The sequence below is a fragment of the Rhinatrema bivittatum genome, chromosome 1, assembly GCF_901001135.1.
Source record: "Rhinatrema bivittatum chromosome 1, aRhiBiv1.1, whole genome shotgun sequence".
NCBI lineage: Eukaryota > Metazoa > Chordata > Amphibia > Gymnophiona > Rhinatrematidae > Rhinatrema > Rhinatrema bivittatum.
This window is the reverse complement of record NC_042615.1, coordinates 825,270,851-825,342,939: the sequence shown is the minus strand read 5'-3', so window position 1 is coordinate 825,342,939 and position 72,089 is coordinate 825,270,851. Positions and strand designations below refer to the sequence as shown.

The window sequence follows — 72,089 nt, the reverse complement described above, 5'->3', positions numbered from 1 at the left end:
CCGGCGCCATTTTCCGTACGGAAAATGGCGCCGGCAGGAGATCGACTGCAGGAGGTCGTTCAGCGAGGGTTCCGGCGCCTCGCTGAACGACCTCCTGCAGTCGATCTCCTGCCGGCGCCATTTTCCGTACGGAAAACGATTCGCGGCGGGAAATCGCTCCCTGACCCCCGCTGGACCTCCAGGAACTTTTGGCCAGCTTGGGGGGGGCCTCCTGACCCCCACAAGACTTGCCAAAAGTCCAGCGGGGGTCCGGAAGGACCTCCTGCCGTCGAATCGTGTTGGTCTATGGCCGCCGCCATTTTTCGGCGCCATTTTGGAAAATGGCGCCGGCTGAAGACAACAAGATTCAATAGCAGGAGCCCGTTCCGGACCGCTGCCGTTCCGGACCGCCGCTGGACCCCAGGTTATTTAAGTCATTTGGGAGGGGTTCGGGAGGGTGGGGGATTTAATTTAAAGGGTCGGGGGTGGGTTTTAGGGGGTTTTAGTGTGCCGGCTCACGATTCTAACGATTTATAACGATAAATCGTTAGAATCTCTATTGTATTGTGTTCTATAACGGTTTAAGACGATATTAAAATTATCGGACGATAATTTTAATCGTCCTAAAACGATTCACATCCCTACTAAATAGATTTACCAGAAGAAGAGTCAATACGGTGGAATATGATATAGACTTTTAAATAATAAAACGGTGTTAGTAATGTACGGAAATCAAAACTTTCCTGTTGCAAATGAAGCTGTAGAACATGGGGTTATGATTGATGCTACAAGTGGGCACTCGGAAGCAATGTCATGACGGAAGGATGCGTTTTTGTTAAACTCCTCTCAGAAGACCCCCAGGCTTTATTATACTAGATTTTGGCAGGAGACCTGGTAGTAAGACTTTTCAGGACTGTATGTTTATAACATAAATCATCTTTAAATATGTGTACAGTTCTAAGAACGATGATCCTTCTCTGTAAGTACAGGAGCTGCTCACAGTTTCATTATTTACAAGGAAGGATATTTTGTACTGTTCTATGGAGCCGTCCAGTCTAAATGCTCTGAGCGTGCTGCTTCTGGTTAGAGATGTCCTGCACGTCAAGCTTTCACTCACATCATGGTTTGTTCCAGCTTTGCTTTCATATTTTTTCTTTAGAAATAAAAAAAAATACAGTACAAGTCAACTTCACTTCCACAGGACATCAACAGAGCTGTGCGGCTGTGGTAATGTCCTGGCCTAGACTCACCAGTGCCATTTTCTAAGATGGTGCTGGCCGTCCATTGCTCCTACCATGTGACAGGGGCCAACCACATGGTAAAGGAAAGGGCCACAATGCCATTTTGTTTACTGACAGCCGACGGCCCGAGAGCAGGAGATCGCTCCCGGGACCCCCGCTGGACCACCAGGGACTTTAGGCAAGTTTTGAGGGGGGTGTAAGTAACTAAATTTTAAAGGTTGGGATGGGTTTTTTTTTTTTTTTAAATAAATGTGCTCCTCCCCCCGCGCTAACCTGAACAACAAATTTTCCCCGAAGTTCGGGGAAAATCCATCTTGGGATTCGGGTCCTCCGACCCATACCGAATTGGACTATTTCTTTGAAATTTTCCAATTCGGAAAAACGATTGCACATCCCTAGTTTGTTCCAGCTTTGCTTTCATATTTTTTCTTTAGAAATAACAAAAATTAGAGTACAAGTCAACTTCATTTCCACGGGAAGTAAAGTGAGCTGTGAGGCTGTGGCAGTGTCCTGGCCTTGACTCTCACCACCATCAAATGGGAGTAGCAAAATGCAACAGATTCCCCACACAGAGAGACCTAAGGGACTCAGAGTGCAGTCACTGAAAGTTACAGGTAAAAGGAGACATTACAGTAACATTCACTTATCTCTCAGGTTCAATGAATACAGGAAGGAACCATTTGCAAGGGAAAACAGAACTCACGGACGACTGAGTGGTTCAGTACAGAAGATGTATAAATAAATTGTGCACCCTTGGTACAGATGCTAGAGTGATTAACTGAAGTAGAAACTGACTGAGTGGGAGGTGACAAAGAATAGTGGCAAATAGTGTTTTCTCTGAGGAGGGAGTAGTTACTAGTGATGTGCCTCAGGTTTCTGTCCTTGGACTGGTTCTTTTCAACATTTTTGTGAGTGACTAAAAGCAAGAGTTCTTGGGAAAGCTTTGTCTTTTTGCGGATGTTGGTCCAGAGATTGGCTACTAAAATGGTCAGTGGTCTTTTTTTTTAAGCATAAGGGTTATACTTAGAGATTTAAACCTGTGTACCCTAGAGCAGGGGTGGCCAACCTGTGGATCAGGTGCCTCATGTGGCTCTTTCATGTACAAAATGTGGCTCTTGCCTTCCTGGTCACATTGCAATTGAGCAGCACTGCAGAGGTCTGAGGGGAAGGACTGGAACAGGAAGCACTAAAATAGAACAGAGCAGAGAAGAGCCATTCTGTTCCAGTCTTATCAACCCCTCCCCACACTGATCTAACAGTTCTGGTGGATGCTACAGAGACAGAAGAGAGGGCCTGGGAAAGGGATCAGAGGGTTTCTCTATCTCTACTAATCCCTGCTCTGCTCCTCTTCCCTCTTACCCACTCCCATTTCTGTCTGCAATCAACAAAGGTGGAGGACAGGAGTGGGTGAGGTTGGAGCTCACAGGACAGCAAAGAACAGTCAGTCAGCTCCTAGTTCCAGCCCTTCCCATCCTGTCCAAACCCCCAACCCATCTGCTACCTGATGTAGAGAGCTCTTCTCTGCTCTGCTCTGCTATCTGGAAGGGAAGGACAAGAATGTACAAATCCCCAACCCAGCAGCTCAATGTGTCCACATGACTTAGGAATCAGCTGACATAACAGAGGAGGAAGGAGTCACCCAAAGCACCAATCAGGACAGAATTATTTGTGGCAAGAAAAAGGGGGTGAGAGAAGGGAGTGAATGTAGTTGATGAATACTTGGGGGAGAAGTGAATGAAATGAATGCTTGAAGGAGAAGTTGTACAAGAAGGGGTGAATGGTGCAAGATTTGGTGAGAAGAGCACAAGGAGAAGCTTATATTAGGGATGTGAATCGTTTTTTGACGATTTAAAATATCGTCCGATGTATTTTAAATCGTCAAAAATCGTTATGGCCACGATACAATACCAATTCCCCCGATTTATCGTCAAAAAATCGTAAATCGGGGGAAGAGGGAGGGCAGGAAAACCGGCACACTAAAACACCCTAAAACCCACCCCCGACCCTTTAAATTAAATCCCCCACCCTCCCGAACCCCCCCCAAATGCCTTAAATTACCTGGGGGTCCAGCGGCACACTAAAACACGGCACACTAAAACCCCCTAAAACCCACCCGACCCTTTAAATTAAATCCCCCACCCTCCCGAACCCCCCCCCCCAAATGCCTTAAATTACCTGGGGGTCCGTAGCGGCGGTCCGTAGCTTAAATTACCTCCGTAGCCTTAAATTACCTCCGTAGCGGCGGTCCGTAGCTAAATCGGGGGAAGGGGGGAGAGCAGGAAAACCGGCACACTAAATCGTGTAGTCTTCAGCCGGCGCCATTTTGCAAAATGGCCGCCGCAAAATGGCGGCGGCCATAGACCAAAACGATTCAACGCAGGAGGTCGTTCCGGACCCCCGCTGGACTTTTGGCAAGTCTTGTGGGGGTCAGGAGGCCCCCCCAAGCTGGCCAAAAGTTCCTGGGGGTCCAGCGGGGGTCAAGGAGCGATTTCCTGCCGCAAATCGTTTTCCGTACGGAAAATGGCGCCGGCAGGAGATCGACTGCAGGGGGGGGGGTTCGGGAGGGTGGGGGATTTAATTTAAAGGGTCGGGGTGGGTTTTAGGGGGTTTTAGTGTGCCGTGTTTTAGTGTGCCGCTGGACCCCCAGGTAATTTAAGGCATTTGGGGGGGGGGGTTCGGGAGGGTGGGGGATTTAATTTAAAGGGTCGGGGTGGGTTTTAGGGGGTTTTAGTGTGCCGGCTCACAATTTTAACGATTTTCACGATACTTTACACACCCAAACGGCAACAATACGATTCCCTCCCCCTCCCAGCCGAAATCGATCGTTACGACGATCGAGGACACGATTCACATCTCTAGCTTATATGGAGAAGATGAGAGGTGAATATTGTTTTCCTCCATATTTCACTAAGGTCAGCAATGAAATTGGACTGACAGACACCTTATTCCTCTCTAAGGTCCATGCTGCCACATATTCTGCAAATGTTTGAGTGGATCATAGCTTGGGTGGGAGAAAGAGAAGGAAAGAGAGGGAAAGAGAGAGAGACGGCTGGGATAGGATGTTGTATTAGAGCCATGTGGGGGGAGTGGAGGTGGTATGAGAGACCCAGGGATGGGGAAAGAAGGGGTTCAAAAGAAAGGGGAAAGGCCATGGAAGGATGTGAAAAAGCCAGGAGGAAGTTCATCCTAAACTTCGATAAGACAGAAATAATCATGCTGGATAGAAAGAACAACTCTCCTCAACTACACCACTCAACATAATGAACTAAAAAGCAGCAATCTCCCCTGTCACTCATGCCTGCAACCTAGGAGTCATAATTGACAATGAACTATCCTTCAAGAACCACATCACTACTAAAATCAAAGACGGATATCACAAACTCCTAACCCTACGTTGTCTAAAACCTTTCCTTTGGCCCAACAACTTGAGAACGTCCTTCAACTACTCATCTTTTCTAACCTGGACTACTGCAACTCCCTGCTATTCAACTTACCTCTCACCACCATCCGACCAAATCCTGCAAAATACAGCCGCCAGAATACTCACAGGAATTAAAAAACACGATCACATTACTCCAACACTTATATCACTACACTGGCTCCCTATAAAATTCAGCATAGAATACAAAATACTATTCATGCTACACAAAATAATATACGAAAAACAAACAAACTGGCTAAGTACATCCATAAAACTCCACTCTCCAAACTGAAAACTCCACTTAGCTAACAAAGGTCTAATAAAGATCCCACCTGCTCGTTCCAAACAACTTAACTCATCTCGGAAGAGAGCCATATCCCTAGGAAGTCCTGAACTCTGGAACACCCTCCCCACCGAGCTCAGAACACAGCAAAATTTAAAAACCTTCAAAAAAGAACTAAAAACGTGGATATTTATCAAAGCCTACAAAACATACAATGACTCTCAGATATTACTTTCCTCCCTACTGGCCCTGTGTAAACATGTGGAACCAATGCAACCAAGTAATAGAACCTGTATAGTTTGACATCCGAACTACATTTATAAAGCCTCCAATATATTTGTTAACAATTGCATGAATCTTTTGGACACTCTGTTAAACATTGAAACTTTGTAAACCGTTGTGATGGCGAAACCGAACAACGGTATATAAAACTCGATAAATAAATAAATAAATAAATGTGTGGAAAAGAGTCAGCGGTGTAAAATGGAGGGAGGGTGAGAAAACAGAAATAGCATGAGGGTGAGGCAGAGATGGTGATGAGGATGTGTGTGTGAGAGATCCAGAGGGGGTAAAAAGGGAAGAGAGAGTGAGAAAACAGAAATAGCATGAGGGTGAGGCAGAGATGGTGATGAGGATCTGTGTGTGAGATCCATAGGGTGTGAAAGGGAAGAGAGGGTGAGAAAACAGAAATAGCATGAGTGTGAGGCAGAGATGGTGATGAGGATGTGTGTGTGAGAGATACAGAGGGAGTGAAAGGGAAGAGAGGGAGAGAAAACAGAAATAGCATGAGGGTGAGGCAGAGATGGTGATGAGGATGTGTGTGTGAGAGATCCAGAGGGGGTGAATGGTAAGGGAGGGTGAGAAAACAGAAATAGCATGAGGGTGAGGCAGAGATGGTGATGAGGATGTGTGTGTGAGAGATCCAGAGGGAGTGAAAGGGAAGAGAGGGTGAGAAAACAGAAATAGCATGAGGGTGAGGCAGAGATGGTGATGATGATGTGTGTGTGAGAGATCCAGAGGGGGTAAATGGGAAGGGAGGGTGAGAAAACAGAAATAGCATGAGGGTGAGTCAGAGATGGTGATGAGGATGTGTGTGTGAGAGATCCAGAGGGGTGAAAGGGAAGAGAGGGTGAGAAAACAGAAATAGCCTGAGGGTGAGGCAGAGATGGTGATGAGGATGTGTGTGTGAGAGATGCAGAGGGGGTGAAAGGGAAGAGAGGGTGAGAAAACAGAAATAGCGTGAGGGTGAGGCAGAGGTGGTGATGAGGATGTGTGTGTGTGAGAGATCCAGAGGGGGTGAAAGGGAAGGGAGGGAGAGAAAACAGAAATAGCATAAGAGTGAGGCAGAGATGGTGATGAGGATGTGTGTGTGAGAGATCCAGAGGGGGTGAAAGGGAAGAGAGGGTGAGGAAACAGAAATAGCATGAGGGTGAGACAGAGATGGTGATGAGGATGTGTGTGTGAGAGATCCAGAGGGGGTGAAAGGGAAGGGAGGGTGAGAAAACAGAAATAGCATGAGGGTGAGGCAGAGATGGTGATGAGGATGTGTGTGTGAGAGATCCAGAGGGGTTGAAAGGGAAGGGAGGGTGAGAAAACAGAAATAACATGAGGGTGAGGCAGAGATGGTGATGAGGATGTGTGTGTGAGAGATCCAGAGGGGGTGAAAGGGAAGGGAGGGTGAGAAAACGGAAATAGCATGAGGGTGAGGCAGAGATGGTGATGAGGATGTGTGTGTGAGAGATCCAGAGGGGGTGAAAGGGAAGAGAGAGTGAGAAAACAGAAATAGCATGAGGGTGAGGCAGAGATGGTGATGAGGATGTGTGTGTGAGAGATCCAGAGGGGGTGAAAGGGAAGGGAGGGTGAGAAAACAGAAATAGCCTGAGGGTGAGGCAGAGATGGTGATGAGGATGTGTGTGTGAGAGATCCAGAGGGGGTGAAAGGGAAGAGACGGTGAGAAAACAGAAATAGCATGAGGGTGAGGCAGAGATGGTGATGAGGATGTGTGTGTGTGAGAGATCCAGAGGGGTGAAAGAGAAGGAAGGGTGAGAAAACAGAAATAGCATGAGGGTGAGACAGAGATAGTGATGAGGTTGTGTGTGTGAGAGAGGAAGAGAGGGTGAGGATCGGTGAGAGTCAGAGATTGTGAAGGCAGAAGGGAGATTGAGAGAAGAGGTGAGGGGGGTAACAGAGCTAGAAGGGGTGATAGGGCAAAGGGGAAAATGGAAGCTAGAGGTGCGATTGGGTGGAGGAATGAGAGAGCCATTCAAAACAGGAAAAACCTTCCTTTTAACATTTTTTTTTATTTTTATTTATTTGTATTTTTCTATACCGGCATTCACGGAGTTCGTATCATGTCGGTTTACATAAAACAGGGGGTGAGAAATACATTATAACGTATATAACTAATAACATAAGAGAATACATTAAAAAATAAAAACAAGTGCATGGAAGAAAAAGTTACAATAAAACGGGGGTCATTCTAACTGGGATTAGAGTTAGAGGAAAGATAAAAGTTTAACAAGAAGAAAAACATTGTAATGATTGGTATATAGTGACTGTTTCAGTTTTATAGGAAATGTTCAGTAATGCTGCATTTGATGGTAGTAAATCTTTAATGGTCCGGAAATGCTTTCATGAACAGCCATGTTTTCAGTTTTTTCCTGAAGGTTTTTTTCCTGAACATAGCAACATGCTATCACTGATTTATGATGCGCTATCATTGATCAGATTATTCCATCATGGAAGGATGCAATATAATGTTCCTCTTAGTCACCATGAGCAATTTTGATTCTCACTTTGTTCTTCATCGATTGGCTTAAATGAAGCGTTGGAGTGGTATTCATGCTTTAGTGAGAGAGAGGGAGATATTCCAAGGAAAATGTCTAAGTAAGTTATCGGGATAAGATGCATCTGGTGAACTTACAAGGGATATTCAGCAGCAGGTCTTTAACATACATTGGGACAGAGACATTTTAGGACTGATGATTATAACATGAATCATCATTAGATTTATTTAATTTATTTAAAGTTTCTTATATACCGAGGCACGTTTGCAAAACATCACCTCGGTTCACAATGTAACATAACTTAGCAACAAGCTTTACAATAATAATAATAATAATAACTTAGTAACAAGCTTTACAATAATAACATTAACAGGTAGGGGTTAAGAGGGCACGGGATGATAATACGAGAAATATATACAAATGTACATGTTAGTTTTAACAATAAGGTTATATTAAGAAATCAGGATAATTAGCAGGGTGAAGTAATAGATGGAAGGGGAAGACGAGGAGAAGACCTATAGAGGTTGGGAGGTGGGGAGAGAAGGTAGAAAGGGCGAGGGTCGTTGGGGTAGGGAGAGAAAAAAGAAAGGGCGAGGGTCAGGTGGGCGGTCGGTTGGGCGGTCATGTATGGTTCTATGAATGATGTTCCTTCCCTGTAAGTACAGGAGTTGCTCACTGTTTCATTATTTACAAGGAAGGATATTTTGTTCTGTTCCATGGAGCCGTCCAGTCTAAATGCTCTGAGCGTGCTGCTTCTGGTTAGAGATGTCCTGCACGTCAAGCTTTCACTCACATCATGGTTTGTTCCAGCTTTGCTTTCATATTTTGTTTTAGGAATAAATAATAATAGTTTACATGTCAACATCACTTCCACAGGGAGCCAAGAGAGATGTGCAGCTGTGGCAGTGTCCTGGCCTTGACTCACCATCGTCAAATGGGAGTAGGAAAATGCAACAGATTCCCAAACACAGAGAGGCTTAAGGGACTCAGAGTGACTCACTAAAAGTTATCAATGAATACAATTATCTGGCTATCTTTTTCAGATAACTTTAAACCTAATTAGCTATATTTGAATATATTCATTTAGATTTATAGGGTCAATATTCAAAACTGCCCAGTTAATTATCGTAACCAGTTAGAAGATATCCATCTAAGGGGGTCATTTTCATAGTGTAAACCTGGTGCTATTCACCGAGCTACTGCCGGCGATAATGTCCTGCTTTGAAGTGCTGACAAAAGTGTGAAAAATGAAATATTAAAAAAGAAAAGAAAATAGATTATTGTAATTCTTCTCCATTGTTTTACCAAAATACACACTTCATCTGCTATAGATCTTCCAAAATTCAGCCACCTGATTGTTAATCACCACATCTCTTCAAAACCATATCACCCCAGTCTTAAAACATTTACACTGGTTACCAAATTCTTTCTCTTATCAATAATCCTCAGTCTTCTTGGATAAATGCTATTATGAAAATTCCTGCCCCAGTTTTATCCCTACGCCCAGCAAATCAAAATCTCTTCAATGTCCCATCAAGATAACTCGGTTAGATGAAACCCATGGAAGAGCACTTTCCATAGCAGGCCCTCTCTTCTGGAATACTCTTCCAAAAGAATTAAGGAAGCTGAATGATCATCTGCTTTTTATTTTTTTTTGATTGGTTCCTGTGCTTGGAATTAGCGGGGGGGGGGGGGGGCAGGAGGAGGGGGGGGGGTTGTTTTCCCAGTGTTCTGCGGGGCAAGTTCACTTGCTCACGGCTGGGTTTTGGTGCTGCATCCCACCCACCTCTCCCTTTTGTTGTTGGTTGTTGTAAAGGGGGCTTTATCGCTGTCGCAGCTTCAATGGGGGAGGGGAGGCCAGTAGCCCGAGCCGGTTGGGGGTTATGCCTTGGTTGGGTGCAGGTGTTGCTGGTACGGCTCCTTGCTGGACAGTGGCGGGGGACAATCTAATGGGCTCCTTGCTTGGTGGTGGTGGGAGTCATGGGATTTGATAAATGAGGGCACTGCATACAGGCTGGGATAGCCTGGGTGTACCCGTCTTGCTTGGTGGTGGTGGGAGTCATGGGAGGTGATAAATGAGGGCACTGCATACAGGCTGGGATAGCCTGGGTGTGCCCGTCTTGCTTGGTGATGGTGGGAGTCGTGGGATTTGATAAATGAGGGCACTGCATACAGGCTGGGATAGCCTGGGTGTGCCCGTCTTTCTTGGTGATGGTGGGAGTCGTGGGATTTGATAAATGAGGGCACTGCATACAGGCTGGGATAGCCTGGGTGTGCCCGTCTTGCTTGGTGATGGTGGGAGTCGTGGGATTTGATAAATGAGGGCACTGTATACAGGCTGGGATAGCCTGGGTGTGCCCGTCTTGCTTGGTGATGGTGGGAGTCGTGGGATTTGATAAATGAGGGCACTGCATACAGGCTGGGATAGCCTGGGTGTGCCCGTCTTGCTTGGTGATGGTGGGAGTCGTGGGATTTGATAAATGAGTTCACTGTATACAGGCAGGGTTAGCCTGGGTGTGCCCGTCTTGCTTGGTGATGGTGGGAGTCGTGGGAGGTGATAAATGAGGGCACTGTGTACAGGCTGGGATAGCCTGGGTGTGCCCGTCTTGCTTGGTGGTGGTGGGTGTCGTGGGATTTGATAAATGAGGGCACTGCATACAGGCTGGGATAGCCTGGGTGTGCCCATCGTGGTTGGAGTCATGGGATTTGATAAATGAGGGCACTGCATACAGGCTGGGATAGCCTGGGTGTGCCCGTCTTGCTTGGTGGTGGTGGGAGTCATGGGATTTGATAAATGAGGGCACTGCATACAGGCTGGGATAGCCTGGGTGTGCCCGTCTTGCTTGGTGGTGGTGGGAGTCGTGGGATTTGATAAATGAGGGCACTGCATACAGGCTGGGATAGCCTGGGTGTGCCCGTCTTGCTTGGTGATGGTGGGAGTCGTGGGAGTTGATAAATGAGGGCACTGCATACAGGCTGGGATAGCCTGGGTGTGCCCGTCTTGCTTGGTGGTGGTGGGAGTCGTGGGAGTTGATAAATGAGGGCACTGCATACAGGCTGGGATAGCCTGGGTGTGCCCGTCTTGCTGGTTGGTGGCGGATGGGCAGAAATGGGGGGATTTGTTGTTACAATTGCATGGCTCGGGCTCCGGGGGTGTTTTAATAAAGCTGCGGCGTGTTTGACTCTCAAATCCGCTGTGTGTGTATTTATTCTGTTGTGAAGGGGCAGTCCTGGCTTCCCATATTATAAAGAACACAGTAACTTTGTCTAGAAATATCTAACATTGAGCCCGATACAGTAAGATGCATTAGTGCCGGGCGCACTCGCGTTTGCCGCACGCACAGTTCGGATCACATACCGCTCGATACTGTATTTAAATGGCATGCAAATGCAAGCCGCATCCAATGCACGTCCAACAGGCGTCCATGAAGCGCAATCCATTTTACCGTATAGGCTCTATACAGCGCCTATACAGTATCCTGGGTGCGCTGGTACCTGTCATTTCAAATGACAGGTACCAGGAAGTGGATCCCAACTTTAAGCAGAAGAAAACCTATAAACCTAAAATCCAACGCACCGGGAAAGCCACTCTTCAGATCGCGACTAATCCCATCCCCCAGCCCCCGCTCACCTGCCCTGGCCGCGTCCATGGGTGCCGGTCTCCGGGGCAGCCCCAGTCCTCTCTCCCCTGCCTCCAGGGGGCAGCCGGTGGCGAAAGCAGCTTCCAGCAGCCCCCGCGGCGAAGATGGATGAACGCACGCCTGTAGTGCAATTTGGGACTCAAGGCAGTGAAGGCGCATGAAGGGGCGTGCGTGACATCACGGCGTTCGTTCATACGCTTTTGCTGTCTTGAGCGCCCGTCTATTTGGGATGGGCGCTCAAGACAGCGAAAGCGTATGAACGAACGTCGTGACGTCACGCATGCCCGTTCATGCGTCTTCGCTGCCTTGAGCGCCCAAATTGACGGGCGCTCAAGGTAGCGAAAGTGTATGAACGAACGCCGTGATGTCCCAGCCTGTATGCAGTGCCCTCATTTATCAAATCCCACGACTCCCACCATCACCAAGCAAGACGGGCACACCCAGGCTAACCCTGCCTGTATACAGTGCCCTCATTTATCAACTCCCACGACTCCCACCATCACCAAGCAAGACGGGCACACCCAGGCTATCCCAGCCTGTATGCAGTGCCCTCATTTATCAAATCCCACGACTCCCACCATCACCAAGCAAGACGGGCACACCCAGGCTATCCCAGCCTGTATACAGTGCCCTCATTTATCAAATCCCACGACTCCCACCACCACCAAGCAAGACGGGCACACCCAGGCTATCCCAGCCTGTATGCAGTGCCCTCATTTATCAAATCCCATGACTCCCACCACCACCAAGCAAGGAGCCCATTAGATCGACCCCCGCCACTGTCCAGCAAGGAGCCGTACCAGCAACACCTGCACCCAACCAAGGCATAACCCCCAACCGGCTCGGGCTACTGGCCTCCCCTTCCCCATTGAAGCTGCGACAGCGATAAAGCCCCCTTTACAACAACCAACAACAAAAGGGACAGGTGGGTGGGATGCAGCACCAAAACCCAGCCGTGAGCAAGTGAACTTGCCCCGCAGAACAATTTGAGAGAGGACTGGGGCTGCCCCGGAGACCGGCACCCATGGACGCGGCCAGGGCAGGTGAGCGGGGGCTGGGGGATGGGATTAGTCGCGATCTGAAGAGTGGCTTTCCCGGTGCGTTGGATTTTAGGTTTCTAGGTTTCTTCTGCTTAAAGTTGGGATCCACTTCCTGGTACCTGTCATTTGAAATGACAGGTAACAGCGCACCCAGGATACTGTATAGGCGCTGGGAGCCAGGGCAGGTGAGCGGGGTCTGGGGGAAAGTTTGCCGCCTACCCTTACCCCTGCCTCTAACGCAGGGGTAAGGGTAGGCAGCTGCCCCCGGGAGGCAGGGGAGAGAGGACTGGGGCTGCCCTGGAGACCGGCACCCATGGACGCGGCCAGGACAGGTGAGCGGGTGCTGGGGGTAGCCAGGACTGCCCCTTCACCACAGAATACACCCACAGCGGATTTGAGAGTCAAACAGGCCGAAGCTTTATTAAAACACCCCCGGAGCCCGAGTCATGCAATTGTAACAAAAAATCCCCCCATTTCTGCCCATCCGCCACCAACCAGCAAGACGGGCACACCCAGGCTATCCCACCTGTATACAGTGCCCTCATTTATCAAATCCCACGACTCCCACCACCACCAAGCAAGACGGGCACACCCAGGCTATCCCAGCCTGTATACAGTGCCCTCATTTATCAAATCCCACGACTCCCACCATCACTAAGCAAGATGGGCACACCCAGGCTATCCCAGCCTGTATGCAGTGCCCTCATTTATCAAATCCCATGACTCCCACCATCACCAAGCAAGACGGGCACACCCAGGCTATCCCAGCCTGTATGCAGTGCCCTCATTTATCAAATCCCACGACTCCCACCATCACCAAGCAAGACGGGCACACCCAGGCTATCCCAGCCTGTATACAGTGCCCTCATTTATCAAATCCCATGACTCCCACCACCACTAAGCAAGACGGGCACACCCAGGCTATCCCAGGCTGTATGCAGTGCCCTCATTTATCAAATCCCACGACTCCCACCATCAACAAGCAAGACGGGCACACCCAGGCTATCCCAGCCTGTATGCAGTGCCCTCATTTATCAAATCCCACGACTCCCACCACCACCAAGCAAGACGGGCACACCCAGGCTATCCCAGCCTGTATACAGTGCCCTCATTTATCAAATCCCACGACTCCCACCACCACCAAGCAAGACGGGCACACCCAGGCTATCCCAGCCTGTATACAGTGCCCTCATTTATCAAATCCCACGACTCCCACCATCACCAAGCAAGACGGGCACACCCAGGCTATCCCAGACTGTATGCAGTGCCCTCATTTATCAAATCCCACGACTCCCACCACCACCAAGCAAGACGGGCACACCCAGGCTATCCCAGCCTGTACGCAGTGCCCTCATTTATCACCTCCCACGACTCCCACCATCACCAAGCAAGACGGGAACACCCAGGCTATCCCTACCTGTATGCAGTGCCCTCATTTATCAAATCCCATGACTCCCACCATCACCAAGCAAGACGGGCACACTGAGGCTATCCCAGCCTGTATGCAGTGCCCTCATTTATCAAATCCCATGACTCCCACCATCACCAAGCAAGACGGTCACACCCAGGCTATCCCAGCCTGTATACAGTGCCCTCATTTATCAAATCCCATGACTCCCACCATCACCAAGCAAGACGGGCACACCCAGGCTATCCCAGCCTGTATACAGTGCCCTCATTTATCAAATCCCATGACTCCCACCATCACCAAGCAAGACGGGCACACCCAGGCTATCCCAGCCTGTACGCAGTGCCCTCATTTATCACCTCCCACGACTCCCACCATCACCAAGCAAGACGGGCACACCCAGGCTATCCCAGCCTGTATGCAGTGCCCTCATTTATCAAATCCCATGACTCCCACCATCACCAAGCAAGACGGGCACACCCAGGCTATCCCAGCCTGTATACAGTGCCCTCATTTATCAAATCCCATGACTCCCACCATCACCAAGCAAGACGGGCACACCCAGGCTATCCCAGCCTGTACGCAGTGCCCTCATTTATCACCTCCCACGACTCCCACCATCACCAAGCAAGACGGGCACACCCAGGCTATCCCAGCCTGTATGCAGTGCCCTCATTTATCAAATCCCACGACTCCCACCATCACCAAGCAAGACGGGCACACCCAGGCTATCCCTACCTGTATGCAGTGCCCTCATTTATCAAATCCCACGACTCCCACCATCACCAAGCAAGCGGGCACACCCAGGCTATCCCAGCCTGTATGAAGTGCCCTCATTTATCAAATCCAACAACTCCCACCATCACCAAGCAAGACGGACACACCCAGGCTATCCCAGCCTGTATGCAGTGCCCTCATTTATCAAATCCCACGACTCCCACCATCACCAAGCAAGACGGGCACACCCAGGCTATCCCTACCTATATGCAGTGCCCTCATTTATCAAATCCCACGACTCCCACCATCACCAAGCAAGACGGGCACACCCAGGCTATCCCAGCCTGTATACAGTGTCCTCATTTATCAAATCCCACGACTCCCACCACTACCAAGCAAGACGGGCACACCCAGGCTATCCCAGCCTGTATACAGTGCCCTCATTTATCAAATCCCATGACTCCCACCACCACCAAGCAAGACGGAAAAACCCAGGCTATCCCTGCCTGTATGCAGTGCCCTCATCAAATCCCACGACTCCCACCATCACCAAGCAAGACGGGCACGCCCAGGCTATCACAGCCTGTATGCAGTGCCCTCATTTATCAAATCCCATGACTCCCACCGTCACCAAACAAGATGGGCACATCCAGGCTATCCCAGCCTGTATGCAGTGCCCTCATTTATCAAATCCCACGATTCCCACCATCACCAAGCAAGACGGGCACACCCAGGCTATCCCAGCCTGTAATCAGTGCCCTCATTTATCAAATCCCACGACACCCATCATCACCAAGCAAGACGGGCACACCCTGGCTATCCCAGTCTGTATGTAGTGCCCTCATTTATCAAATCCCATGACTCCCACCACCACCAAGCAAGATGGGCACACCCAGGCTATCCCAGCCTGTCTGCAGTGCCCTCATTTATCAAATCCCACGAGTCCCACCATCACCAAGCAAGACGGGCACACCCAGGCTATACTAGCCTGTGTGCAGTGCCCTCATTTATCAAATCCCATGACACCCACCATCACCAAGCAAAACGGGCACACCCAGGCTATCCCAGCCTGTATACAGTGCCCTCATTTATCAAATCCCACGAGTCCCACCATCACCAAGCAAGACGGGCACACCCATACCAGTGGTGTAGCCACGGGTGGCCCTGTGTGGGCAGGTGCCCACCCAACTTAAACCCAGGCCCACCCAACTGGCACCGGAACTGCAAGGCTGTCGCGGGATCCCAACCCCGCGACAGCGAACAAGGGAACCCACGCCTCGCGCGCCATCACGGCACACATGGGGAAGCGCTGCTGCGGCCATATGGCCAACCGGTCTTCCTGTTGGGGGGGGGGAGGGGAAGCGCCGCGCGCAGCTTCCGCTTCCTCCCCCCAATGCAGGAAGATCAGCTGGCCTCTCCTGCTGCCACCCGTTCTGCTATCTTCGGGCCAAACGGCCTGCCGAACCTCCTGTTTGGGGGTGGGGGAGCGGAAGCGCCGCGCACAGCTTCCGTTTTCTCCCCCAAAACAGGAAGATCAGCTGCCTCTCCTGCTGCCACCGGCCTCCTGCTATCTTCGGACGTCGGGCCGTATGGCCCGCCGATCTTCCTGCTTGGGGGGGGGGGGGGAGGGAGGAAGCGGACGTTGTGCGCTGCGCTTCCGCTCCCCCCCCCCCTGACAGGAAGTTCGGCGGGCCATACCGCCCGACGCCCGAAGATAGCAGGAGTCCGGTGGCAGCAGGAGAGGCAGTTGATCTTCCTGCTTTGGGGGGAGGAAGCGGAAGCTGTGCATGTGCTTGAATATGTATGTGTGGGTGAGAATGGGAGTGTGTGTGGGTGAAAACTGGAGCCTGGGTGTGTATGTGGGTGAGAATGGAAGCTTGAATATGTGGGTGAATGGGAGCTCGAATGTGTGTATGTATGGTTGAGAATGGGAGCCTGGGTTTGTGTGTGGGTGAGAATGGGAGCTTGAATGTGTGTATGTGTGGATGAGAGTGGAAGCTTGAATATGTGGGTGAATGGGAGCTTGAATGTGTGTATGTGTGGGTGAGAATGGGAGCCTGGGTTTGTGGGTGGGTAAGAATGGGAGCTTGAATGTGTGTATATATGGGTGAGAATCAGAGCCTGGGTTTGTGTGGGTGGGTGAGAATGGAAGCTTGAATATGTGGATAAGAATGGGTGCTTGAATGTGTATGTGTGGGTGAGAATAGGACCTTAAATGTGTATATGTATGGATGAGAATGGGGGCTTGAATATGTGTGGGTGAGACTAGGAGCATGGGTTTGTGGGTGAGAATGGGAGTCTGGGTTTATGTGTGTGGGTGAGAATGGGTGCCTGGATGTGCGTCTGTGTCTGCATAAGAATATAAGCCTGGGGAGGGGTGAGAAAGTGAGAACTTGTATGTGTGTCTGCAGAGAATGTGAGCTTGGGGGGGGGGAGAGCATATGAGAGTGAGAGCTTGAGTGTGTGAGAGGGAGTCTGTGAGAGAAAGCGTGTATGTGTGTGTGTGTGTGTGTGTGTGTGTGGAAGGGAAGAAGACAGTAATAGAAGAAAGACACTGAAAAGGAATTAGGAAATGAGCTATAAGGGAAAAAATGGGAAAAAGAGACCAGGACCAACTGATTAGAAAAATACAAAGATCAGACAACAAAGGTAAAAATATATATCTATATTTTGAGATGTTAGCAATTTAAATATAAGCAACACAACCGCTCTCTCAAAATTTATGGACAGGTAGGAGCCGTGTATAAAATCGTAATAATAAGAAGGCTAAAGTACCACAAATCACCGTGAATTATGTTTGTATCATTAAGTAAACCTCATACTTAGGCGTAGATGTGAATGCTATGCTGCATAATTTGGCATTATTTATCAGTAAAAAAACAACTAGTAGACCTGCATGCCTACAGCCCACCCATGTTAACCTTGTGCCCACCCAAAAAATCAATTCTGGCTACGCCATTGACCCCATACTATCCCAGCCTGTGTGCAGTGCCCTCATTTATCAAATCCCATGACACCCACCATCACCAAGCAAGACGGGCACACCCAGGCTATCCCAGCCTGTATACAGTGCCCTCATTTATCAAATCCCACGAGTCCCACCATCACCAAGCAAGACGGGCACACCCATACCAGTGGTGTAGCCACGGGTGGGCCTGTGTGGGCAGGTGCCCACCCAACAGACCCAGGCCCACCCAACTGGCACCGGAACTGCAAGGCTGTCGCGGGATCCCAACCCCGCAACAGCGAACAAGAGAACCCATGCCTCGCGCGCCATCACGGCACACATGGGGAAGCGCTGCTGCGGCCATATGGCCAACCGGTCTTCCTGTTGGGGGGGGGAGGGGAAGCGCCGCGCGCAGCTTCCGCTTCCTCCCCCCAATGCAGGAAGATCAGCTGGCCTCTCCTGCTGCCACCCGTTCTGCTATCTTCGGGCCAAACGGCCTGCCGAACTTCCTGTTTGGGGGTGGGGGAGCGGAAGCGCTGCGCACAGCTTCCACTTTCTCCCCCAAAACAGGAAGATCAGCTGCCTCTCCTGCTGCCACCGGCCTCCTGCTATCTTCGGACGTCGGGCCGTATGGCCCGCCGATCTTCCTGCTTGGGGGGGGGGAGGGAGGAAGCGGACGTTGTGTGCTGCGCTTCCGCTCCCCCCCCCCTGACAGGAAGTTCGACGGGCCATACCGCCCGACGCCCGAAGATAGCAGGAGTCCGGTGGCAGCAGGAGAGGCAGCTGATCTTCCTGCTTTGGGGGGAGGAAGCGGAAGCTGTGCACGTGCTTGAATGTGTATGTGTGGATGAGAATGGGAGTGTGTGTGGGTGAAAACTGGAGCCTGGGTGTGTATGTGGGTGAGAATGGAAGCTTGAATATGTGGGTGAATGGGAGCTCGAATGTGTGTATGTGTGGTTGAGAATGGGAGCCTGGGTTTGTGTGTGGGTGAGAATGTGAGCTTGAATGTGTGTATGTGTGGGTGAGAGTGGAAGCTTGAATATGTGGGTGAATGGGAGCTTGAATGTGTGTATGTGTGGGTGAGAATGGGAGCCTGGGTTTGTGGGTGGGTAAGAATGGGAGCTTGAATGTGTGTATATATGGGTGAGAATCAGAGCCTGGGTTTGTGTGGGTGGGTGAGAATGGAAGCTTGAATATGTGGATAAGAATGGGTGCTTGAATGTGTATGTGTGGGTGAGAATAGGACCTTAAATGTGTATATGTATGGATGAGAATGGGGGCTTGAATATGTGTGGGTGAGACTGGGAGCATGGGTTTGTGGGTGAGAATGGGAGTCTGGGTTTATGTGTGTGGGTGAGAATGGGTGCCTGGATGTGCGTCTGTGTGTGCATAAGAATATAAGCCTGGGGAGGGGTGAGAAAGTGAGAACTTGTATGTGTGTCTGCAGAGAATGTGAGCTTATGGGGGGGGGGGGGAGAGCATATGAGAGTGACAGCTTGAGTCTGTGAGAGAAAGCGTGTATGTGTGTGTGTGTGTGTGTGTGTGTGTGTGTGTGTGGAAGGGAAGAAGACAGTAATAGAAGAAAGACACTGAAAAGGAATTAGGAAATGAGCTATAAGGGAAAAAATGGGAAAAAGAGACCAGGACCAACTGATTAGAAAAATACAAAGATCAGACAACAAAGGTAAAAATATATATCTATATTTTGAGATGTTAGCAATTTAAATATAAGCAACACAACCGCTCTCTCAAAATTTATGGACAGGTAGGAGCCGTGTATAAAATCGTAATAATAAGAAGGCTAAAGTACCACAAATCACCGTGAATTATGTTTGTATCATTAAGTAAACCTCATACTTAGGCGTAGATGTGAATGCTATGCTGCACAATTTGGCATTATTTATCAGTAAAAAAACAACTAGTAGACCTGCATGCCTACAGCCCACCCATGTTAACCTTGTGCCCACCCAAAAAATCAATTCTGGCTACGCCATTGACCCATACTATCCCAGCCTGTGTGCAGTGCCCTCATTTATCAAATCCCACGACTCCCATCATCACCAAGCAAGATGGGCACACCCAGGCTATCCCAGCCTGTATGCAGTGCCCTCATTTATCAAATCCCACGACTCCCATCATCACCAAGCAAGACGGGCACACCCAGGCTATCCCAGCCTGTATGCAGTGCCCTCATTTATCAAATCCCACGACTGCCACCACCACCAAGCAAGACGGACACACCCAGGCTATCCCAGCCTGTACGCAGTGCCCTCATTTATCAAATCCCACGACTCCCACCATCACCAAGCAAGATGGGCACACCCAGGCTATCCCAGCATGTATGCAGTCCCTCATTTATCAAATCCCACGACTCCCCATCATCACCAAGCAAGACGGGCACACCCAGGCTATCCCAGCCTGTATGCAGTGCCCACATTTATCACCTCCCACGACTCCCACCACCACCAAGCAAGACGGGCACACCCAGGCTATACCAGCCTGTATGCAGTGCCCTCATTTATCAAATCCCATGACTCCCACCATCACCAAGCAAGACGGGCACACCCAGGCTATCCCAGCCTGTATGCAGTGCCCTCATTTATCAAATCCCACGACTCCCACCATCACGAAGCAAGACGGGCACACCCAGGCTATCCCAGCCTGTATGCAGTGCCTTATTTATCAAATCCCACGACTCCCACCACCACCAAGCAAGGAGCCGATTAGATCGACCCCCGCCACTGTCCCACAAGGAGCCATACCAGCAACACCTGCACCCAAACAAGGCATAACCCCCCAACCGGCTTGGCCTACCGGCCTCCCCTCCCCCATTGAAGCTGCGACAGCGATAAAGCCCCCCTTTACAACAACCAACAACAGCAGGGACGGGTGGTGGGATGCAGCGCCAAAACTCCTCTCGCTCCCTTGCTGATTCGAAGCACAGGAACCAATCAAAAAAATAAAAAGCAGATGATCATTCAGATTCTTAATTCTTTTGGAAGAGTATTCCAGAAGAGAGGGCCTGCTATGGAAAGTGCTCTTCCATGGGTTTCATCTAACCGAGTTATCTTGATAGATGGACATTGAAGAGATTTTGATTTGCTGGGCATAGGGATAAAACTGGGGCAGGAATTTTCATATTAGCATTTATCCAAGAAGACTGAGGATTATTGATAAGAGAAAGAAATTGGTAACCAGTGTAAATGTTTTAAGACTGGGGTGATATGGTTTTGAAGAGATGTGGTGATTAACAATCAGGTGGCTGAATTTTGGAAGATCTATAGCAGATGAAGTGTGTATTTTGGTAAAACAATGGAGAAGAATTACAATAATCTATTTTCTTTTTCTTTTATAATATTTCATTTTTCACACTTTTGTCAGCACTTCAAAGCAGGACATTATCGCCTGCAGTAGCTCTGTGAATAGCACCAGGTTTACACTATGAAAATGACACCCTTAGATGGCTATCTTCTAACTGGTTGTTAATTAAATGGCCAGTTTTGAATATTGACCCTTTAAATGTAAATGAATATATTCAAATATATCTAATTAGGTTTAAAGTTATCTGAAATAAGATAGCCAGATAATTGTATTCATTGATAACTTTTAGTGAGCCACTCTGAGTCCCTTAAGCATCTCTGTGTGGGGAATCTGTTGCATTTTCCTACTTCCATTTGATGCTGGTGAGTCAAGGCCAGGACACTGCCACAGCTGCACAGCTCTCTTGGCTCCCTGTGGAAGTGATGTTGACTTGTATACTATTATTTTCTATTCCTAAAACAAAATATGAACCAAAGCTGGCACAAACCATGATGTGACTGAGAGCATGAAGTGCATTACATCTCTGTACGCTCAGAGCATTTAGACTGGACGGCTCCATGGAACAGAACAAAATAGCCTTCCTTGTAAATAATGAAACAGTGAGCAACTCCTGTACTTCAGGGAAGGAACATTATTCATAGATCCATACACTTATATCTAATGATGATTCATGTTATAATCATCAGTCCTAAAATGTCTCTGTCCCAATGTATGTTAAAGACATGCTACTGAATATCCCTTGTAAGTTCACCAGATGCATCTTATCCAGATAACTTACTTAGACATTTTCCTTGGAATATCTACCTCCCTCTCATTAAATCATGAATAACACTCCAATGCTTCATTTAAGCCAATCGATGAAGATCAAAGTGAGAATCAAAATTGCTCATGGTGACTAAGAGGAACATTATATCGACATCCTTCCATGATGGAATAACCTGATCAATGATAGCGCATCGGAAATCAGTGATAGCAGGTTGGTATGTTAAAAGGAAGGTTTTCCTGTTTTGAATGACTCTCTCATTCCTCCACCCAATCGCACCTCTAGCTTCCATTTTCCCCTTTGCCCTATCACCCCTTCTAGCTCTGTAACCCCCCTCACCTCTTCTCTCAATCTCCCTTCTACCTTCACTATCTCTGACTGTCACCGATCCTAACCCTCTCTTCATCTCTCACACACACAACCTCATCACTATCTCTGCCTCACCCTCATGCTATTTCTGTTTTCTCACTCTCTCTTCCCTTTCACCCCCTCTGGATCTCTCACACACACATCCTCATCACCATCTCTGCCTCACCCTCATGCTATTTCTGTTTTCTCACCCTCCCTCCATTTTACACCGCTGACTCTTTTCCACACATTTATTTATTTATTTATCGATCGGGTTTTATATACCGTTGTTCGGTTTCGCTATCACAATGGTTTACAAAGTTTCAATGTTTAACAGAGTGTCCAAAAGATTCATGCAAAAGTTATATTATGTGGTTGCATTGGTTCCACATGTTTACATAGGGCCAGTAGGGAGGAAAGTAATATCTGAGAGTCATTGGGTGTTTTGTAGGCTTTGATAAACATCCACGTTTTTAGTTCTTTTTTGAAGGTTTTTAAATTTTGCTGTGTTCTGAGCTCGGTGGGGAGGGTGTTCCAGAGTTCAGGGCTTCCTAGGGATATGGCTCTCTTCCGAGTTGAGGTAAGTTGTTTGGAACGAGCAGGTGGGATCTTTATTAGACCTTTGTTAGCTAAGTGGAGGTTTCAGTTTGGAGAGTGGAGTTTTATGGATGTACTTAGTTTGTTTGTTTTTCGTATATTATTTTGTGTAACATGGATAGTATTTTGTATTCTATCCTGAATTTTATGGGGAGCCAGTGTAGTGATATAAGTTGTAGAATATGCTGATGGAAAAATACCAGAGATCTCGATATAAAACAGGCTCTAAAGAAGAAACTAGCAAGAACTAGTTTTGTAAGAATTCACAAACATCAGCGAAATCAACAAGTGAGTCACAGGATGAGCAGGAGACGGTGGCGAGGGTACGAAGGAAACAATCTGTGAGAAAGAATGTGTGTACGAAGGGAAAGAAAGATAAGGGGAGACAAAAAACAGCTGCGTTTAGCAGACAGCTCAATAAATCTGTGGTGTGGAACATGCGTAGAAGAAGCCAGGTGAATTGCTAAAGTAAACTATATAATAGAGCCTGCACATAGAAAAAGTTAAGCAAATGATCCTGAGACTGCAAGATCGACATGTGCTATGTACATTATGTGAGTATATTATATTTTTTGCTTCCTGTGTATACCATTGCTGATACGCAGTATATAGAGTAAAACAATAAAAAGAATAAACATATCAGAGATATCAGAGTCGTTCTTGGAAAAACAAAGTGTTGGAGTAATGTGATCGTGTTTTTTAGTTCCTGTGATTTTTCTGGCGGCTGTATTTTGGAGGATTTGGTCGGATGGTAGTGAGAGGTAAGTTGAATAGCAGGGAGTTGCAGTAGTCCAGGTTGGAGAAGATGAGTAGTTGAAGGACTGTTCTGAAGTTGTTGGGGGAAAGGAAAGGTTTTAGACAACGTAGGGTTAGGAGTTTGTGATATCCGACTGATTTTAGTAGTGATGTGGTTCTTGAAGGATAGTTCAATGTCAATTATGACTCCTAGGTTGCGGCATGAGTGACAGGGGAGATTGCCGCTTTTTAGTTCATTATGTTGAGTGGTGTAGTTGAGGAGAGTTGTTCTTTCTATCCAGCATGATTATTTCTGTTTTATCGACGTTTAGGATGAACTTCCCCCTGGCTTTCTCACATCCTTCCACTCAGTCGTCCGTGAGTTCTGTTTTCCCTTGTAAATGGTTCCTTCCTGTATTCATTGAACCTGAGAGATAAGTGAATGTTACTGTAATGTCTCCTTTTACCTGTAACTTTCAGGGAGTCACTCTGAGTCCTTAGGCCCCTCTGTGTTGGGAATCTGTTGCATTTTGCTCCTCCCATTTGATGGTGGTGAGAGTCAAGGCCAGGACATTACCACAGCCTCACAGCTCACTTTTCTTCCTGTGGAAGTGAAGTTCACTTGTACTCTAATTTTTATTTCTAAAGAAAAAATATGAACGCAAAGCTGGAAAATTTCAAAGAAATAGTCCAATTCGGTATGGGTCGGAGGACCCGAATCCCAAGATGGATTTTCTCCGAACTTCGGGGAAAGTTTGTTGTTCAGGTTAGCGCGGGGGAAGGAGCACATTTATTAAAAAAAAAACAACAACCCACCCCAACCCTTAAAATTTAGTTAATTACACCCCCCCCCCCAAACTTGCCTAAAGTCCCTGGTGGTCCAGCGGAGGTCCCGGGAGCGATCTCCTGCTCTCGGGCCCTCGGCTGTCAGTAAACAAAATGGCACTGTGGCCCTTTCCCTTACCATGTGGTCGGCCCCTGTCACATGGTAGGAGCAATGGTCGGCCGGCACCATCTTAGAAAATGACACTGGTGAGTCAAGGCCAGGACATTACCACAGCCGCACAGCTCTGTTGATGTCCTGTGGAAGTGAATTTGACTTGTACTGTATTTTTTTTATTTCTAAAGAAAAAATATGAAAGCAAAGCTAGAACACACCATGATGTGAATGAAAGTATGAAGTGCATTACATCTCTGTACACTCAGTGCATTTAGACTGGAGAGATCCATGGAACAGAACAAAATATCCTTCCTTGTAAATAATGAAACAGTGAACAACTCCTGTACTTACAGGGAAGGAACATCATTCATAGAACCATACACTTATATCTAATGATTCATGTTATAATCATCAGTCCTAAAAAGTCTTTGTCCCAATGTTTTGATAAAGTTTTCTTTATGCTGTTAAAATTCAGTGGCCAAATACTAATCTCAGTGCTGACCACTTGTAGAGGAAAAAACAACAACACTGTTCATTTTTCAAGTAATCTACATCAGGGGAAATCTTCATTAGATGACCAAAAATCATTCACTACAGGCATCCCTGCTATGTCTCCCTTCAAGGTTTCTTTCTCTGCAATATGCGGAGGAGTACACATCAAAGATGCCGTAACATGAATATCTGGAACAGGTTTTTAAACCAATAGTATACCTGCATGATACGAATGTCTCTAAGTTTGTTTAAAGATCCAACCAACTCCCTATAATTGGACAATAATGACAAGCCGAGATCCTATGTCCCCAACTTATTATGAGATCAATATTCAGCATCACTTAGCCACATAAGTAAGTATTTACCTAGCTAGGTTGCAGTGGCTGAATATCTAGCCACATAAAGGGGCTGACACTCGCATGTCTGATCCTTCTAGAGAAGATTTATTATTTTACTACCAGGTCTCCTGCCAAAATCTAGTATAATAAAACCTGGGGGTCTTCTGAGAGGAGTTTAACAAAAATGCATCCTTCCCTCATGACATTGTTTCCGAGTCTACCCACTTGTAGCATCATATCATGACCCCACGTTCTACAGCTTCATTTCCAACAGAAACATTTTGATTTCCGTACATTACTAATACCGTTTTGATATTTAAAAGTCTATTTAATATTCCCCCGTCTTGACTCTCCTTTTGATAAATCTATTTATGTTCTTTTGTCTCGTATCATAGACGTTTCATTTATGTGCATCTGTTTCGTGTTGAAATACGTGTTGTGGGAGTCTCAGTTTAGTGGTCCCTTGGGCCAACCTGCTGGAGACTGGGAAAGGATGGTCAATGTCTCTAATGAATAGCAGGCCGGGAGGCAGAAGTCCAGGTAGGACGTAGATGCTCTTCACCCTGGAAGCTGGTGCTCCCCTGGGAGGAGCCCGTAGGAGCCCAACCGCTGGGACTTAGGTGGCTTCACCCTTGGAAGCCGAAGACCCCCCCCCCCCCCCCCCCCCCCCGGGAGGAGCCCGTAGGGGCTTGGCCGCTGGGACTTAGGCGGGTTGTGATTCGGGACAGGTAACTGGAACCAAACTAGGACAGTAGCAATACTGTAACTGGGTTCGGGTTCTGGAACCAGGCAGGAACTGTAGCAGGACTCGGGTACAGGAACCAGGCAGGAACTGTAGCAGCTAAACAGGAACCAAGCAGGTACTGTAGCAGGCAGGCAGGAACCAAGCAGGTACTGTAGCAAGCAGACAGGAACAAAGCAGGTACTGTAGCAGGAACAGAGTGACAAAGCCAAGCGAGTCACTCCGGGGCACAGCGCAACAGGAAACCGGGAAGCTAACCCATTGCAAGGCGAAGTCTGGAAGGCTGTGGCGTATGACTTCAGGAACTGGGCAGAGTCACCGCTGGCGGGAAGCGAGCTAGAAAGGCGCCCAAGTGGCGCGCGCGTGCGCCTAGGAGCAGGATGTCTACAGGCACCTTCGCGGCGGCGCAGCCCCAGCTGGGACACCGCCAAACAGGCCGCAAGCCAGGGCTCCGGAGGCGGGAGCAGGTCCTGGAACAAGGAGGTAAGGGCCTGGACGCGGTGCTCGCAGCCAGGACCACAACAGTACCTCCCCTCTTACACCCCCTCTTAGCCAGTCCGGGTTTACTTGGCTGATCCAAATGGAACTGCCATAATAAATCCTTGTCGAGGATGTTACGGGCCGTTTCCCAAGAGTTATCCTCGGGTCCGCAACCCTCCCAGGCGAGCAAGTATTCCCATCGGCGCTGGTGGAACCGGATATCCAAAACTTCACGTACTTGATACGTAACCTCGTCCGGTACTGAAGGGTCCGAGGGTTCAGGAGCCCGGGAGTTGTATCTGGACAACACAAGAGGCTTCAGCAATGACACATGGAATACATCATGTATGCGCATGGAGGGGGGTAGGCATAGAAGGTATGAGACTGCTCCCACTCGTTCGGCGACCCGAAAGGGCCCACAGAATTTTGGAGCTAGTCTTCGAGACGGAATATGTAGCTGTAGATTTCTGGTGCTAAGCCAGACACGGTCTCCTGGGAGGAAGATAGGTGCTAGAGATGTGAATCGTGTCATCGATTGTCTTAACGATCGATTTTGGCTGGGGAGGGGGGGAGGGAATCGGATTGTCGCGGTTTTAGGTTTGTAAATATCGTTTAAATCGTGTTTTAGTGTGCCGGGAAAACCGGCACACTAAAACAACCCTAAAACCCACCCCTACCCTTTAAAATAAATCCCCCACCCTCCCGAACCCCCACAAAATGCCTTAAATTACCTGGGGTCCAGAGGGGAGGTCCTGGTGTGATCTTTTACTCTCGAGCCTCCGGTGCGTTGTAGAAATGGCACCGGCCATAGGCCGTATGGCCGGAGCCATTTTGTACGGCAAAACAATTCAAGTGCAGGAGGTCGTTCCCGGACCCCCGCTAGACTTTTGTCAAGTCTTGTGGGGGTCAGGAGCCCCCCCAAGCTGGCCAAAAGTCCCTGGGGTCCAACAGGGGTCCGGGAGCGATCTCCTACGCTCCCGACTTCGGGGGATAAAAAACAAAATGGCGCCGGCGCTACCTTTGCCCTGTCATATGACAGGGCAAAGGTAGCGCCGGCGCCATTTCTACAACGCACCGGAGGCCATGCTCCCTAAGTAACTGGAGCACTTGACGGACATGCTGATGGTGTGACGGCAGGTCCTGAGAGTAGACTACCACGAAGGGTAGTCTACTACCCTTCATGGGAGTCTACTCTCGTGGTAGTCTACTTCGTGGTAGTCTACCCTTTCATATAACTTGCTTAATCATATTCACTATGTAAATTTGTATATAATTCTTACCTTGTAAGCATTCTCTCCTGCTTATCTCTCCAGTTAGAATTTGTTTTAACCTATTTTTTTTTCTAACAGCCTAGTTCTACTTTCCCTATTATAATGTAACGTTTTTCTTTCTCTATTAACTGGTTCCCCCTTGTTTATTGTAAACCGGTACGATAAGACCTGGGCTTGAGCATCGGTATATTAAAATAATTTAAATAAATAAATAAATAAATAAATAGACTAACATGTCGTTGAGGTAAACAATTATGCAGGTGTTCAGAAGGTCCCGCAACACCTCATTCATCAGATGCTGTAACACCGCTGGGGCATTACATAGGCCGAAAGGCATCACGAGGTACCCGTAATGCCTGTCTCGGGTATTAAACACGGTTTTCCAATGATCTCCGGGACGGATTCTGACTAAATTGCACACTCCTCATAAGTCCAATTTTGTAAAAATCTTCGCTCCTTGAAGCCGATCAAGGAGCTCCGGGATTAACGGGAGCGGGTAGCGATCTCGCTTGGTAATTGAATTTAGGCCTCGATAATCTATATACAGCCTCAGTGAGCCGTCTTTCTTGCCAACAAAAAAGAAGCCTGCCACTGCAGGCGACTTGGACGGGCGTATAAACCCCTTGGCCAGATTCTCTGCAATGTACTCGGATATGGCCCGGGTCTCGGGTATAGATAAGAGGTAAACCCTTCCTCGAGGGGGCATAGTACCAGGTAGCAAGTCAATAGTGCAGTTATATGGGCGATTCTGCGGAAGGATCTCCGCCTTGGTCTTGGAGAATACATCCGTGAAGTCTTCATAAGGTGCAGGGGGACCCACAGCAGAGTGCATCAATGAATGTGCGGGAGTCCTGGGCACTTTCATACAATTAGCTAGGAAGAAGGGACTCCATTTAACAATCTGTAGCGTATCCCACTGAATCGTGGGCGAGTGTTTCTGTAACCACGGCAACCCTAGTACCACAGGGTGGACAGCCTTATCCAACACTAGGAAAGCTATCTCCTCCGAATGGATCGCCCCGGTGCGGACCATGATAGGTGCCATGGACATATGGATGGGACCAGGAAGGAGCGTCCCCTGGATAGAGGTAATTCGTAATGGGACCTCCCGTCTATGCGTAGGAATTCGCAACTGGGAGACCAAGTCGTGCAGGATAAAATTATCTCCGGCTCCAGAATCCAGGAACGCCATCGTCTCAATGGAACCTCCGGGGTACTCCAGAGTAACAGGAACAGTACATTGAGGAGCTGTAGCACAGACTTGGAGGAGCTCCTCCTGACCTCCTAGGCTTTGGCGTTTTCTGCACGCTCCTGGCAGCGTGCCAAGAAGTGGCCCTTCTGGCTACAATATAAACACAACTTCAACGAACGGCGACGTTGGCTTTATTCAGCAGAAAGCAGGGCCCGTCCAAACTGTATGGGTTCGCAGGTGGGGGCGTCTGGACGAGAACTCTTAGGAGAGGGCACAGGTCTCGGCCCACGAGCCGGACTATAGCGAGAGGAGCGCTGCTCCTTGGCCCATTGCTGTAGGCGGCGGTCAATACGAGCAGCCATCTCAATCAAAGCATTGAGGTCCTCCGGCAGATCTCGAGCAGCAATTTCATCCTTTATGCGTCCGGAGAGGCCTTCCAGGAAGATGGCCTTAAGACTACCATCTTGCCAACCTACTTCCTGGGCTAAAGTCCGAAACTCCATTGCATAATCTGCCAAGGAGCGAGCCCCCTGACGAAGTTGCAGCAGATCAGACGTAGCCGTGGCTACTCGGGCGGGCTCATCAAAGGCCTGGTGGAAGTTCGTGATGAACAATTGTAAATCTGTTAGCGAAGAATCATTGTTTTCCCAAAGGGGAGAAGCCCATATCAAGGCTTTCCCATTGAGCAAGGACAGGATATATGCCACTTTCACTGCATCCGAGGGAAACTGCCGAGGCAACAAGGAGAACCGTACAAAACATTGGTTCAGGAAGCTGCGTCAGGTCCTTAAATCACCAGCATAGTGGGAGGGTGCCAGCAACTGGGTCACTGAAGAATCTTGGCCCTCGGGCACAGGTTCTGGGGCAGATGAGGCCCTGGCATCCAATTGGGCCAACAACTCCCCTACTGAACCAGTAAGGGCCTCGAGGTATTGTTGTTGATACTGCAGCTGCTGGGCCAAACCTGGCAGGTCCTAGGGAACAGGTGCATCTGCCGAGTCCATGGCCTTGCAATCTGTTGTGGGAGTCTCAGTTTAGTGGTCCCTTGGGCCGACCTGCGAGAGACTGGGAAAGGATGGTCAATGTCTCTAATGAATAGCAGGCCGGGAGGCAGATGTTCAGGCAGGACGTAGATGCTCTTCACCCTGGAAGCTGGTACTCCCCCGGGAGGAGCCCGTAGGAGCCCAACCGCTGAGACTTAGGTGGCTTCACCCTTGGAAGCCGAAGCTCCCCCGGGAGGAGCCCGTAGGGGCCCGGCCACTGGGACTTAGTCGGGTTGTGAATCGGGACAGGTAACTGGAACCAGACAAGGACAGTAGCAATACTGTAACTGGGTTCAGGTTCTGTAACCAGGCAGGAACTATAGCAGGACTCGGGTACTGGAACCAGGCAGGAACTGTAGCAAGACTCGGGTACTGGAATCATGCAGGTACTGTAGCAGGTAAACAGGAACCAAGCAGGTACTATAGCAAGCAGACAGGAACCAAGCAGGTACTGTAGCAGGCAGGCAGGAACCAAGCAGGTACTGTAGCAGGCAGGCAGGAACCAAGCAGGTACTGTAGCAAGAACAGAGCGAAAAAGCCAAGCGAGTAACTCTGGGGCACAGCGCAACAGGAAACCGGGACGCTAACCCGTTGCAAGGCGAAGACTGGAAGGCCGCGGCCGGCTTATCAAAGCCGCGGCGTCTGACGTCAGGAACTGGGCAGAGTCACCACTGGCGGGAAACGGGCTAGAAAAGTGCCCAAGTGGCGCGCCCACGCACCTAGGAGCAGGATGTCTACAGGCTTTCTTTGCGGCGGCGCAGCCCCAGCGAGGACGCCGCCAAACAGGCCGCAAGCCAGGGCTCCGGAGGCGGGAGCAGGTCCGGGAACAAGGAGGTAAGGGCCTGGCCGCGGTGCTCGCAGCCAGGACCACAACAATAAGGACACAGAATATGATGTGATTTGTACACGTGTCCTTCCTTGGGTTAATAATGATCATGCGTCAGTTAGGGCATCGCTGTGTTCTTTCTCAGAGAAGCTCATGATCAGATGTAGGATGTTTGCACTTGTACAAGGCTTGAAATTTGGAGAGGCTCCAAAGATCTCACAAATGACGTCACCAGGTGCGTTGTCTCCTGAGATCCTGGGTGGAGTGAGAGGGGCAATCAGTGAATATATGAGCTCGAGCACTGACTTCTCTTCTCAGACTCCTCTGTGTATCGAAGCTCAGAACTCAATATACAACCAACCCAGCCATGAAGATCGCAGTTGCCTTTCTGGTGGTGGCTCTGATCTGCTTCTGTCAGGGTAAGTAATCTTTATATTATCTAAGAATATTGAGCAGAAACCTCTAGATTTACTGAAGTCTATAGCATGTAGAAAACTCCTGAGCACCTATTTGATTTACCCTCTCCCTCAGAGTCATTTTTTAAATGCTTTTTATTTTAACAGACTGGAATACATTCAAGAGTAAATGTTAGAACAAAGTGAGAGTAATATGCTTGCATATTCCCAAAATATAATACTCAGTTTCTTGTCAGGCAATACCAGAACAATCCAAACACCCAGAAACATGGAGGGGTTTAATCCCGATGGCCCACAGACAATATACTGGATTTACTATTGTAGATAGTCCCAAAATTTCCTACAGATGTGATTATATTTATCAGTTGTTTCCATTAAGGAATAAATAATTTTCTCAATAATTGAAATTTCATCCTTATGGGAATGCCACTGAGAGATGCTGTGAGCCGCATCTTATAAAATATATAGTTGCTTTGGAGAAGGTACATAGAAGTGCGACCAAAATGATAAAGAAGATGGTACAGCTCCCCTATGAGGAAAGACTAAAGAGGTTAGGACTTTTCAGCTTGGAGAAGAGACAGCTGAGGGGGAATATGATAGAGGTGTTTAAAATCATGAGAGATCTAGAATGGGTAAATGTGAATCGATTATTTAGTCTTTCAGGACTAGGGGGCACTCCATGAATTTAGCATGTGGCACATTTAAAACTAATCGGAGAAAGTTCTTTTTCACCCAACGCACAATTAAACTCTGGAATTTGTTGCCAGGGGATGTCGTTAGTGCAATTAGTGTAGCCGTGTTTAAAAAAGGAATGGATAAGTTCTTGGAGAAGTCCAGTTCCTGTTGTTAATCAAGCTGACTTAGAAAATTGCCACTGCTATTACTAGCATCAGTAGCATGGGATAGACTTAGTTTTTGGGAACTTGCAGTTTCTTATGTTCTGGACTGGCCACTGTTGGAGACAGGATGCTGGGCTTGATGGACCCTTGGTCTGACCCAGTATGTCAATATCGTATGTTCTTATGTTCACTCTTCCACATCAACGCTTCGAGTGTCTGGCAGCAGTGATTAATAAGAACTTTATCCATGGCTGAGATTTCTTCCGTGGTGTCTTTCCAATAACCCCACACAGGGAGACAAAGAAATGAATGATTACACATTAACCTATTTTTCATTCAATATCCTCCTAGAAAGACACCACTAGAGGACATGGCCACCAAACATGCAAGCATGCATCATTTAGCTCACAACACAGTGTGGAAATGGATGTAGAGAAGGCAGTATAATCTATAGGTACTGGTATAATCATATCAATAGCTTAACCATTAGGTAAGTTCTTTTTGCACATTTTGATATGGAGTTCCCTCCCTCCATATGTCTCCCAATCCATATCATCCAGTGTAAGCTGCAGGTCATCACTCCACAGCCGTATCAGAGTTATACAAATGTAGATATGAGAATGATCTCTCAAAACTCTCTCCAGAAAATGCAGTTCCAAGGGTTCCAACCTCTGCCCTTCAGTCTTTGCAAAGCATCTCTCATCTGTAAATAAAAGTGATGAGTATTCTCTGCAATCTGGTACTGATTCACCAGTGAGAACCCCTTGCACATTTACAAATGTAATGGAGACCACATTTTGCTAATTGACCACATCAGGAAAAAAGGAGCAGTAAGAGAGAGAGGGATTTTTAGCCAGGAGCATCACTGGAGAGCATTCTGTTCAGAAGATGCTCACAAATCTACAGACCTTCCACCAAACATTAACTCTGTGTGCAATAAGGTGGCTGCTTTTATGGACTCTCCTAGCAGCTACAGAAAGAGAGGGCAGTTCAAGAAGCAATGGTCATTCTATTCCCTCCATTTGTGCCCTTTACAATTTGAACCATTCACTAGGGCCTGTGGACTGAACCACTCTCATAGACACACCAGTCCTGATAACCAGTAATAACACTGGGGATCCCACAACCCCATTCCACCCTGCAACTTAGGGCTACACAACATGGTCAATTTAATATCTGCCACCTTGTTATGCCAAATAAAACTCCCCAATTGCCCATTCAAAGACATAAAGAAGGACTGGAATGGCTATTATCAATAATTTCATGTAATCAATTTCAGTAGTCAAGTTAGTAAACCAATATTCTAAACAATATCACTCCTAATTATAATCAATGAAAAGAAAACAGCTAGGGTTGGCTGTGCCACCACTCGTAATACCTTTCTTTGCACTAACAAATATCTTACAATAGTATAACAAGGAAACAGTACCAAATCTCAGAGTGCTGACCCTAAAAACTCCCAGCACCCACTGCAGTAAATGCAGGTATAACATCCATTAAAGTTTGATCCCAGCTGCAGTTCTCAGCCTTGAGATCATGGTCCATTGAAGCACCGTATTCATTGACCACCAGTGGAACGTGATCACTCATAGGTCCCACTTTTTGGGTGATTGTTCAAGCACACCACAACACAGTCTTAATTCATCTAACACATGACACGTGGGAGACAGGAAAATTCTTTACTGAATGACCCTTTCCATACCAGGTTCTCATGATCTGCCTAAGTGTGAGTCATGCACGTCCACCCTCCACCATAGCCCGAGGCAGCAACACCTCATTTGTCAAGGGCTCCTCACTTTCAATGGTGTGGCCATAGCAGAATGATAAACCCTCTATTACCACTTGCAATGACAAGGCCTTTATCGGAATAGTGAACTCCATCTGGCCTATATAGGCTGGAACGGCTATTGTCAATAATTTCATGCATGATACACGTTCCCCTGACAGTGCTCATAAATTTCAGCATCCTCCTATTCAATTTCCTGAGGTTTCAGTCTGTAGTGTGATGTGACCTCTCATTGTGCAACACCCTGCATGGGATGATGAAGAATCAGACAACGTGAGTTATCAGGAATACCTGGCGATAAATATGTATTTTTTCTAGAATTTTTGAACCAGTTCCTCACTGTGGATCATTGTAATGGCCAATGGGCAGGACTGCAACCTTTTCTTCTCTAGTGTAATGTCATTAACTGGTCCCACCGCATCCCATGCCAACTCATCTACATAAGTGATATATCCTAGCCGTCAAGCCACATGCTCTCCCAATGGATTCACTAAAGCTTTATGGGCTTATGGGACCAATATATGAAGGAATGTCCACAAATCTATACTCAGTGAGGGACCTGAATATTACCTGCGGTAGAACAAAATAATACCTGCGTGATTATAGAAAACAGATAAAACATCCGTCAAGTTAAGGTCTGAATATAATTTAAATCAGCAGGACCACCAACCACCAATAGACTTAATTTGATGTGAAGGCAAGCCCAGCTCAGCTGCAGTTGTTGCCAGCCCTTTACAAAATGATAGCTTCAGTGACAGAGCAGTCTTCAGTTACTCAGCTTGTTTTATCTCTTTATTTCCCACATGCCGCTGCCATCCTCGACACTGCAGGTGCTGCTGCTGCCCCCATTAATGGAACCGTTCAGGACACAGTGAAGAAGACTGAGGTAAGTGTGCATGAGCAGCACTAAAGCAGAGCAGGGAAAGAAACGTGTGTTTTTAAGTTCACTTTTTAATAATAAATAAAGAATCCTTAGTTTATAAAAATGTAACAAGGGCAACTTCCACAGCCAAGGCCTTGATTCACAACTCCCCCCTCCCTATTCCCCCAGGCTTGATTCACCCCTGAATCTCCATGAACCCCGACCTCTACCCGCCCCCTCCTCTCATCCCCTAATGCTCCTCTGTCAGCTGCTGCCTGTTCTTGGTCCTCTCTTGAGAGTCCTGCACAGGCAATTCAATGGTGCCTGCCTCCAAGGACCAGAGACCCAATCTTATTGCATTTCCAAATTTTTACTTTGAAATCTAGATACATATTTCCCTGCTGCTGTGAAAACAACTCAACCTGATTAGATAAACAAACAATTTCAGTGAAACACTTTGAAATAATTGATTCTAGAACATCCCATAATAAGTCCAAGGTGACTTTTATAAGCTTTACCAGGCAGAGCCTGTCCTTTCTAGCTACCACTCAAGTAGGTTGACCCATTACAAGAGTTGGTCACCGCCTCTCTGGTGCTGAGGAACATGTTCAAGAATTGCCAATCTGTAATCTTGTAAAGAATATTCCAAATCAATACTATGCTGTACGATTGGAGCAGAGAGTTGACCTGTATGATGCTCAAACAGTTGCACGTTAATCGTTCTTTTTGTACATCCAAAATAAAGTTTGGGATAAGGACATAATAACACATATACCAGAAACAATGTATCACAATTAGTAGGGGTCTTACTTTTAATTGTTCTTAACGTGACAATCAGTCCAGGTAGATCCTGTGATAGTACAATTACAAAAGTCACATTTCTCACATGTTTTATGTGTAAACAAGGAAGAAATTTGATTGAGAAGTTCCGTGAACATCACATGCACTAACTTATCTCCAATGTTGTGTCCTCTGGAATATTAATTTATTCACTCCTTCACTTATTGCCCATTGGTCTGTTCATTGTCACATGTCAATGAAGGGACCAATCCCCTTTCAGGACAGCCTTCTGAAAGGGGATTGGTCCTTTCACTGACATTTGACAGTGAAGGGACCAATCGGCAATAAGTGAAGGAGTGAATAAATTAATATTGTGCCCGACACATTAATACTGATTTATTCACTCAGAGAGAGGGAGCTCAGGGCAGGTCAGCCACAGCACCAACAGTCAGGTTTGGAATATGGATGATGAATTTATCAGCGTCCATGTTCCTATCCCATGGATGTGCACCGGTTAGGAAAAAAGAGGCTGTTAAATTCAGCCTCAGTTTTCTTAATCGACAGTCAGCAGCCGACAGCGGACCTCTGTCAGGCACACACTGTGAAGGAGGCACTAGGGGCACGCAATCACCCCTAGCACCGCCTTGACAGCCTGCGCCCTAATTTAAATATTGCATCGCACCCCCAGGAGAGGGGCTTGGGAGCATCGACCCCTTTAGTGTGTGAAAGCTTGGCCACCCCTGAGCTAAAGGTTTTACATGGAAAACACAAAATTATCTGCTCTGTTTGCCATCATAGGATGCAGCTTCTCTTACCCACAGAGGGGGAGGGCAAATGTCAGCCCCCACTTTTACCCAGCTAAAGGGTCAGTAAAATCATTTGAAATTGCCCTCAGAATTCAGGCCTGGAATGATTTAGAGATGATAAAGTCTGTGTGTGTTTGGGTGTTAGTTTTATATTTATCCTGCTATATCCTGGTTTGGTAATTTGGGGGGAACTCTGAGATGTACATTTTTCTCTTACCCTGCAGTTTCCTCCTGCTCCATTGGGTCTCCCGCTCAGTTGGAAGCAGGGAGGGACTCCTGATGCCATGAGCCCTCATTCACAATTACCCCAGGATCTTCCTCTGTTTTATAATCCCCAACCCCTGCTGTGCTCCTCATCACATCCAGTGTTATCATTGCAGAGGAAGTCCTGGCCCGAGACCCTGCACTCAGGACCCTCAATGATGGCCACTAAATCTGGCCACAGAGAGTCTACCTTCAGCAGGACACCAGAGGTCAATCAATGACAAGGAAGCATGACCAGGACTTGTTCCCCCCAGGGACTGTAACTTGGAGAGCAGAAGACTTAGCTCTGCTGGCACAAAATCTGCATTTTAATCACTTCTGTTTCTATTTCTTTCAGAGAGGAATGGTTAACTTTACATCGATTGATTCACTGGTAAGAGCAATTTTATTAAATTACAAATAATTACACAAACTGTCGTATAATTTAAAACTAATTTTTCACATTATATATAATAATTGTATTTGTGCACGTGAGTTTCAGCGTGTGTGAGTGTGTGTGCGTGTTTGTGTGTGTGCATGTGTGTGTGTGTGTGTACCTTGTAATTCATCCCTGATTCAGCTCCTCCAAAATCTACAGACACAATAAGGGGGTAATTTTATAAGAGCAGCAATAACAGTAAATTCTAAGGGTAGATTGCACCCACGGACATTACCAAGTATTTTTAAAGCAAATTTAATCACATAAGATGGGCAATTATCAGACCAAATGCTCAAATTATAGAGGTAGATTTTCAAAATCTACGCGAGCGCGTACTTTTGTACGCGCAGCAGGCGCGAACAAAAGTACACTGGATTTTATAAGATACGCGCGTAGCCGCGCGTGTCTTATAAAATGCGGGGTCGGCGTGCGCAAGGCTGCGCAAAATCGGCAGCCTCCAAGCGCCGAGCCGCGCAGCCTGTTTCCGCTCCCTCCGAGGTCGCTCCGATTTCGGAGCGGCCTTGGAGGGAACTTTCCTTCGCCCTACCCCCACCTTCCCTTCCCTTCCCCTTCCTATCCCACCCCCCCCCCGGCCGTATCTAACCCCCCCTACCTTTGTCGGCAAAGTTACGCCTGCTTTCAGCAGGCGTAACTTTGCGCGCGTCGGCCAGCAGGCCCGCTCCGTCCTCCCGTCCCGGGGGCTGGTCCGGAGGCCACGACCACGCCCCCGGGCCGGCGCTACGCCCCTGGGCCCACCCCCGAAACGCCGCGGCATACCCCGAAATGCTGCGTCGTTTTGGGAATGCCCACGGACACGCCCCCGCCGCCTCTTTTCGAAAGCCCCGGGATTTACGCGCGTCTCGGGGCTTTACACGCGCCGGCGGCCTATGCAAAATAGGTGCGCCGGTGCGCGCGGGCCTTTTAAAATCTGCCCCATATTGCATAAAGTAGAGTGCAAATTGTGCTGGGGTATAATTTATTATTACAATGTTTGGGTATTAATCACAACTCAGCCCGCTGGAACACTTCTCTGCAGGATGGGAATAAAGGGATACCTGCAATCATTTCCACACACTGAGCCCCAGGAGATTATATTACAGCAATTTACACACAAATAAACAGGTTACATGCATACATTTACACAAACTGAGCCCCAGGCTATTTTAGTACAGACATTTACACATATAAATCCAGGTTACATGCATACATTTACACAAACTGAGCCTCAGGCTATTTTAGTACAGACATTTACTCACATAAAACCAGGTTACATGCAGACATTTACACAAACTGAGCCCCAGGCTATTTTAGTACAGACATTTACTCACATAAAACCAGGTTACATGCACACATTTACACAAACTGAGCCCCAGGCTATTTTAGTACAGACATTTACACATATAAATCCAGGTTACATGCATACATTTACACAAACTGAGCCTCAGGCTATTTTAGTACAGACATTTACTCACATAAAACCAGGTTACATGCACACATTTACACAAACTGAGCCCCAGGCTATTTTAGTACAGACATTTACTCACATAAAACCAGGTTACATGCATACATTTACACAAACTGAGCCTCAGGCTATTTTAGTACAGACATTTACTCACATAAAACCAGGTTACATGCACACATTTACACAAACTGAGCCCCAGGCTATTTTAGTACAGACATTTACTCACATAAAACCAGGTTACATGCACACATTTACACAAACTGAGCCCCAGGCTATTTTAGTACAGACATTTACTCACATAAAACCAGGTTACATGCACACATTTACACAAACTGAGCCCCAGGCTATTTTAGTACAGACATTTACTCACATAAAACCAGGTTACATGCACACATTTACACAAACTGAGCCCCAGGCTATTTTAGTACAGACATTTACACATATAAATCCAGGTTACATGCATACATTTACACAAACTGAGCCTCAGGCTATTTTAGTACAGACATTTACTCACATAAAACCAGGTTACATGCACACATTTACACAAACTGAGCCCCAGGCTATTTTAGTACAGACATTTACTCACATAAAACCAGGTTACATGCACACATTTACACAAACTGAGCCCCAGGCTATTTTAGTACAGACATTTACACACCTAAAACCAGGTTACATGCATACATTTTGCTGATTATGCCCGGGTTCCATCCCCGGTTTCTCCACCATTACTGAATATACTGATGGTATTTCTGCTAAAGAAAAAATACCAGCTAACACCAGACACATTGAAGGCAAGACTCTGCAGGAAAAAGTTATAAACAACTTTTGCATGACAAGAAGAATCAACAAAGACACAGGATGGAGCAGGAGAAAACTGTTGATGGGTACGAAACAGGCAATCTGCTTTAAGGAATGCAAGAAAGAGAGATAAGGGGGAGACAAAACAAAACAAAGCACTAAAATTTATGGTGTGAAACCTTGCAAGCAGAAAAAAACCAGATGCTTTGCTGACTTGGCTAGTTTAAGATATTATTAAGCAGGAGGGCTCAAAGAAAAGGTTGTTGGGGGTTTTTCCCAAAGCCAGCGCTGTGCTATACAATATAATGTAAGTATATTGTTTTAATTGTTTTTATTTTCTGTATGTATCGCTCTCTGTTTGTTTATACACAGTATATGATTTACATTAAAGAATAATAAGATAAAAATTAGAATCAGAGTTGTTCTTTTAAACAATTTTAACTTTGCATTGGGTATTTTCAACAATTTACACAAACTGAGCCCCAGGCTATCTTACTACAGACATTTACACACATAAAACCAGGTTACATGCATACATTTACACAAACTGAGCCCCAGGCTATTTTAGTACAGACATTTACACACATAAAACCAGGTTACATGCACACATTTACACAATCTGAACCCAGGCTATTTTAGTACAGACATTTACACACATAAAACCAGGTTACGTGCACACATTTACACAAACTGAGCCCCAGGATATTTTAGTACAGACATTTACACACATAAAACCAGGTTACATGCCTACATTTATACAAACTGAGCCCCAGGCTACTTTAGAACAGACATTTACACACATAAAACCAGGTTACATGCAGACATTTACACAAACTGAGCCCCAGGCTATTTTAGTACAGACATTTACACACATAAAACCAGGTTACATGCAGACATTTACACAAACTGAGCCCCATGCTATTTTAGTACAGACATTTACACACATAAAACCAGATTACATGCAGACATTTACACACACTAAGCCCCATGCTATTTTAGTACAGACATTTACACACATAAAACCAGGTTACATGCACACATTTACACACACTGAGCCCCATGCTATTTTAATACAGACATTAACACACATAAAACCAGGTTACATGCATACATTTACACAAACTGAGCCCCAGGCTACTTTAGAACAGACATTTACACACATAAAACCAGGTTGCATGCATACATTTACACAAACTGAGCCCCATGCTATTTTAATACAGACATTTACACACATAAAATCAGGTTACATGCATACATTTACACAAACTGAGCCCCAGGATCTTTTAGTACAGACATTTACACACATAAAAGCAGGTTACGTGCATACATTTACACACACTGAGCCCCAGGCTATTTTAGTACAGACATTTACACACATAAAACGAGGTTTCATGCAGACATTTACACAAACTGAGCCCCAGGTTATTTTGGTACAGACATTTACACACATAAAACCAGGTTACATGCATACATTTATACAAACTGAGCCCCAGGCTACTTTAGAACAGACATTTACACACATAAAACCAGGTTGCATGCATACATTGACACAAACTGAGCCCCAGGCTCTTTTAGTACAGACATTTACACACATAAACCCAGGTCACATGCATACATTTACACAAACTGAGCCCCAGGCTATTTTAGTACAGACATTTACACACGTAAAACCAGGTTACGTGCGTACATTTACACACACTGAGCCCCAGGCTATTTTAGTACAGACATTTACACACATAAAACCAGGATACATGCCTACATTTACACAAACTGAGCCCCAGGCTCTTTTAGTACAGACATTTACACACATAAAACCAGGTTACATGCAGACATTTACACAAACTGAGCCCCAGGCTCTTTTAGTACAGACATTTACACACATAAAACCAGGTTCCATGCACACATTTACACAAACTGAGCCCCAGGCTATTTTAGTACAGACATTTACACACATAAAACCAGGTTACATGCACACATTTACACAAACTGAGCCCCAGGCTATTTTAGTACAGACATTTACACACATAAAACCAGGTAACATGCATACAATTATACATACTGAGCCAAGGCTATTTTAGTACAGACATTTACACACATAAAACCAGGTTACATGCAGACATTTACACAAACTGAGCCCCATGCTATTTTAGTACAGACATTTACACATATAAAACCAGGTTACATGCACACGTTTACACAAACTGAGCCCCAGGCTATTTTAGTACAGACATTTACACACATAAAACCAGGTCACATGCACACATTTACACAAACTGAGCCCCAGGCTATTTTAGTACAGACATTTACACACATAAAACCAGGTTTCATGCATACATTTACACAAACTGAGACCCAGACTATTTTAGTACAGACATTTACACAGATAAAACCAGGTTACATGCATACATTTACACAAACTGAGCCCAGGCTATTTTGGTACAGACATTTACATACATAAAACCAGGTTACATGCATACATTTACAGAAACTGAGCCCCAGGCTGTTTTAGTACAGACATTTACACACATAAAACCAGGTTACAAGCATACATTTACACAAACTGAGCCCCAGGTTATTTTAGTACAGACATTTACACACATAAAACCAGGTTTTACGCACACATTTACACAAACTGAGCCCCAGGCTATTTTAGTACAGACATTTACACACATAAAACCAGGTTACATGCACACATTTACACAAACTGAGCCCCAGGATATCTTCATTCAGACATTTATACATATAAAACCAGGTTTCATGCATACATTTACACAAACTGAGACCCAGACTATTTTAGTACAGACATTTACACAGATAAAGCCAGGTTACATGCATACATTTACACAAACTGAGCCCAGGCTGTTTTAGTACAGACATTTACACACATAAAACCAGGTTACAAGCATACATTTACACAAACTGAGCCCCAGGTTATTTTAGTACAGACATTTACACACATAAAACCAGGTTTTACGCACACATTTACATAAACTGAGCCCCAGGCTATTTTAGTACAGACATTTACACACATAAAACCAGGTTACATGCACACATTTACACAAACTGAGCTCCAGGCTATTTTAGTACAGACATTTACACACATAAAACCAGGTTTCATGCATACATTTACACAAACTGAGACCCAGACTATTTTAGTACAGACATTTACACAGATAAAACCAGGTTACATGCATACATTTACACAAACTGAGCCCCAGGCTATTTTAGTACAGACATTTACACACATAAAACCAAGTCACATTCATACATTTACACAAACTGAGCCCCAGGATATTTTAGTACAGACATTTACACACATAAAACCAGGTTACATGCACACATTTACACAAACTGAGCCACAGGCTATTTTAGTACAGACATTTACACACATAAAACCAGGATACATGCATACATTTATACAAACTGAGCCCCTGGCTATGTTAGTACAGACATTTACACACATAAACTCAGGTCACATGCATACATTTACACAAACTGAGCCCCAGGCTATTTTAGTACAGACATTTACACACATAAAACCAGGTTACATGCATACATTTACACAAACTGAGCCCCAGGCTCTTTTAGTACAGACATTTATACACATAAAACCAGGTTACCTGCACACATTTACACAATCTGAGCCCCAGGCTATTTTAGAACAGACATTTACACACATAAAACCAGGTTACATGCATACATTTATACAAACTGAGCCCCAGGCTATGTTAGTACAGACATTTACACACATAAAACCAGGTTACCTGCACACATTTACACAAATTGAGCCCAGGCTATTTTAGTACAGACATTTACACACATAAAACCAGGTTACATGCATACATTTACACAATCTGAGCCCCAGGCTATTTTAGTACAGACATTTACACACATAAAACCAGGTTACATGCACACATTTACACAAACTGAGCCCCAGGCTATTTTAGTACAGACATTTACACACATAAAACCAGGTTACATGCACACATTTACACAAACTGAGCCCCAGGCTATTTTAGTACAGACATTTACACACATAAAACCAGGTTACATGCACACATTTACACAAACTGAGCCCCAGGCTATTTTAGTACAGACATTTACTCACATAAACCAGATTACATGCATACATTTACACAAACTGAGCCCCAGGCTATTTTAGAACAGCTGTATTCATCCGATAATATAGATGCGACCCCGACTTGGACTCGGAGGAGGAACTTCCGGTTTTAGTACTTGAAAAGTCATCCGGTTGAGTGCTGTGTTTTTTTAAGAAAGGCGAGTCCAAGTCGGGGGTCGCATCTATATTATCGGATGAATACAGCTATTTGAAGATTAGAAAAACCATTTTCTGATGATTGCCCTGGGAGTGTAATGGAACAAGCATGGAAATCTCTTCCCCTGAAGCAGGACCTTAAGAGCAGGGGTCTGAAACGCGATCGTGTTGGGCATTGCAGGTGAGTATCACTGCTGAATTACTTTGCTCTGCATTGGGATTGAAAAAGTGACTTTGCTACTTAGCTGACTTTAATTTTGAATATGTCTTTTGGAGCTCTCATCAGTTGAATGGAAAGAAATATTTATGATAATATTGAAAAATTATAAAAATTCAAAAAAATATATAAAGTAAAATGGACCTGAAACCACAAAGAGAGTCTAGTATGATACCTTGACCCTATGAGTATTGGTCCTACAAAATTATACTCTTTTCTATAGTATGATAGCTGGAATAGGGTATCTAAAGGAGAAACCAGGTATACCAACATTTTGATATATTGTTTACATCAAATCATTAGTCATTCCAAGTTTAATGAACTGGCTGCCATGTCACAAGCAATCGCATCAGCTGTTGGCAGAAGAGTGACTACTGAGTCCTACCTGCAGGGCAATGTTTCAGAAGTGCATGTTAAGAGTTTTCTGCCTGAGCCAATTCAGAGCATGGACTCAGATCCCTTGAGATACTGGGCACACAAAGCTTCAATGTGACCTGATCTTACAATAGTAGCACAACACTTTCTTTCCTGCCCGCCAACTAGTGTGCAAAGTGAAAGAGTATTTTCACTGACAGGGAACATAGTGAGTCCACACCATGCATGTTTGTCTCCAGACTTAGTAGAGCAATTGGTTTTCATCAAAATTAATTTTCCACTGCTTGGGTATCCAGATTTTCCAAGTGACTGGGAGGTGTGAGCCTCTTGTCGAGGCCCGAGATCCAAGGACAAGGGCTGGAAGAGAGGCTTGGCTCTATGCAGCTGTGCTCCCCGCATCGCTCGCTGGGGCGCCGGGCAGTGCCGCTTCCACTACTCTGCCGCTGCTGCCTCTTGTGGCCCCCAGGAGAAGCCAGTCTGGGAGTCAGAAGACATGAACACTCCATCCTGCTGCGTCTCCAACACAGGCTTCTCACTCCCAGGCTCCTTTCCCCCAGTGTCCACCTCCGAGGCAGGCAAGTCCTCGCTGGGTTCCTCTGCCTCAGCGTCCATCTCCGATGGCATGATTGTGTGAATGAAGTATGAAAGAATTTCAGGCCAATGCAATATTAAATTGCACTTACAGTGCACAGAGAGGTTGCTAGCTAGTGGCTACTGGCTACTAATGTGATAGTAGGCTTCTTAGCTAGCTATACCTGTTATATCCCACTACTGTAACAATACATTGATTTAAAAAAAATATACACACCCTCAGTGTGTGTAGCTGTGTACTGGTAATGTATGCAGATTGCAGAATAGAATAGATACACTTTGATACCAACATTTTCCATGTGTCCTAGGAGTCCATTTAAAGCAGAGAATGTATTTTAATGCCTTTAATTCTGCCAGTCCCAGTATTGTTGTTCATAGCAATACTAAGTAGGGATGTGAATCGTTTTTTGACGATTTAAAATATCGTCCGATATATTTTAAATCGTCCCCCGACGTCAGGAGCATAGGAGATCGCTCCCGGACCCCCGCTGGACCCCCAGGGATTTTTGGCCAGCTTGGGGGGGCCTCCTGACCCCCACAACACTTGCCAAAAGTCCAGCGGGGGTCCGGGAACGACTTTCTGCTCGCGAATCGTTTTTCCGTATGGAAAAACGATTCGCGTGCAGGCGCCGTACGGCCGGCGTCATTTTGCGCAAAATGGCGCTGGCCGTACGGCAACACGATTCGACTGCAGGAGGTCATTCCGGACCCCCGCTGGACTTTTGGCAAGTGTTGTGGGGGTCAGGAGGCCCCCCCAAGCTGGCCAAAAGTCCCTGGGGGTCCAGCGGGGGCCCAGGAGCGATCTCCTATGCTCCTGCCGCGAATCGTTTTTCCGTACGGAAAAACAATTTGCGTGCAGGAAGTCGTTCCCGGACCCCCGCTGGACTTTTGGCAAGTCTTGTGGGGGTCAGGAGGCCCCCCAAGCTGGCCAAAAGTCCCTGTGGGTCCAGCGGGGGTCCGGGAGCGATCTCCTACGCTCCTGCCGCGAATCGTTTTTCCGTACGGAAAAACAATTTGCGTGCAGGAAGTCGTTCCCGGACCCCCGCTGGACTTTTGGCAAGTCTTGTGGGGGTCAGGAGGCCCCCCCAAGCTGGCCAAAAGTCCCTGTGGGTCCAGCGGGGGTCCGGGAGTGATCTCCTATGCTCCTGCCGTCGGGGGACAAAAAAACAAAATGGCGCCGGCGCTACCTTTGCCCTGTCATATGACAGGTCAAACGTAGCGCTGGCGCCATTTCTACAATGCACCGGAGGTCCGAGAGTAAAAGATCACACCGGGACCCTTCCTCTGGACCCCAGGTAATTTAAGGCATTTTGGGGGGGTTCGGGAGGGTGGGGGATTTATTTTAAAGGGTCGGGGTGGGTTGTAGGGATGTTTTAGTGTGCCGGTTTTCGATTTACTCGATTTACACGATATTTAAAAAACCCAAACTGCGACGATCCGATTCCCTCCCCCTCCCAGCTGAAATCGATCGTTAAGACGATCGATCACACGATTCACATCTCTAATACTAAGGTAAAGTACTAACAGACTACAGTAACTAACTAACTACTACTAGTACTAGGACTAAGAAATCAGCATCATGTGGAACAAACAAAAGACCTTAAGAAATCCTAATAAAAAGAGAAAACTGAGCACCCAGCAGTTGTACATTTCTGAAGGATTTTTGTTCATGATTCTGCTTTCTTCTTACTCCTACTTTAGTATCACAAGCATTACATTTTCCTTTTTTTTTTAATTCTTTATTTTGAATTTTCTTAAATTATAACAGGCAAAATAATATACAATATTGCATATTCATCTCACAGATAAAGCAAAATCTCAATCTTACCTTTATAATCAAATATCAGTAATATCTAAGGAAAGAAATAGTAAACCGCTGAAGCATTACATTTTCTGCTTCAAATGGATGTCTTGCTCATGCAGCAATTTTTGGCATCGACGTGTGAGCCGTTGCAGTAGCTTGAGTGCTGCACACTGCACAATATTGCATTGGCCAGGTTGAAAGATGTGTGAATGGTCAGTAGCCATGGTTGAAGCCTTGACGTTGGCGCTACTGCTCACAAGTATACAACTTGTGCTAATTCAACCAGACTGAATGTTTTATGGAAGTGTATGACTGACTGAGTGCCATACTTACTAGAGATGTGAATCGGAACTGATATCGGATCTGATTCTGGTTCCGATTCACATCTCTAATACTTACTAGTACAAAAACACTGAAATGTGTTGGATTATAAAACGACGTACATCCGTACATGTCTGCTCTCTGTAATTTAGTAGTACCATACTATTTAATTTTGGAATAATTAATTATTATTAAACAACTCAGAAATAACAGATAAAAAAGAACAAACATTTTCAATAACATATATAATTTATTTTAACAAATTTAACTAAAATAAAAAATATATATATTTTTACTTTCTATTAAAAAAAAAAATGAGTGGAAGAGCCCAGACCAAGGCGAAATATGATGCCTTGGCTTCATGATGTTGCAGCAGGGTCAGACTCATGTGGAGAGGAGGGTGCCGACCCCGGAGGAGCCTGCTCTGGAGCAGAGGGAACTGGCACCTCCTCCTCATGAGGCATCTCGTGAGGAGGAGGAGAAGCCATTTCCCTCTGCTCCTGAGGGGCCTCCTCCAGGGCTGACAACCTCCTCTCCACATTGCTGACACTGTCCTGCACGTCTGTGACCTTCTGCTGCAACATCATGAAGTTGGCATCATTTATTTATTTATTTGTGCAATTTTTATATACCGTTGCCCAGAACAAAATATTCTATCTTAACGGTTTACATAATAAATTAGTTTAAGACAGTTAAGAAACAGAAATAAATACAATAAAACAATAATAAAAATGAAATCATTGAAATTAATTTAAAAACTAAAATAGCATAAGTAAAGTTTGAAATAAAAAGACCCTAAAAGCTGCTAAAAAATTTATAAAAACTCTTGGGTGTTATCTCTGTATGCCTGTAAAAAACACCATGTTTTAAGATCTTTTTAAAACTTCTTTAGATTGTCCTGCATTCTCAAATTTAATGGCAGACTATTCCAAAGCTTTGGTCCGGCCACTGAGATAGCCCTTTCTCTGACTTCACTCAGGTGTGCTGATCTGACTGTAGGTATCGATAGCAGGCCTTTATTGGATGATCTTAGGTCTCGTTGAGGTAAATGTAATTTAATAATAGTATTCAGCCAATCCGTATTTTCTCCGTAAATGATCTTATGAAGCATACATAGAGTCTTGTGTTTAATTCTAAATTCCACCGGCAGCCAGTGTAATGATTTTAATACTGGTGTTATATGTTAATTTTTCTTTGTGTTCGTCAATATCCTTGTTGCAACATTCTGGATTACCTGAAGGGGTCAAATAGTGGATTTAGGAAGTCCCAGCATTGTTGAATTACAGTAATCAAGTCCTGAAAACACTAGCATCTGTAAAACATATCTGAAATTATAAGGGGAAAGTAAAGGTTTCAAACGTTTTAAAATCTTCTTTGACTTTTTGAGAAATGTGAGCTTTAAAATTTAATTCATAATCGAAAAGCAGGCCGAGGTTTCTAGCGGTATCAGTTAGTTTAAAACAGGTTTGATCATCTAAAATAATTGAATTTTTTTCTTGATGAAAATTTTTCCTGTCTAAAACCATAAAAACAGATTTGTCAATATTTAAAACTAGTTTTAAATGTACAAGTAACTGGCCAATAATTTTAAAATACATATTTACCATTTTAAAGCTTGATTCAAGATTATTTTCTATTGGGATTAATAACTGGATGTCATCAGCATAAATATAATAGGTCAAACCAAGGCCTGTTAATAAGTGACATAAAGGCAATAAATGCACGTTAAACAGGGTGGCTGATAATGCCGAACCCTGTGGGACACCAGTTGTTAGTCTTATCTTATTTGACGTGGTATTTTTTTATCTTAATGATAAAGGTCCTGTTCTCTAGAAATGATTTGAACCATTTTAGGGTGATGTTTTCTAAACCAATATCATGAAGTCTCTGAAGTTTCGCCTGGAACTGCCGTACTTCCTGCAGGATCTCCTGCAGCTTTGATAACTGTGCACAGCATGTACAGCTAGGACGAGATCCTGCAGGACGTACGGCAGTACTGGTGCTGCTGCTTGGCCACTGGGCTGCTGCTGCCAGTTCAAGTTGTTGTTCCTCTCCTCCTGTAAAGAAATGTAAAAACAAAACATTCAACAATACATGCGGAGTCATTTTCCAAGGAGTTACCGCGGGAGATAATTTCACAAATGTGAGAGAGAGAGCCTTGCTATAGATCCTACTCCCTAGACGGGTATTTGTATCCCCATCTAGTAACTCGAGGTGGGGATTAGGTATGAGCGTAGGGGGTTGGGGGCCACTTTCACATTCAACATGAGACGTACGAACAGAACAGTGGTCTCTTGTGAAGATTTGATGACCTTCAGAGTGAGGAAACTCACTCCAAGAAGAGATTTGGGCAATGTTCTCTCAACCTAGCTTGATGGACACTCTACCTGGGCAACAACAAGCTAGGTTGAGAGAACGTCTCATGTTGAATGTGAAAGTGGCCCCCAACCCCCTACGCTCATACCTAATCCCCACCTCGAGTTACTGGGTCTGTGCTGTATTCATGCATTATCTGTATCAGGGTGACTCCTGCATGGGGCTCTGATGACGATCTGCTCTGCAGCTGTCTGTGCTGTATTCATGCATTATCTGTATCAGGGTGACTCCTCCATGAAGCTCTGATGGCGATCTGCTCTGCAGCTGTCTGTGCTGTATTCATGCATTATATGTAGCAGGGTGACTCCTGCATGAAGCTCTGATGGCGATCTGCTCTGCAGCTGTCTGTGCTGTATTCATGCATTATATGTAGCAGGGTGACTCCTCCATGAAGCTCTGATGGCGATCTGCTCTGCAGCTGTCTGTGCTGTATTCATGCATTATCTGTATCAGGGTGACTCCTCCATGAGGCTCTGATGGCGATCTGCTCTGCAGCTGTCTGTGCTGTATTCATGCATTATCTGTATCAGGGTGACTCCTCCATGAGGCTCTGATGACGATCTGCTCTGCAGCTGTCTGTGCTGTATTCATCCATTATCTGTATCAGGGTGACTCCTGCATGAAGCTCTGATGACGATCTGCTCTGCAGCTGTCTGTGCTGTATTCATGCATTATCTGTATCAGGGTGACTCCTGCATGAAGCTCTGATGACGATCTGCTCTGCAGCTGTCTGTGCTGTATTCATGCATTATATGTATCAGGGTGACTCCTGCATGGGGCTCTGATGACGATCTGCTCTGCAGCTGTCTGTGCTGTATTCATGCATTATCTGTATCAGGGTGACTCCTGCATGAAGCTCTGATGGCGATCTGCTCTGCAGCTGTCTGTGCTGTATTCATGCATTATATGTATCAGGGTGACTCCTCCATGAGGCTCTGATGACGATCTGCTCTGCAGCTGTCTGTGCTCTATTCATGCTTTATATGTATCAGGGTGACTCCTCCATGAGGCTCTGATGACGATCTGCTCTGCAGCTGTCTGTGCTGTATTCATGCATTATATGTATCAGGGTGACTCCTCCATGAGGCTCTGATGACGATCTGCTCTGCAGCTGTCTGTGCTGTATTCATGCATTATCTGTATCAGGGTGACTCCTGCATGAAGCTCTGCTGGCGATCTGCTCTGCAGCTGTCTGTGCTGTATTCATGCATTATATGTATCAGGGTGACTCCTGCATGGGGCTCTGATGACGATCTGCTCTGCAGCTGTCTGTGCTGTATTCATGCATTATGGGGCGGATTTTCAGCGCCCTGCTCGCCTAAATCCGCCCAAAACCGGGCGGATTTAGGCGAGCAGGGCCCTGCGCGCCGGTAAGCCTATTTTACATAGGCCTACCGGCGCGCGCAGACCCCGGGACTCGCGTACGTCCCGGGGTTTTCGGAGGGGGGCGTGTCGGAGGCGTGTCGGGGGGCGGGCCCGGTCGACGCGGCGTTTCGGGGGCGTGTCGGCCGCGTTTTGGGGGCGGGTACGGGGCGTGGCTACGGCCCAGGGGCGTGGCCGCGCCCTCCGTACCCGCCCCCAGGTCGCGGCCCGGCGCGCAGCAGGCCCGCTGGCGCGCGGGGATTTACGTCTCCCTCCGGGAGGCGTAAATCCCCCGACAACGGTAAGGGGGGGGTGTAGACAGGGCCGGGCGGGTGGGTTAGGTAGGGGAAGGGAGGGGAAGGTGAGGGGAGGGCAAAGGAAAGTTCCCTCCGAGGCCGCTCCGATTTCGGAGCGGCCTTGGAGGGAACGGGGGGAGGCAGCGCGGCTCGGCGCGCGCAGGCTATACAAAATCGATAGCCTTGCGCGCGCCGATCCAGGATTTTAGTGGATACGCGCGGCTCCGCGCGTATCCACTAAAATCCAGCGTACTTTTGCTTGAGTCTGATGCGCAAGCAAAAGTAGGCTGATCGCGCGCCTCTTAAAATCTACCCCTATATGTATAATTGAAACAGCTTCTCTTTTCAGACTCAGCTCTGCCTCCCTGTTACTAATGGATCAGCCTCTCCTCACAGGCTCGGCCCTCATCACTTTATTTTGGGTAAAAAGGTGGAAACTATTGATAAGAACCAAATTAAGGGTCCTGTGGAAAAAGGTGGCTTAATGGGAAAAGCCTCGTTTTAGATATCTCTGAGCAGATTATCTGTCGGTTTCCCCGTCTGACTCAGAGGTCCACCCTGGTATAAATGAAGCTGCCAGAGCCCCTTTCCAAGATGATCCCCTGTGCCTCCTCCTTTACATAACCCCACCTGCCTTTCCGGGGCTTTGCTATTTGGTTTTATAGAGAGAGTCCACTCCTCCCCCTTTCTCTCTGATTCCTCTCTCTGGCTGTGAGGGCGTCCTGTGCATGGGACTCACCGAACCCTGCCCGGGACGGCAGCAGTATCCGGGTCTCCCCCTGCCATCGGGGCCCTGTGCATGGGAATCACTGATCCCTGCCCAGGACGGCAGCAGTATCCGGGTCTCCCTCTGCCATCAGGGCCCTGTGCATGGGACTCACTGATCCCTGCCCGGGACGGCAGCAGTATCCGGGTCTCCCTCTGCCATCAGGGCCCTGTGCATGGGACTCACTGATCCCTGCCCGGGACGGCAGCAGAATCCGGGTCTCCCTCTGCCATCAGGGCCCTGTGCATGGGACTCACTGATCCCTGCCTGGGACGGCAGCAGTATCCGGGTCTCCCTCTGCCATCGGGGCCCTGTGCATGGGACTCACTGATCCCTGCCTGGGACGGCAGCAGTATCCGGGTCTCCCTCTGCCATCAGGGCCCTGTGCATGGGACTCACTGAACCCTGCCTGGGACGGCAGCAGTATCCGGGTCTCCCTCTGCCATCGGGGCCCTGTGCATGGGACTCACTGATCCCTGCCTGGGACGGCAGCAGTATCCGGGTCTCCCTCTGCCATCAGGACCCTGTGCATGGGACTCACCGATCCCTGCCCGGGACGGCAGCAGTATCCGGGTCTCCCTCTGCCATCAGGGCCCTGTGCATGGGACTCACTGATCCCTGCCCGGGACGGCAGCAGTATCCGGGTCTCCCTCTGCCATCAGGGCCCTGTGCATGGGACTCACTGATCCCTGCCCGGGACGGCAGCAGTATCCGGGTCTCCCTGTGACATCAGGACCCTGTGCATGGGACTCACTGATCAATGCCCGGGACGGCAGCAGTATCCGGGTCTCCCTCTGCCATCAGGGCCCTGTGCATGGGACTCACTGAACCCTGCCCGGGACGGCAGCAGTATCCGGGTCTCCCTCTGCCATCAGGACCCTGTGCATGGGACTCACTGAACCCTGCCCGGGGCGGCAGCAGTATCCGGGTCTCCCTGTGACATCAGGACCCTGTGCATGGGACTCACTGAACCCTGCCCGGGACGGCAGCAGTATCCGGGTCTCCCTGTGACATCAGGGCCCTGTGCATGGGACTCACTGAACCCTGCCCGGGACGGCAGCAGTATCCGGGTCTCCCTGTGACATCAGGACCCTGTGCATGGGACTCACTGAACCCTGCCCGGGACGGCAGCAGTATCCGGGTCTCCCTCTGCCATCAGGACCCTGTGCATGGGACTCACTGAACCCTGCCTGGGACGGCAGCAGTATCCGGGTCTCCCTCTGCCATCGGGGCCCTGTGCATGGGACTCACTGAACCCTGCCCGGGACGGCAGCAGTATCCGGGTCTCCCCCTGCCATCGGGGCCCTGTGCATGGGACTCACTGAACCCTGCCCGGGACGGCAGCAGTATCCGGGTCTCCCCCTGCCATCGGGGCCCTGTGCATGGGACTCACTGAACCCTGCCCGGGACGGCAGCAGTATCCGGGTCTCCCTCTGCCATCAGGGCCCTGTGCATGGGACTCACTGATCCCTGCCCGGGACGGCAGCAGTATCCGGGTCTCCCTGTGACATCAGGGCCTGTGCATGGGACTCACTGATCCCTGCCTGGGATGGCAGCAGTATCCGGGTCTCTGCCATCAGGGCCCTGTGCATGGGACTCACTGATCCCTGCCTGGGAGAGGAGCAGTATCCGGGTCTCCCTCTGCCATCAGGACCCTGTGCATGGGACTCACTGATCCCTGCCTGGGATGGCAGCAGTATCCGGGTCTCTGCCATCAGGGCCCTGTGCATGGGACTCACTGATCCCTGCCCGGGACGGCAGCAGTATCCGGGTCTCCCTGTGACATCAGGGCCTGTGCATGGGACTCACTGATCCCTGCCTGGGACGGCTGCAGTATCCGGGTCTCCCTCTGCCATCAGGGCCCTGTGCATGGGACTCACTGATCCCTGCCCGGGACGGCAGCAGTATCCGGGTCTCCCTCTGCCATCAGGGCCCTGTGCATGGGACTCACTGAACCCTGCCCGGGACGGCAGCAGTATCCGGGTCTCCCTCTGCCATCAGGACCCTGTGCATGGGACTCACTGATCCCTGCCCGGGACGGCAGCAGTATCCGGGTCTCCCTCTGCCATCAGGGCCTGTGCATGGGACTCACTGATCCCTGCCTGGGATGGCAGCAGTATCCGGGTCTCTGCCATCAGGGCCCTGTGCATGGGACTCACTGATCCCTGCCTGGGACGGCAGCAGTATCCGGGTCTCCCTCTGCCATCAGGGCCCTGTGCATGGGACTCACTGATCCCTGCCCGGGACGGCAGCAGTATCCGGGTCTCCCTCTGCCATCAGGGCCCTGTGCATGGGACTCACTGATCCCTGCCCGGGACGGCAGCAGTATCCGGGTCTCCCTGTGACATCAGGGCCCGCAGATCAGGTGTTCATGGCTCAGAGCTTCCCAGCTGTTTCTCCTTGGCTTTTGTCCTCGTCCATAAACTCTTCCTCCCGCTCCCCTGGCGGACCCTGCCACTCTGGAGTAGAACAGTGAGCTTCTCGCTTTTAGGGTTTACTCCGCAGTCTTCAGTTGTTCATTGGGGGTGAAACCAGAATCAATCATTTCTAACCACCTCTGCCTTCCCCTCTCCAGTTTAAATAACCTGACATTTTAAAAAACATTTTACTTAACAAGTTTTTTCCAGCGTACAGAATAAGAAAGCACCGATTGTGCAAAACAATATTTCAACAGAAAGCAGCCGAGAACAGACTCCCACATCAAGATGTTTCCAGGCTGTAATATTCCACGTAAGGACCCTGTATTTGCTCCTCTTTCCCAATGACCTGAGTGTTTAATCTAGGAAGCCTTTCTTGTCACAGAATGACCTTGGGCATTGCTACAGAATTGCTTTTTATTTTTCCAGACACTGCACAAGCCCTTAATTTCACTAAACCCTTTTGTGGGTCATTTTCAACGTGATTCGCACACTTAAAACTGGTTTCGTACGAATAAACGCACTTTACGCGTGCATGTGGGCTTTTGAAAATTGCTACAATATTATCTGCCATTGAATTGTCCTTAGGGTTTACCCTCGTAAGTGCACTTTATAAGTTTGAATGGGATTTGGAAAGTTGCCATGAGAGTGTGTTACATTTGCAGGAATAATTCCTTTGAAAATCACCTCCCACTGTTTGCCCGGGGTTTTCCGCCTTCCCTCTCCCTCAGTATGAAGAGTGGGGGAGGACTGAGGCCCGAATAAGAGGAAGGAGGGGGTGGAGAGCGAGAGGAATAAGCAGCAGAGCACAGGAAGTGAGAACGTCTCTGCACAGGATGTTGGTGAGACCGCGCCTGCAGGGTTGTGACCACTTTTTTCTAGATCTGAAAAGGACGGAGGCGGGATTTATATTCTGCTGTGTTTCATCCGGACTACAGTGTGTTTACTTCATTTGATTTTATTTTGGGATGTGTGATATCTCGGGCCTGTATAGAGTCCGCTCAGCCATCAGAGTCTGGGAGTTGTTTCAGTTTTATATGCAATGTGTTTAGAGCCCCAGCTTCCACCTCTTGTTAAAGAGGCATTTATTCATCTCCATAGGCTCCGTTACATTCATCCTGATTTGGGTCAGCATTGATCCATGCATTCATTTGTTCAGTTCTTGATTATTGTAACTCCCTGCTGATTGGCTGCCATGAAAGGTGAAGAGGCATTGGCAGGGAATTCAGTCTCCTTCCCGGTACCAGGCGCTGGGAAAGGATCTCACCCATCCTTTACGCATTGCAGTGGCTTCCTGTCAGGCTCGTCTTACACTGAAGATTTTAACTGACTTGTTACTTAATGTGGCTGATGTATGTGGCTATGCAATGGAAGACGACTTTATAATCCTCACAGGATCACAGGATTAATGATCACATCAGAGCTTTCTTAGGACATGTATAGTCACATATGCACCATCTTCCAAGGCCGGCAGTATGTAAATTAAGAAGCACCATGCAGGGTATGGAAACAGAACCCCACATATCTTCTCAGCTTCCTCCTCTGAGTCCTTCCAGCCTGTGTCTTACCCCCAGGCTTAATGAGCCCGGCAGGACCTGCGCTGAGCGTGGGCTGTGCCTTATTCTGAGTGCTGGGAGCCGCAGCAGCAGTAGTGGAGGAGCTGGGGCAGCCACAAAGTAACTAACGGAGCCGGCTGCCTGTGCCACACTGACTTCTCCTTTCTCTTCAACTTGTACGTAGAGAGAGCGGGCCCTTGTGATGATGGGATCATGGGTGTCTTGGCCCTTCCCATTCCCCCCTCTTTATTTTAAATCTTCAAAGAGAGAGACTGGCAGGTCTTTCCGTGCTTCCCCAGCTCTTCCTCAGGCTGTATAAATCGTCTCCATGTCTGCAGTGCCACACAAAATCTTTGTTAGTACAGGTGTGCCTTGGGCTTGAGAAGGTTGGATAACACCGCTCTAGCTCATTCCAGACTTTTTGATGTCCTGCACTAGCAAAAGCTCCGGATGTATTTCCTGTGTCCATGGCTGGTTCACAGCCGGGCCAGCTGGCATCCCAAAAGCAGGTTCCATTGGCCTCAGAATGACAATTTTACCTGCATTTATTGATTTCTCCAGGCCAGGTTACACGTCATAATAAAAGACATACAACATTCAAAATTATAACAAAACAATGACCCCCACCCACCTCCACCAGCTGTCAACTCCCCCACCCCCACCCTGAAACGCAATGCCCCGGACAAACCTGGGGATTCAATATCTCCCGATGCCAAGGCCTCTGCCCGGACTCAGGTCGATGCTTGGGTCTCATGCATCTGGACTTGGTCTGACAAGGACCACATGCCAGGGCCATGGCACAGACCCAGTCCTGATGCCAGGACCCGACCTAGAGGTCGGGCCCCAAACCCAGGGCTTTGAGCGGAGTCAGTCCCAGGTCCAATGCTGCAGTCCAGTCTGGAGACCAGGCCCCAATGCCAGGGCCTCAGCCTGGACCCAGGTCCGAGGCCTTATCCTGTTTCCTGGAGACCATTTCACAACACCACAGCCTCGGCCCCAACCTAGGACTGAGGTCAGGGCTTAGCCCATAGGCCAGGTCCCAATTTTGAGGCCTCAGTCAAGGGTCAGGCCCAGGCCCAGTGCCCAGGCCTCTGAGGTCTTCCATGCCATCTTCTTTCTAAGATGAAATGAGGTAATCCCAGCTTTCCGGTCCTCTTCTACTGCAAAGGTTACGGGGCCTCTGGAAGCTGAGGCTGTGGAATTCAATCCCTGGATCACTTGCTGGGGCCTCTGGACTCCTCTCCACGGGATGCTAGGAGCAGCATGCAGATGAGCCTTCTGGTCTTCTTCTACTGCAAAGGTTACGGGGCCTCTGGAAGCTGAGGCTGTGGAATTCAATCCCTGGATCGCTTGTTGTGACTTCTGGACTCCTCTCCCAGGGATGCTGGGAGAAACATACAGATGAGTCTTCCGGCCCTCTTCTACTACAAAGGGTACAGGGCCTCTGGAAGCTGGGGCTGTGGTATTCAATCCCTGGATTGCTTACTGTGGCCTTCTCACGGGGTATGCTGGGAGCAGAATGCAGATGAGCCTTCCAGTCCTCTTCTACTGCAAAGGGTGCAGGGCCTCTGGAAGCTTGAATTGTGGAATTCAATCCCTTGATCGCTTGCTGTGGCCTCTGGTAGGGATGTGCAGATGGAAAGTATTCGTTGGATTCGCTATTCGTATTCATTGGGACCCAAAAATGTTGCCTTCGGTCAATGAGGGGGAAACCCGATCCGTCCATTAGTTGAATTCTGTATTTGTTTCCCATTAAAGTTGTAAAAACAAAAAAAAAATCCCACCCAACCCTTTAAACTTAATTAACTACAACTCCCCACCCTCCTGATCCCCCCAAGACTTGCCAAAAATCCCTGGTGGTCCAGCGGGGGTCCTGGAGCGATCTCCTGCACTCGCGCCGTCAGCTGCCAGTATTCAAAATGGCGCCGATAGCCTTTGCCCTTACTATGTCACAGGAGCTACCGGTGCCATTGGTCATCCCCTGTCACATGGTAGGAGCATAAGATGGCGCCGGCCGTCCATTGCTCCTACCATGTGACAGGGGTCGACCAATGGCACCGGTAGCCCCTGTGACATAGTAAGGGCAAAGGCTATCGGTGCCATTTTGAATACTGGCAGCCAATGGCGCGAGTGCAGGAGATAGCTTCAGGACCCCCGCTGGATCACCAGGGACCTTTGGCAAGTCTTGGGGGGTCAGGAGGGTGGCGGTTTTAGTTAGTTTTGTTTAAATTCTCTCCATAAGATGGTAAAAAATTAGGTAATGATACGTTGCATTTGTGGGGGTTCACCATGCGTTTCGCGGACCCACGAATGCAACAAATAGGGACCTATAAGTTGTGGAATGCGCATTCGTTCAAAACAAATGCACACCCCTAGCCTCTGGACTCCTCTCCTGGAGGATGCTGGGAGCAGTATGCAGATGAGCCTTCCGGTCCTCTTCTACTAAGTTACAGGAGACACGTTTATGGCTCAAAATAGCTACTTTGCAGCTCTTAGAGGAGTCTGAAGCATAAAACACCGGGGACACTTACCGCTTTCTAGGTTTGCTATGCTTGAATCTTTTATGGGAGCTCCAAGCCCTGCCACATTCCAGGATATTAATTTAATTTGCATCAAATATCCAAAAATTTAATGGAATATTTAGAAAATGCATAATTCCTATCAAAGCAGGAACACCGTCTGTCCCACCCCAAGCGACAGGTCAGGTACCTGCAAACAATATATAGTACCTCCTCACATGTTACCTCCACTATCTTTCAGTGCCTTGCACCTCCGAACATCAATGGAGTGGATCCATCCTCTCCAAATACCTCCCCATCTGCTACCCATCACAATAGGAACATCAAGATTAATAGCCCCCAATGAAGCATCAAGGCCACCAGATATGCTCAGGTGCCACCCCCATTATATATTCAAACATTAACATTGCCCAGTGCAGGCCCTTTAATAGCTCAAACAATTTGTTTTTAGGAAGGTACCAAAATAAATAATATGGTAAATTAAAGGAAAACCATGTAAACTTCATGAAATATTCCTTTCAAAACAATTTGTTCCTAGGAGATTATTCAGAATCAGTTGAACACCTGATCCTGTGCAGTAGTGGACGAATAATTTGGCTTTATTCACATTCACAGTTACTGTAAAATCATTTTCTCACTGAACCTTCCTACTCCAAAAGATTGACCATGAAAGTGGATGCCTCGGCTGTTGTATCCAAATTTTGCATTTTATCATTGAGCCATATCTTGAGTCTTGCAGGATACAGAAGATTCAAACAGATATTCTGGTGAACAAGATCAGGGTAAATAGTAAAAAGCTCTCTTCATTGATTTACAATAGGAGTCGTAAAGTCTTGAAATGTTAAGATCTTCGCTTCCTGGCATTTTATCACTTTGCATTTGTGGTATGCAAAAAGCAATTGAGTTTTGGAGATTTTGTGATATATGAGCCCTCTCTACCAGCTAGCGTGTCCTCACTTGCCACTTGTGGCAGCCATGTTTCCGACAGTAGAGTCAGGCCTGCATTGGAAACACTCTCATGTATACCCCCAAAATGCAGCTTAGTGCGACCACTGCGACATGAATGATTCTCTAAATCATCAATTTTCTCTGCTTGCGCCATCAAAAGCTTACGAGCTTCCCTTAATTGTGTTGTCAGATTTTGGTATCTTCCAGTGAGGAAATTCTTGTTTCTGCCTCTGTAACCCATTTGCCTATATCCTGCATTGAAAATTTTACTCCAATATGTTCTCATTTATTTTCTCAAAACAGCTATAAAGCGCTGTCCTAACTGAGAAAGTTAAGTCATCTATGAGTGTATTATAAGACATTTAAACTAAAGAATGGGGGTGGCAGGAGAAGGCCAATGAAATTGTCATGTCACCTCAAAGCAATACAGGACATGGGAGGAGAAAATATCACGATCAATCAGCTCAAAAAAGCAGAAATGGTGCCTAGGAATTGCAACAAATCAAGGGAGAAAATTGGAAAGCTATGACTCCAAATGCTCAGAGTATGGGAAATAAAATCTCTGACCTGCAGGCCCTAATGGTGGAGGCAGACTTGGACATTGTTGCTTTACAGAGATATGGTTCACATATTCTCATGATTGGGATACGGCCATACCAGGCTATAAGTTGTTTTGGAATGATGGAGAGGATAGAAACGGGGGAGGAGTAGCCCTTTATATCAAAAACAATATGTTACGATCCTGCTTGCAGAGCCCATCCCGTGAGCAGGCCCTCACTCACCCTGCATGCTGCCGGTCCCCTGTTGATGCAGCCTATGCCGCCACGGACTGCCACTGCCACTGATTCTCAGCCCGACGCAGCTGTCACAGCAGGAGGGGCCACCACCGTTCCTCTTCATGGCTGGGAAGCTGTGCTGCTCTATCTTCGCGGCAGGAAGCTGCCACCGACTGCTCCTCTTCATGCATCAGGAGAGTCACCGCAATTCTTCGTCTTCGCAGCACTAGTGCTGCTGCTGGGACTCCTCATCTTCAAATGTTCTGAGGCTGGGCAATAAGATTCATATCTGCATATACTCCATCAGTGAAGATACCGAGCAGTATCTCCAAATGTTCAGAGGCTGGGCAATAAGATTCATATCTGCATATACTCCATCAGAGAAGATACTGAGCAGCATCTCCAAATGTTCGGTCACTGGGCAATAAGATTCATATCTGCATATACTCCATCAGTGAAAAAACTGAGCAGCATCTCCAAATGTCCAGGGGCTAGGCAATAAGATTCATATCTGCATATACTCCATCAGTGAAGACACCAAGCAGCATCTCCAAATGTTCAGAGGCTGGGCAATAAGATTCATATCTGCATATACTCCATCAGTGAAGATACCAAGCAGCATCTCCAAATGTTCAGAGGCTGGGCAATAAGATTCATATCTGCATATACTCCATCAGTGAAGATACCGAGCATTATCTCCAAATGTTCGGAGGCTGGGCAATAAGATTCATATCTGCATATACTCCAGCAGAGTAGTACTGAGCAGAATCTCCAAATGTTCGGTGTCTGGGCAATAAGATTCATATCTGCATATACTCCATCAGTGAAGATACTGATCAGCATCTCCAAATGTTCAGAGGCTGGGCAATAAGATTCATATCTGCATATACTCCATCAGTGAAGACACTGAGCAGCATCTCCAAATGTTCGGAATCTGGGCAATAAGATTCATATCTGCATATACTCCATCAGTGAAGATACTGAGCAGCATCCCCAAATGTTCAGAGGCTGGGCAATAAGATTCATATCTGCATATACTCCATCAGTGAAGATACTGAGCAGCATCTCCAAATGTTCAGAGGCTGGGCAATAAGATTCATATCTGCATATACTCCATCAGTGAGGATACCGAGCAGCATCTCCAAATGTTCAGAGGCTGGGCAATAAGATTCATATCTGCATATACTCCATCAGTGAAGATACCGAGCAGCATCTCCAAATGTTCGGAGGCTGGGCAATAAGATTCATATCTGCATATACTCCATCAGTGAAGATACCGAGCAGCCTCTCCAAATGTTCGGAGGCTGGGTAATAAGATTCATATCTGCATATACTCCATCATTGAAGATACCGAGCAGCATCTCCAAATGTTCGGAGGCTGGGTAATAAGATTCATATCTGCATATACTCCATCATTGAAGATACCGAGCAGCATCTCCAAATGTTCAGAGGCTGGGCAATAAGATTCATATCTGCATATACTACATTAGAGAAGATACAGAGCAGCATCTCCAAATGTTCAGAGGCTGGGCAATAAGATTCATATCTGCATATACTCCATCAGTGAGGATACCGAGCAGCATCTCCAAATTTACAGAGGCTGGGCAATAAGATTCCTATCTGCATATACTCCATCAGTGAAGATACCGAGCAGCATCTCCAAATGTTCGGAGGCTGGGCAATAAGATTCATATCTGCATATACTCCATCAGTGAAGATACTGAGCGGCATCTCCAAATGTTCAGAGGCTGGGCAGTGAGAAGCTGGCGCCTGGCGCAAAGCAAGGTCCTCCTGGTGGCAAATGAAAGAATGTAGATACAAGCTTATGGCAAAAAGGAAGAAATATAATGCAATGTGGATCCAATTTCTAATTCAGAGATGAAGACTATGTTACGAGCGCGCGCGGAGCGCAGTCGTCTCAAGCGGGTGGTGAGCCCTTGGGCCACGGCAAGACTTAGGGAGGAGCCCCAAGCCACACCGTGGGAGGTGAGCCGAGCAGGCATGGTGAGGCAGGCAGGAACAGAAGCAGGGGAGCAGGAGTGGAGTCTGACCCTCAGCCGGACCTACACGCCCATGGCAACCAACAGTGGGATGTTGATTGATGAACGGTCCTCCGACTGTTCCCGGCCCTTTCGGACCTGCCGCTGCGTACGGCAATGGGTGGCAGGCCGGACAGAGGCGAGGGCAGACAGAGTCTTTACACAGAAGACGTCAGATGGGGGCTGAAGCAAGACATCCAAGACAGGTTGAAGCGAGACATTGAAGACATAAGGTCAAAGGCTGAAGCAAGACATGGGCACTGTCTCTCAAGGCGCCCTACACAGCCAGCACAGCTGGACTGGTCACGGACCACCCTGTCCCACAAACGCGGGAGCGAGACATGCGCAGGGAAGAGGAAACGGTGGGTTGCTGCACTCCTGGCAGCCAAGGCAGGGAAGGTTGCTGCCCTCCTGGCAGCCTCAAGCAGGAAAGGTAGCTGCACTCCTGGCAGCCTCCAGCAGGAAAGGTTGCTGCACTCCTGGCAGCCTCAAGCAGGTAGGAACGACGGGAACTGGATCAGGCATGGGATCAGGAACAGACATCATGGCAACATCCGGTACAGACATCAAGGCAGAGACACTAGACAGGGAGCCATCAAGGCACAGACGACCACGGAGGACCTGGATCAAGGCAGAGGTACAGACGACTGTAGTGCTCAATCCAAAGGCCCTGAGGAACTGACAAGAAAGTCCTTTTATACAGCTGAAGTGGGTAACTCCCTGGGAGGAGTTTACCTGGACCGCCCCTCGCTGGTCCTATAAGTAAGGTGGAGAGCTACGGGCCAGCCCTAGGGAAACGAGCGTGGCTGGAAACCAGGAAGTCCAAACAGCCAAGCAAGCCACAGGCAGGCCTCAGGAACAGCTAGGCCTCTCAGGCCCTGGAGAAAGTCCTGGATAGAGCGCAGGCGAGGCCCTGGCTTCGGAGAGGCCCGCGGTGAAAAGGTGAGATACCTCCTGTAGCGCAGCAACAGGGGGGATCGTAACAGTACCCCCCCCCTCAAAAGGGTCCCCCCCCTATCAGAAGGACCAGAAACAGAAGCAAAGAAACCAAACAAGCAGACACACGCCACAACCAACCAACCACAGGCAAGCAAACAACACTCACCACAGGCAAGCAAACAAACACTCACCACAGGCAAGCAAGCAAACACGCACCACAAACAAGCAAGCAAACACGCACCACAAACAAGCAAGCAAACACGACGAGAGACCAAGAGCACGAAACCGGGAGCAACCAAAACCAAGGAAACACGGGACCACGCGAACAAGAGACCGAGGGAACAAGGGATGACGTGAACACTAGACCGAGGGAACACGAGACTGAGGGAGCACGGGACCACGGGAGCAGCGACCAAGCGAACAGAGACCGCGGGAGCAGCGACCGAACGAACGGAGACCGCGGGAGTAGCGACCGAACGAACGGAGACCGCGGGAGCAGCGACCGAGCGAACGGAGACCGTGCGACTGACACACACAAATACAAAAGAGGGAGCAAGGGAACGGAGAGCGAGGGAGCAGAGAGCAAGGGAGCAGATAGCGAGAGAGCAGTGAGCAAGGGAACAGAGAGCGAGAGAGCAGAGAGCAAGGGAACAGAGAGCGAAGGAGCAGAGAGCAAGGGAACAGAGAACAAAGGAACGGAGAACAAGGGAACAGAGAGCGAAGGTGCCCCAAGCGAAAGAGCAACGAGCAAGAGAGCAGAGAGCTGGGCAATAAGATTCATATCTGCATATACCCCATCACTGAAGATACCGAACGGCATCTCCAAATGTTCAGAGGCTGGGCAATAAGATTCATATCTGCATATACTCCATCAGTGAAGATACCGAGCACCATCTCCAAATGTTCGGAGGCTGGGCAATAAGATTCATATCTGCATATACTCCATCAGTGAAGATACCGAGCGACATCTCCAAATGTTCGGAGGCTGGGCAATAAGATTCATATCTGCATATACTCCAGCAGAGTAGTACTGAGCAGAATCTCCAAATGTTCGGTGTCTGGGCAATAAGATTCATATCTGCATATACTCCATCAGTGAAGATACCGAACGGCATCTCCAAATGTTCAGAGGCTGGGCAATAAGATTCATATCTGCATATACTCCATCAGTGAAGATACCGAGCAGCATCTCCAAATGTTCATAGGCTGGGCAATAAGATTCATATCTGCATATACTCCATCAGTGAAGATACCGAGCGACATCTCCAAATGTTCAGAGGCTGGGCGGTGAGAAGCTGGCGCCTGGCGCAAAGCAAGGTCCTCCTGGTGGCAAATGAAAGAAGGAAGATACAAGCTTTTGGAAAAAAGGAAAAAATATAATGCAATGTGGATCCAATTTCTAACTCAGAGATGAAGAATATTTGGCAAAATAACATTTCAGTCGCCCCCTTCTCCACTCCCCTGAGCATTGCAGTTTGGGTTGGGGAGCACCACACAGACCTATATTGTCCCCAGTACTTTCTAATATTTACTTAACCCCATTCGCTGTTGAAATCTAGAAATCTAATGTTGGTCATCATTTTTATGATACAGTAGCAATGCAGGAATTAAATAATTGTCTATGATTAAATCTTGGACAATTTTCTCAGTGGAAGGGAGTGGACAGTGGAGTGCCTCAGGGATCTGTATTGGGACCCTTACTTTTCAGTATATTTATAAATGATCTGGAAAGAAATATGACGCGTGAGATAATCAAATTTGCAGATGACACAAAATTGTTCAGAGTAGTTGAATCACAAGCAGATTCTGATAAATTACAGGAAGACCTTGTGAGACTGGAAAATTGGGCATTGAAATGGCAGATGAAATTTAATGTGGACAAGTGCAAGGTGATGCATATAGGGAAAAATAACCCATGCTATAGTTACACAATGTTAGGTTCCATATTAGTTGCTACAACCCAATGGAATGGAACAGCTCCCCTATGAGGAAAGACTAAAGAGGTTAGGACTTTTCAGCTTGGAGAAGAGACGGCTGAGGGGGAATATGATAGAGGTGTTTAAAATCATGAGAGGTCTAGAACGGGTAGATGTGAATCGGATTTTTACTCTTTTAGATAATAGAAAGATTAGGGGGCACTCCATGAAGTTAGCATGGGGCACATTTAAAACTAATTGAGAAAGTTCTTTTTCACTCAACGCACAATTAAACTCTGGAATTTGTTGCCAGAGGATGTGGTTAGTGCAGTTAGTGTAGCTGTGTTAAAAAAGTATTGGATAAGTTCTTGGAGGAGAAGTCCATTACCTGCTACTAATTAAGTTGACTTAGATAATAACCACTGCTATTACTAGCAACAGTAACATGGGATAGACTTAGTTTTTCGGTACTTGCCAGGTTCTTATCGCCTGGCCTGGCCACTGTTGGCCACTGATGGTCCCTTGGTCTTGGCATGTTCTTATGTTCTTATGCTCTAATGGATCACGAGTGCATCAGATACGACCGATAGCACCCAGTTCTATAAGCAGAGCTCTGTGCACAATCTTCCAGAAGTAAGGACAGATGGATTTCTTTTCCTCCCCCAGCTCAGAGTCTGGGAGTTTTTTAGTTTTATATTCAATGTGTTTAGAGCCCCAGCTTCCACCTCTTGTTAAAGAGGCATTTATTCATCTCCATAGGCTCCGTTATATTCATCCTGATTTGGGTCAGCATTGATCCATGCCTTCATGTTTTCAGTTCTTGATTATTGTAACTCCCTGCTGATTGGCTGCCATAAAAGGTGAAGAGGCATTGGCAGGGAATTCAGACTCCTTCCTGGTACCAGGCACTGGGAAAAGATCTCACCCATCCTTTACGCATTGCAGTGGTTTCCTGTGAGGCTCGTCTTACACTGAAGATTTTAACTGACTTATTACTTAATATGGCTGATGTATGTGGCTATGCAATGGAAGAAGACTTTATAATCCTCACAGGATCACAGGACTAATGGTCACATCAGATCTTTCTTAGGACATGTATAGTCACATATGCACCATCTTCCTAGGCCTGCAGTATGTAAATTAAGAAGCACCATGCAGGGTATGGAAACAGAACCCCACATATCTTCTCAGCTTCCTCCTCTGAGTCCTTCCAGCCTGTGTCTTACCCCCAGGCTTAATGAGCCCGGCAGGACCTGCGCTGAGCGTGGGCTGTGCCTTATTCTGAGTGCTGGGAGCCGCAGCAGCAGTAGTGGAGGAGCTGGGGCAGCCACAAAGTAACTAACGGAGCCGGCTGCCTGTGCCACACTGACTTCTCCTTTCTCTTCAACTTGTACGTAGAGAGAGCGGGCCCTTGTGATGGGATCATGGGTGTCTTGGCCCTTCCCATCCCCCTCTTTATTTTAAATCTTCAAAGAGAGAGACCTACAGTTCTTTCAGTGCTTCCCCAGCTCTTCTTCAGGCTGTATAAATCATCTCCATGTCTGCAGTGCCACACAAAATCTTTGTTAATACTAGAGATGTGCTTCGTTTTTTTCTACTGGGTCGTTTTTTGAGTCGGATACTTCGTGGTAAAATTCGGGTTTTCTCGTTTAGATTTTTTGAAAAACGAAACGAGGAAACCCGAAACCGGCCCAAAAAACGAAGTGGGAAACGAAGCTAAAAAAAAACCCACCCCAAGCATTTAAATTCATTTTGAAACATTACATACAAAATGGCGCCGATAGCCTTTGCCCATACTATGTCACAGGGGCTACCGGTGCCATTGGTCAGCCCCCGTCACATGGTATGAGCATGTGACAGGGGCTGACCAATGGCACCGGTTGCCCCTGTGACATAGTAGTTCAGAGGCTATTCGGCACCATTTTGAGGAGCACGGCTTGCAGTAGCACACCGGGCACGGAGGAACAAATGGAACCTGGGACCCCGCTGGACCCCCAGGGATGTTAGTAAGTCTTGGGGAGGGATCGGGATGGGGGAGGGTGGTTGTATTATACGTAATCTTAATGTTTGGGGTGGTTTTTAATTTTAAAAAAAAATGTGCCCCTCTCCCCACACAAACCCGAAAAACGAAGTTTCCCCGAAGTTCGGGGAAAATCCTTTTCGGGTTTTGGGGCCCCCGAACCACTATGAATTAGGCAATTTCATTGTAATTGCCTAATTCGTGATAAACGACTGCAGATCTCTAGTTAATACAGGTGTGCTTTGAGCTTGAGAAGGTTGGATAACACTGCTCTAGCTCATTCCAGACTTTTTGATTTCCTGCACTAGCAAAAGCTACGAATGTATCAGGAACTTTAGACTTGGACCCCTCCCCTCTGATCGAGCTTATAGCCAAACACATCAACGTAGACAAACCAGCAATTATCCTGGGTGACTTCAACCTGCACGTTGACACTTATCCACAATCTAGAAATTGTGAAACAGTTCTTTCATCTCTCAACCATTTAGGTTTCTCGCAAATTATCAACAGCCCCACTCACAAGGCAGGTCATACATTGGACCTCATCTTCATCAGCGACAGCTTTTCCATCTTCTCCAACCCCAACTTCTCTCAAGTCCCCTGGTCAGACCACAGTGTCATCCACACTACCCTCAAGATAAAAAACCTACCACTTCAAGCTTCCACTAAATCCACTATACATTTCAGGAAACCATGCCCACTGGACTTACTCAGTGAACAGATCTCCAAAGAACTAAACCTACTGGACCTCACTGAAGCAACCACTGCCACTGCCTCTTGGATCAATCTCACTAATAAAATTGCGGATCAAATCTGCCCAACGACCACCAAAGTAATACAACCTGCACTTGACAATAGAAAACCTTGGTTTACCCTGGAACTCAAATCCCTAAAACAAAAACTAAGAAATAAAGAAGAATGCTGGAGGAAAAATCCATCCAACTTAGCACATGCCACCTATAAATCACTACTCAACACTTACAGGAACACCATCCACAAAACCAAGAAAGATTTTTACGCAAAAAAAATCCACAATTTTGTCTTCGACTCAAAGGCACTTTTCTCATACGTCTCATCACTTACCAAACCACTACCTCCTTCCATCCCGGACCACCAAGCACTCAATAAAGCCAATGAACTCGCCAAATACTTCAAGTCTAAAATCGCCAACCTAACATGTCCTCTCTCAGTCCTCAACCCCACACCATCGCCCCACCTCACAACCCAACCTCAACAAAACTTCAGTCTAGAGTCCTTCGAACCCACCTCCGCGCTCGACATAGAAAACACCCTCAAGAAACTCAAATCGTCCTCCCACCCTTCAGATCCATTACCCACAAACCTGCTTATCGTCATCCCGAAGACCATCGCAAAACCACTTGCGGAAATCATTAATACCTCTCTATCTCAAGGCATAGTACCCAACCAGTTAAAGTTGGCAATTCTCAAACCTTTACTAAAAAAACCAAACGCCTCTCCAAAGGACCCAGCTAACTTCCGGCCCATCACAAACTTACCTATGATAGCCAAACTGATGGAAAAAATGGTCAACAAGCAACATTCAGAATACCTCGAAGATCACAACTTACTCTCCCCAGCTCAGTATGGCTTTCGCAAATGTTTAAATACCGAATCCCTCCTTCTCTCACTCACGGACACCATCCTCTTAAACCTGGAGAAAAAACAACCCTACCTGTTGGTGTTTTTAGATTTATCCGCAGCTTTCGACACGGTAAATCACACAATACTCATAGACCAACTAGCAAACATAGGCATTAAAGGTTCTGCACTCAGCTGGTTCAAGTCCTTCTTTTGCAACAGGTTCTACAAAGTTAGGATAAATAATAAAGAATCTCATCCTGTCCTGTCAGATAAGGGAGTCCCTCAAGGCTCCTCCCTCTCACCCACGCTGTTCAACATCTACCTCATTCCACTCTGCCAACTTCTCTCAAACCTCAAACTCACTCATTATCTTTATGCAGATGACATACAGATTCTCATACCGATTACAGAATCCCTGTTGCGGTCTCCACCGCTTCCCCTTCTCTTACTCTGAACAGGGCTCTCCTCCACTACTGGAAACGCCGCGTTCCGTATACCCGGGACCCCTGCAGCTCTGCTGGTTCCTCATGGCGTCCGCCATTGCTTGCCCGTCTCCCCGCTGCCTCGCGCGCGCATGAGGACGCACACTATGTGCGCACAGCTCCCGGAAGTCTGGCCCCGCCTGTGCTAATGACGCCACGCCCTAAGTCTGATATAACCGGCATCCGGACGCCTTCTCCTTGCCTTGCAACGAGGTTCACTACTGCCTAGTAGTTCTGAGTTGCGCTTTCATCTGTTCCTCGCTCCTGACTTGACTTTTGGATTGCCTTGACTTCGCTTCAGCTTGCCGCCTGCCTCCGACTTTGGTCCGTTCCTGACTTTGCTTCAGCTTGCCGCCTGCCGCCTGCCTCCGACTTTGGTCCGTTCCTGACTTTGCTTCAGCTTGCCGCCTGCCTCTGACCCTGGTCCGTTCCTGGCTCCGCTTCAACCTGCTCCGGTTCACAGCCAGCTGCAGGCCCCGTTCCAGTCTTCAGCCTGCTCCAGTTCACAGCCAGCTGCAGGCCCCGTTCCAGTCTTCAGCCTGCTCCGGTTCACAGCCAGCTACAGACTCCGTTGCAGTCTACAGCCTGCTCCGGTTCACAGCCAGCTACAGACTCCGTTCCAGTCTACAGCCTGCTCCGGTTCACAGCCAGCTACAGACTCCTTTCCAGTCTACAGCCGCTCCAGTTCACAGTCAACTACAGACTCCGTTCCAGTCTACAGCCTGCTCCGGTTCACAGCCAGCTACAGACTCCTTTCCAGTCTACAGCCACTCCGGTTCACAGCCAACTACAGACTCCGTTCCAGGCTACAGGCTGCTCCAGTTCACAGCCTGTCTTCAACTCCTGCCTCACGGTTCAGCTTGCCACAGGTATCGTTGCTGTCATCAGCTGGCCCTCAACCTGCATTGCTGGCCTACAGACTTTTGTGTTCTCTTTGGACTTTCATTGCTACACCCGCTGCCCAGGCTTCCTCTGCTTATAGACTCTGAGCGTTCTCCTAAGTCCCAAGGTTCCAGGACCCTACGGGCTCCTCCTGGGGGTTTTCTGGTTCCCGGGTGAACTCTGCTAGCCTGTGGCTCCGCCTCCCGGCCTACCCTGCCTCCCTGGGTAGACCAGCCCAAGGGTCCACTATCCTGACTGCAGCACCCAACTGCAACAATCCCTGCAAAAAACTATTGCCCACTGGAACGACTGCCTCCAACCAATTAATCAAGTACCCTCTAGCCTCAATTTAGTGTTGAACACCAATGAAACCGAGATGCTCATTATCTCCCACGATTCCCTCACCAACCTAGCAAGCACTGCTCAAACCTCAAGTTCTAACATTAACTTCTCACCAGACGTCAGGAATCTAGGAGCATGGCTGTACAACCAACTAAACCTTAAAAAATTCATAAACACCACCACAAAGGACTGCTTTTACAAACTGCAAGTCCTCAAAAAGCTAAAGTCTCTCCTTCACTTCAACGATTTCCATCTAGTTTTATGTTTTATGTAACTTTGCTTGATTCAGCCTTCTTGTTCTTGGTTACACTTGTTTATCCCCCAAGTTCCATGTAAACCGGCCTGATGTGAATTCTATTCGTGAAGTCCGGTATAGAAATATATATTAAATAAATAAATAAATAAATAGTACTACAATCCATTATCCTAACCAAGATTGACTATTTCAACTCTCTCTTACTCAGTCTCCCTACCAATACAATAAAACCCTTACAGATGGTCCAGAACGCCGCCACTAGAATCCTTACAAACTTCAACAAAAGGGAACATATCACCCCCATTCTACGCAACCTACACTGGCTACCTATCAAGTTCAGGATTCTCTTCAATGTCCTTACCATCATTCATAAAGCTATCCACAACATCTCTCCCATCAACCTAAAGACACAACTATGACCTCACACATCCTCCAGACCCATCATAAACGCTTACAAAGGCACACTGTATGTCCCACCTGCAAAAACTTCACTAAGGAAACGAGCCCTATCAGCCGCAGGACCCCACCATTGGAATGCGCTCCCCCCAGACCTAAGACTTGAACCCAGCCATCCGGTGTTTAAAAAAAAGCTAAAAACCTGGCTCTTCAGCCAAGCATTCACAGACACATAAGCAGTTTCCAATTGAACTCTCCCCATACTTTTGTACGCCTTTCTCAGTTTCCCTCCCTATATATTTGAATTCCTAGTCAAGCAGTAAGTCAAACCTCCCATCAGTAGCTCTCATTTTGAAACTCACTCAATTCAATTACTCTCTATAACACCCTCCCTGATTTTATTCCATAGCTTCTCTCCTATCAAATACTTCCCGCCCTACTACAGCGTTCAATAATATTCGTACAACGCTGCGTTTTCTGTACAATTTGTTTCTACTGTTATTATCGTTGTAATCTGCTTTATTTAAAGCTCTTTGGCATGTATATATAACCCTTAGAGATTTATGTATATTCCTGAGAGATTATGTATAACCCTGAGAGATTTACTACTTAATTGTTTTTATGGAGTTGTTTTGTTTTGTTTTGTTCCCTTTGTTTTAATTGTTCTAACTGTTCAACTGTTCCTTGTAAAGCCCTTAGGCGCCCATTCATGCCTTTTGGCGTTTCTCTGTTACTTGTAAACCGGATTGATTTGTATATCGTACAAGAACTTCGGTACATAAAAACTAAAAATAAATAAATAAATAAATAAATAAATAAATAAATGTATTTCCTGTGTCCATGGCTGGTTCACAGCCGGACCAGCTGGCATCCCAAAAGCAGGTTCCATTGGCCTCAGAATGATAATTTTACCTGCATTTATTGATTTGTCCAGGCCAGGTTACACATCATAATAAAACACATACAACATTCAAAATTATAACAAAACAATGACCCCCACCCACCTCCACCAGCTGTCAACTCCCCCACCCCCACCCTGAAACGCAATGCCCTGGACAAACCTGAGGATTAAATATCTCCCGATGCCAAGGCCTCTAACCAGACTCAGTTTGATGCTTGGGTCTCATGCATCTGGACTTGGTCTGACAAGGACCACATGCCAGGGCCATGGCACAGACCCAGTCCTGATGCCAGGACTCGACCTAGAGGTCAGGCCCCAATCCCAGGGCTTTGAGCGGAGTCAGTCCCAGGTCCAATGCTGCAGTCCAGTCTGGAGACCAGGCCCCAATGCCAGGGCCTCAGCCTGGACCCAGGTCCAAGGCCTTATTCTGTTTCTTGGAGACCATTTCACAACACCAGAGCCTTGTCCCCAACCTAGAACTGAGGTCAGGGCTTAGCCTATAGGCCAGGTCCCAATTTTGAGGCCTCAGCCAAGGATCAGGCCCAGGCCCAGTGCCCAGGCCTCTGAGGTCTTCCATGCCATCTTCTTTCTAAGATGAAATGAGGTCATCCTAGCCTTCCGGTCCTCTTCTACTGCAAAGGTTGCGGGGCCTCTGGAAGCTGAGGCTGTGGAATTCAATCCCTGGATCACTTGCTGGGGCCTCTGGACTCCTCTCCATGGGATGCTAGGAGC

General features: G+C 47.3%; 1 long non-coding RNA gene across 1 annotated transcript; it reads left to right on the top strand.

The window, feature by feature from the left end:
* The first annotated feature begins 30,836 nt into the window (after positions 1 to 30,836).
* LOC115079120 lies at positions 30,837 to 36,679 on the top strand. Its single transcript, XR_003853197.1, has 3 exons — positions 30,837 to 30,970; positions 34,423 to 34,478; positions 36,642 to 36,679. It is a non-coding gene; the product is annotated as an uncharacterized LOC115079120 (long non-coding RNA).
* Positions 36,680 to 72,089: the final 35,410 nt, after the last annotated feature.